This window comes from Phodopus roborovskii, unplaced genomic scaffold (assembly GCF_943737965.1).
Source record: "Phodopus roborovskii unplaced genomic scaffold, PHOROB, whole genome shotgun sequence".
Taxonomy (NCBI): Eukaryota; Metazoa; Chordata; class Mammalia; order Rodentia; family Cricetidae; genus Phodopus; species Phodopus roborovskii.
Window position 1 is genome coordinate 15,841,380 of NW_026126410.1, and position 72,089 is coordinate 15,913,468.

General features: G+C 39.4%; 2 protein-coding genes and 1 pseudogene across 2 annotated transcripts in view; 1 reads left to right on the forward strand and 2 right to left on the reverse strand.

Annotated features, from left to right (window-relative positions):
- Positions 1–13,119: 13,119 nt before the first annotated feature.
- On the reverse strand, positions 13,120–33,077 carry LOC127220755 (SHC SH2 domain-binding protein 1-like). The gene is made up of 13 exons (XM_051182677.1): positions 32,972–33,077; positions 29,607–29,771; positions 29,001–29,116; positions 26,908–27,116; positions 24,687–24,779; positions 23,498–23,728; positions 23,214–23,385; positions 22,810–22,930; positions 19,776–19,907; positions 17,693–17,811; positions 15,123–15,209; positions 14,588–14,723; positions 13,120–13,454 (listed from the first exon to the last, which is right to left on the reverse strand). The coding sequence occupies exons 1-13, from the start codon at positions 33,075–33,077 to the stop codon at positions 13,120–13,122; spliced, it is 2,022 nt and encodes a 673-aa protein (XP_051038634.1).
- A 7,675-nt stretch (positions 33,078–40,752) lies between these two features.
- Positions 40,753–41,325, forward strand: LOC127220756 (zinc finger protein 58-like; annotated as a pseudogene).
- Positions 41,326–63,319: 21,994 nt separating this feature from the next.
- Positions 63,320–72,089, reverse strand: part of LOC127220757 (SHC SH2 domain-binding protein 1-like) — a 19,951-nt gene continuing 11,181 nt past the window's right edge. The window contains 5 exon segments of the mRNA XM_051182678.1: positions 63,320–63,654; positions 64,788–64,923; positions 65,324–65,410; positions 67,893–68,011; positions 69,976–70,107. Of these exon segments, the coding sequence (XP_051038635.1) occupies positions 63,320–63,654; positions 64,788–64,923; positions 65,324–65,410; positions 67,893–68,011; positions 69,976–70,107 (809 nt within the window).

Sequence of the window (72,089 nt, forward strand, 5' to 3'; positions counted from 1 at the left end):
CCTTTCTGTTACTGGATTCCAGGAGTTCGGCTAGTGTTTAGCTGTGGGTGTCTGCTTCTTCTTCCATCAGCTACTAGATAAAGGCTTTAGGATGGCATAAGAAGTAGTTAGTTGTCCATCTCATTATCGTGGGAGGGCATTGAAGGTAGCCTCTCCACTATTGCTTAGATTGTTAGTTGGGTTTGTCCTTGTAGATCTCTCGACGTTTCCCTAGGGACAGATTTCTCCTTAATCTATAATGGCTTCCTCTATTATGGTATCTCTTTTCTTGTTCTCTTCTATTCTTCCCCTTTCTCAATCTTCCTGTTCTCTCATGCCCACCTCTCCCCTCCTCTTCTCTAGTCTTAATGTTGTAATCAAAAGTACTTCATGCAAAAACTCAAAATCTATCAATGACAATCTTCATATGTCAAGTAAACAGAAAAATCCTAACTATTATGGGTAAGGATATTCAAAACCGAACTACTGACATTGGAAATAAACTTACACATTTCTGAGATACGATTAAAAAATAATTGGTAATTTTACTAGGCAGGGTTCTGTAGAAGAACCCTACATAAATAATTTGTAGAGTGCATCTTTATAGGTAAGAAATGGGATGTATTCGATCGGCTTGTAGGTTATGGTCCAGCTAGTACAACAACGGCTGTCTATAAATGGAAGGTCCCACAATCCAGTGGGTATGCTCAGTACAAGGGTATGCGTATTTTATCTGCTCTATAATATATAACAGCCTGCCAAAGAAGTAACCTCTAATAGCAGTGAAAGAATAGACCTGCTAACATGACAAGCAGGCAAAAGGAATGAAGTTTCTTTTTCCACGTCCTTCGTGTAGACTGCCAAGAGAAGGTGTGACCAAGTTAAGAAGGTTCCTCCCTCAAAAGGTCTGGGTCAAAGGTGAATCTACCCATTTGAATGATCCAGATTAAAAGTTTGTCTTCCAACTTCAGCTGACTAAATTAAGCACAAATCTGTCACAGGTGTGCCGAGTCATTTTTGTTTTTTTTTAGTTAACTCCAGATATAGTCAAGTTGATGGCTATAAGAATAGCCATCACAGTGATGTTAACTGCAAGCATAGCCCAGAAAAGATTTCTTACATTATAACCAAAGTACTTGATGAACTAATTTGGAGGATGGATGAGATTCATGAAATCTTCAGGGTTCAACTGGGTGAGAACATAGATTTTTGTAAATATAACCCTGGGTTTGTTTTATATGGTTTATTCAGGAAGGAGTACGGGGGTGGGGGAACATTTATTACAGTTTTATATTGCCTGTCACATAAATGTAGAGGATAATGGAGGAATCTAAACTTTTATCTCTTCCCATCACATCTTCCAACGGTTCTCTGTCAAATCTCTAATTAGAACCATAACATCATTCCAGGCACTCCATAAGCTTATCACCATTTCTCACTATTAGACATTCAATCCAGTTGACGTATAGATGAGGATAGGTCTGTGCTTTTCAAACCTCTTCCACCTTTCACTGAATCGAAGCTGGCATTAGACGAGGAGGAAGGAAAAAGTCCTTGAGAGGTTGATTTTAGGAATTTTCCTTAATTGATGTTCACCCTGTTTTTTTTTTTTTGTTTGTTTGTTTGTTTTGTTTTGTTTTGTTTTGTTTTGAGAGAGGGTCTCTCAGATAACCCAAGGATCACTGATTTAGCTGGATCTGAGGGCTTAGCTGTTCTAAGGGTATTCTTGTGCCTGTCTCCTTAGCTTTGAGATTACAACCATCTTCCCAGAATAATATTTCAAAATCTTTATGTAGATGACCATACTCACCACACAAAGCTGTTTTAAGTAGATAAGTGTATGAAGTATTCAAGATGACTACAGCAGAATGCTCAACCAAGTATGAGATCCCTTTAAAGTGTGGTCCTGTGTGTCTAAAAGATGTTCCACCATGGAAACAATTATAGTAATCAACAGCTTCATATGAGATCTCAGAGAGCAGTAGTAATGGTTAATCACCAGAAATATTGTTAAAGGTATGTATCCAGGAGGTCTCCCTGAAGCTATGAACCAACTCTTTCCCATAAATATTCTTGGGTGACACCAGGCTCTTGGACTGGTTTTCATTTTTGAAGAGCAAATTAGACATGACAACTTTTAGTTATGCAAAAGAAGAACAGTCAATAGACCAAAGACGACCAAATGTAGTTAATTGAACTTCAGACTTCAGTGTAAACTATATTTGGGTATGTCCATGCTTTGCCACTTAACCATATATCTTTATTTTGTACAGAAATTGGACTTACATGCTGTGTGACCCAACATTTTGGGTTGAGAAAATTGATGTGCAAAAGCAATAATGTGCAGACACCTTGCAAAAAAGGGATAGAATGTGGGCTCTTAACCAGTCAAAGGTTCGTTGACCTTGGGCCTCGAAGGCATTTTTATTCCTTTTTGAAAAGGGGGAAGTGGTAGAAAGATCAATCTCACTAATTTCTTCTAATATAAAACAGGCAATTAAGTGAAAGAAATGAGTTCCCCATACAAGACAAGGAAAATGCCAATGCTGGAGAAATATTCACATACAATAACTACAATTGTTAACAGTTTACCAGTGAATTATTTTCATTAGTAGTTATTTTCCAGAAGAATAAAAGCAAACCTGGACATGGAATCTGAAAATAATGTTGTTCAGGAAAAATGAAATATGCTTTTGCATATTGAAGAAAAATATAAACATTTATAAGGGCAATTTGTAAATGCCTTGCAAATTATAGTAAGTACATCTTTGACATTGAATTAAATGGAACCTATCTATAATCTGTACAAATGAGTTGAAATAGAATTCATTTAAAAACCTAATTAAGGTGTGGTAACATATTGTTTATGATTTATTAAAGGCACTGGAGATCAAAATAGCAAGATAGTCATACTAGTTAGCCATAGCAGCCAGTGACCTAGCTTTAATACCCGGATTCAGGAGACAAAGGCAGATGGATGCCTCTGAGTTCAATGACACCCAGGGGTAGACAAAATTAGATCAGTCTTTGATCCCGGCTCTGGAGAGGTATAAGAGACAGGAGCAGGGTCTTCAGTAGTCATGTTCTGGTTTCTGTAGCCACACCGAGGAGCGGTAGCAGTCTGAGGCTTGGTGAGAGCTTGCAGAGGAGACAGGATCAGCCCTTTCAGCCTGATGTAGAGGTCAGAGTTAGTGGCTTGGCTACTTTGCTTTTCTGATAGCTTGAAGCTTGAACCCTAACGCAATCTCTGGGTCTTTTACTTATCATGCTACATGAAGGTGTGAGAAGATGGAACAAAGGCTATGAACTTATTGCTGTCCCTGCAGAGGATAGTAGGTTCATTGTATTCACGTCTGTCGGCTCAAAATGACATAGAACTTCAGATCTAGGGCATGCAACTGTTTATTTGGCTCTCTCAGGAAACCTGCATTCACGTTAGCATTAACACACACACACACACACACACACACACACACACACACACAGGCAGTGAGATAGTCCTTCTGTGGCACTGACCACGCCCATTGAGGGGTGTTGCCATGGGCGGAAGTGACCTGGGGAAGGAGGTCCTAGAGGGCCGGGAAAAGCTCTCTCTTGCTGGAGTGACTTGGACAGGAGAGCATCAGATTGAATTTCCTGGTGTTCATCTGTCTAGGTTGTAAGTTATTTCTCCCTGAATAAATATCTTTTCAGCCTATTTGTTTATCCTGATCCTTATTTAACCGCGATACACACACACACACACACACACACACACACACACACGAAAGTAATACAATAGTCCTTAAAACTGAATCCAATTTAAATATCTCTAGACCTTCAGATTATAACTAAATCTAGAGAAATAAGTAGTTCATGAGAGGATGGCAAGCTCAGAAAATCATTGAGTGAGTTTTCAATGACACGTTTTAGTCTCTGCTGAGCCAAAGGGATGAACGTGCCCTTGCTGTACTGTTTCAACTACTTTTCCTTGAGTGACCTTCACAGCTCTGTCAGAATGGTCCTTCTCTTCCCTTTTCTCTCCTAATTGTCTTTGACTTTTACCTTCTGTGTGTGCTGACATGTGGTTTTATGACAACAAATAATTGTAGGATGGTGGGCTTTCTAAACTATTCAGTTCCTATGCATTTATTAGTGTAAGTTATTCAGTGAACTAGCTAGCACATGTGACAATTAGTTACACTGTGCTCATGGAATTCTCAGGATCACCTGGATAGTAAAGTGTTATGCACTCTATTCAGGGCTTTGGATGAATGCTATAACATTCATCTTTAATTTAACAATATTGATTCTTGTTAAGATACCACTTGAGTCTGCAAACATGTTAAAAAAAAAAAACAAAACCAAAAAATAAAATAAAATAAAATAAAATACTAAGCCGCAACTGAATTCTATGGATGAGTCAACATACAATATGGGAAGTTATCATACATGCTATATATAAATATAGACTGATTATTTTCTTTTCTGTCATATGTATACAAAACAGAATGCATGGATTTGAGAATCTATGGAAACATATACGAAAAAAAAATCTTTTGTTTAAGGAAACAAGAGACTATATTGACAGGTATTTAATTTAACTTTCTCTTCACAGTTTTCAGCATTGTTTTAGATTTATTTCTTTTCAGTGTGTCTTTTATGGTTGTTGGTGGAAAGGTACTGGTGGTGGGGGGGGGGGTTTGCTCCTTCACTGAAAGAGATGAGATAGGAAAGTGTATCCTTCGGTGAGAAATCAACAGTTCCCTCCTTGCCCACATGCAAGAATGAATCCCCAGAAGGTATTACTGTACTGCAGCAATTATTTTGAGCACTGAGTAGCCTTAGGGAATTAAATTCACTGCTCCTTCCTTACTACTGGCACTTAGCTGCAGGTCAGCTGTGCCAGGAGAAAGCCTTATTTCAAGCAGCTGGACCAACTGTGTTCTCATCTCATAGAGAGAGAGCACACTAAAGTTTCCTCTTTTTATCCCTGTCTGTTTGCCTGGTGTCACTTTGTGACTTATCCTGTGTCATTACTTGAACAGCATAATAATGACCATTTGTAAAATTCTAGTAAAGATAAACTAAGGAAACATTAATCTCTAAATGTTCTTGTTTGTGATTTCTCCTCGGGTAACAGGTTTGAGACAACCCAGTGTGCTCCAATCACCATGAAATAAGAAACCTTGGAGCAGAGGGAACCCATTTCTAAGGACAGTTGGAAACTGTTTATCTGAGATGCTTTCATTTGGAGTAAAAGATATCACGTGGAGACACATTTCTGAGAACAAGATCCTTCTTTCTGTGGAACGTCCCACTGTTTGACAAACTTTTCATTTCAAAAAAAGTACAAAATGGAAGATGGTTTGGTTATAGACTGAGAGCATGACTGCTCCACGGTATGGCAAAACTTTATTGTGGATATGAGAGAGAAATAGAGAGAAATAACCAGAGGCATTTGGATGACTGCATAGCAGAGAGAGAAAGATGTAGAATGAACATGACCAGGAGATTAGACAAGGCCAAGAGCATCTTTAACAAAAGGTTGTGGGGATAGCAAGGGCATAGTGAGATTAGCAAGGGCAGAAACAGGAGCCAGAAATTAAAAAAAAAAAAAAAAAAAAAAAAAAAAAGCTGGCTTATAAGAAGCGCGAGTAGCTGGAGGTAGAAAAGGACCAGGTTGTTGGTGTGTGGGTTTTGAAATGTATGACATGTACTTGTTAATAGTGACTAGAGGCTGGAATGAACTTAGATATGATAATAAGAACCAAAGGTATATACTAGTTGAAAAGCCATGTGTTCCTTTTTGCTGTAGGTAAGGAAGATGACTACTTTTGGTGGGAACCGGCTTCACAAGTTCCCAAGGGATGCTGGCTTTTTTATCTAACCACCAGAAATCCTTCCCTAGCCCTGGTAAAGCTCATTTCTGGATGTTTGGACTACCTTGGAGTTCAGAGGATTCGAGTACCTTTTGGCCTTGCCAGTTTGATCCCATAATGTACTCTAGTTCTTCAAAAGACCTGCACCTTTGTTGTTATACAACAACGAACTACAACGACTGAAAAACAGCCAGGCATACCTTCCATTTTTATGTATGATAGTAGCAACACTGGCCGTAAGATTTAGAAAATTTGCCCATATACTATAAGTAGGATAGAAAAAATAAATAGAATGTGGAAGATTAGACAAAAGAGGACCATTAAAAAAAAAAAAAAAATGAAGTGATCCTATAAGAAAGCAGACCCTGAGGAAGTCATAATAGATCTGTGAAGATTGAATTTGTGGACCTTGGAAACTATACACTGAAATATGAAATAAAATGAAAAATAATGCCAATTGTTTTGCTTTACAATTTTAAAGTTTTGCCTGAATTTTTATTTTTTTTTTTAATTTAAGTATTTAGATGATACAGAAGAAGGAGAAATTGTAGGGAGACATGCTGGACAAAATGTTAATTAACCTTGTCCTCCTGTAAAATGTCTTCACACATGAATTTCTAGTGATACATAAGCAAGAACTTATGAAAAGTCACAATATATTTATTTATTTATTTTTATATAACCAAGTCCATTTAAATGAAAACAAACATTTATAGACAAGATTTGGGAGTTTGGGCGTCCTTCTTTCCAAACTACTTCCTGCTGGTAAGGGGCGCTGTCATGGGGGATTCGAAGAAGATGCGGAAATCCCGGCTGTAGTTTGTAAGGCTGCTTTGTCCAGCTGTTTTGCATGTAGGATCACCTGGTACTCTGTTTCAGGCGGTCTGGCTTGATCGAACCACATTAGTGTGGAAGGAATCCACATCTTTTCATTTTCTGTGGAAACAAAAAATAGAAATCCTTTCCCCCAGTAACTTGTCCTCGAACTCTTAATCGCACTAGGAAACCACTCGCTTACCACTGAGTCAATAAAAGAAAAAATGATAACACCTGAATTTTAGTTAAAGAGAAATAATTGAGGGTTTATAAAGTAACTTTTTTTTTTTTTTTTTTTTTTTTTTTTTTGGGGCAGGCAAATTCCCAGAGTGCAAAGAAATGAATCCATAGCCTTTTATCAAATGTGTGATAAGGGAGACATAGAAATAGAGTTGACCACAAGTGAGTTTGTAAATCAGAAAATGATAATGTCTAATCACAGGGTTTGCTTCCCGTTCTGAGTTGGAAATTAAGTCAACTGGCAAAAGGATTCTAATATAAGGTCCAATGAGGTGGATGGAGTTAGGGTAATTCCCCCAAATGGGCATCAGTACACAGTAGTCCAGCAGGCAGGCAGGGTGCTGGAGAAATATTCAAGCGTCCTACATCCTGTAGGCAACAATAACTGTTAACTATCACTCACACCGAGGGAAGCTTGAAAAAAAAAGACCTCCAAGCCTGCCCCCACAGTGACACACACTTCAATAGAGGAGGCCCAGACTCAAGGTGTGCCCCCCCCCCCCCAGCCTCTCAGTCTGGACTACAGGCACGTGCCATCCAGCCTCCTGCGAGACTACACTTCTTCCAGCAAGGCCACGCTGCCTAATCGTGTCACTTCCTGTGAGTTTATTGAATGGGCCAAATAAATTCAAACTGCCACGCAGCTGTTGGACTCACTTGGTTGTCTCAGTTTGCTCAGGAAGCAAGTCGACACTCCCTAGAGTTGCAAGGAGTGGAAACAGAGGGAAGGCCTCTGTTTTCTTTCCTGTTGCTTTTCATAGCCAGACAGGAGGTGTCTTTTTTGTAATACCCACTGCTCTGCCTACTCGGAAGAGCTCCAAACTATACTGGACCTTGCACGGGAACTCAGTTCACATTAGCTGTACATGGGATGTGTCTTTCCCATGGGAACGGGCCAAGCAACATTTAGGAGAAAACTAACTTGTGTCTGTGGAACAAAAAAAAAATTGTACTAGGATAGGAGCCACACCCTTGCACTATGCATGCTAAGCAGCACTCCACCTCTTTAATCCTTTTTTATTTTGAGGCAGGGAGTGAATAAGTTGTTTTCAACTAATGACCCTCTCTTCCCAGCCTACCAAGGGGTGGGGATTTACAAGCTTTCGTTACTATATAGCTCTTGAGCCAGAGTTTTACTACATTGCCAAGGTTGACCCTGAATTTCTGGCCTCAAACAATCCTCCCGACTCGCTTAGTCTCCAACTGGACTACAGGCTCCCAACTTCAAATCATAGATCTCAGAATGTCAGTGCCAGGAGGGGAGTCAGAAGCAATGCTTACTCAAACCCCTTCTATGACGAAGAACAACACTGAAATCACAGACTGTCCCATCCTTCCCTTTAGGTCTAGCACCTGGGATTGATAGCTCAAAATGGCTCTACTCTGGGGCTGTGGAGATAGATGGCTCAGGGGTTAAGAACACTGATCCTCTTAAAGAGGAACCACTTTTGGTTCCCAGCATCTAGATAGAGGTTCACCACCGCATCTGCTACGCTCTTCTGGCCTCTCTACATGTGTGGATGCATGTAAGTATAGAGAAGCAAACACGCACAAAATAAGGACAAATCTTTAAAAAATGAATGAATGAATGAATGAATGAATGAATGAATAGAGGAGGCTCTCATCCGAGCGGGAATGTCAAGTCTGTCTGTATCTGTGATCTGAATGTATGTGTTTAACGGTCCCTGTACGCGGGCAGAGCATGAGGACAACTCCCCTTTCCTCCCTTCAAGGGTGACCATGTGGCAAGAAAAACTAGCAACTGCTAATAACACACGCTGTGTCTTTCTTATTGAGCATAGCTATTGCTGCGCCTATCAATTTTGCTTATGGAGACGCAAAACCCAGTCAATGCCCAATATGGGATGGTTAATATGACAAGGGGCAAACTGCTCAAGAGTATTGTAAACATATCGCCCCCCTTTAAAGCTCAGGGGACAACACTGAAGGAGGGCAAGGAGAAATGCTGAGTCCAAAGGAGAGGGCTGACGTCATGACCAGCAATCATATCACAGAACGCAGCGATGACTTTAGCTCCATAGAGTTATGGCAATCTGAAGTCTAGGGTAACGGGAATCGTGCCATTGACACTTTGATACAAGAGGTGGAGTCAACTGACCCTTACCTAGGATATTACATACCTTTTCTTTTCCTCCTGCCCCACAGCTCTAAGAGATCTGTGCAAAGGGGGTGGTATTGTTTGAATATACACAAGGCAGAAGTGGAACTCGATAAAATAGCTTTCACTCATGATGGGGTGGGTCTGGGCAGTGATGTAGCTCTTTTGGGTCATCTACACAACTGTTAATTCCTTACTTGTTTGGAACCATGACTTTGGTCAATTGTCACTAAAGATTTGTTCACATCTCCCCATGGGAAAAAAAAAAATATGCAAAAATTAATGACACATACGGCCTTTCGACTTATATGAAATACAAAAGAAAACAAAAAAAAGAAAAAAGAAAAAGCCAACACCATCTACTGAAAACCAATCAGAAGGCTGAGGGTTTTGATTGGTAGAGTGCTTGCCCAGCACACCCAAAGTCCTGAATCACCTAAAATAAACAATAGTGTTTGTAAGTCAGCGGTGTTAGCATCTGGGAGGTAGGGGTGGGAGGATCGGAAGCTCACGGACATTAAGGACTCCACGGTTTTTAAACCAGCAGAGGTACACATTATTACTGTGGTCTTAATAAATAGAAAAGGTTGGGGGGAGGGAGGGGGCAGGATGTTTGAAGAGAGGAAGAGAATGATTAGCACACTAACAGTGAAAGACATGCTTTTTCTTATTAATCATTTATGTCCAATCCTGGCTCTGAATAATTTCTGCTTCAAGACCTATAAGGCGTTATTTAGATGTTATTTGATGACATTTCAATATAAAAATGTATCCCATCCAAGCTAGGTATGGTGGGCAATGTTTAAATCCCAGCACTCAGGAGGCAGAAGCAGGTGGGTCAATATGAGCCCGAGGCCAGCTTGGTCTATACAATGAGTCCCTGGTTAGAAATGGCTGGGTAGGGTCCTATCTCGAACAAGCAGAGGAACACTGTACCCATGACATCTACTGCACGCATGCTTGTTTTGTCCTCACCGCTTGCATCTCCGTTCTCCTCCATTTTCAATGCTAACGCGTATTTACAAGAAAAAGTACTAGCAGACAATATGGGAGAGCTGTGCGTGTCAGAAAGCACCACTTTTCTAGATGAGACATCTCCAATTATGTTTCTTTTTTTGTGAGGGAGGCCAGGAGGAACGCTGGGTATTGAACCTGGGGTATGGGCACTACTGGGCATGTTGGTTGGGCTAACGCTCTACCACTGAGTTACAGCTATGGCCATCTTGTATGCTTTTCTGGCTTTCTTACAAAGAAACGCTTTCTATCCAAGGTATGTAGTTAGTTAGAAGTAAATACACAGTTTACACAAGCGCAAGAAAGTACATATTGTTGTCCAATAGGAAAGGAAGATAGGAGGGACTAGGAGACAAGGAGGAAATAGGAAGTAGTAAGGAGCAGTCAAGATGGAGAGTCTGAAGAAAGCAGTATGTCGCTGGCTCCCCGGTAAGAGAAATACATAGATCAGCAGAAATGGGTTAATAATTAAGATAGAGCTAGCCGATAAGAAACTAGTAACTGGCCAACAGGATAATATCAAATACAGAGTCTCTGTGTGTTATTTGGGGCTGGCGCGGCGGGACAAGACCAGGCGGCGGCAGGCGGAAGAACCGAACGCCTTACAAATGGCGCCCACGTGGTTAATAAGAACTTCCACTTAAAATTTAAAAAAAAGCTTAAAAACAGGTTTTAGAAACAAAAGAACAGAGACAAGCAAGGTTTCTTGGTAGCAGCATTTTTCTCAGTTGAACTCTGCTTTGCTAGAGACAAGCAGATATTCGCGCTGCTCCTTTAAGGGAAAATTCCTTACTTTGAATAAGTGGCAAAAAAAAAAAAAAAAAAAAAAAAAAAAAAGCACAGCTTTTAAATAACTCTGCTAACAATTTATTGGTGTGTATGAGAGATGGCAATGGCAGTGACCACATCTCCAAGCCGGCAGCATGCTTTCTGGGTGGCAGCGCTGTCCAAGGCGGTGAGCACAGCTTTCCGTGCTGGCGGTAAAAGTACCCGCCACCATCTTTGGTAAACCGAGGCTGACACAGCTATGACTTTGATTTTAACAATGTTGTTGTTTAACAGATAAAGACTCATGGCCAGAAAAAGATAAAGATTTACAGTAAAGACAGATTCACATTAAGAAAATGTGCTAAAAGTTTACAGTGTGTTTTAAAAAAAATACATAGGCATATAAAAAAAAAAAAAAAAAAAAAAAGATGAAAAGCTCAGAGAGAATCTGGTTACTGTATGCTATTGTGTTGTCTCTACATTGTTTGACTGCTGAGAAAATAACAACAACTGATAAAGGAAATGCTGCTGGATTAATTCAATTTATATATTTTAAAAATGCTTTGACTCCAACATTTAAGTTTAAGGACAAGTTACTGGGGAAAAGGATTTCTATTTTTTGTTTCCACAGAAAAGGAAAAGCTGTGGATTCCTTCCACACTAATGTGGTTTGAGCAAGCCAGACCCCCTGAAACAGAGTACCAGGTGATCCAACATTCAAAGCAGCTTGAACAAAGCAGCCTCGCAGACTACAACCAGGATTTCTGTGTCTTCTCACGATCCCCCATGACAGTGCCCCCTGTCAGCAGGAAGTAGTTTGGAAAGAACGACGCCCCAATTCCCAAATATTGTTTATAAATGTTTGTTTTCATTTAAATGGACTTGGTTATAAATGGTTAATGATCACAACCAATGTCTTTTTAAAGGTAAAAAGGGAATTATGGTATAGATAGTTTTGGAATGGATTTTCATTTATTGATACAATTTAAGGTCAATTTTGTGATATATATTTCTCCTCTTGTTTAAGTATTGTTTAGAAATGTAATGTATAATTCAATACAGATTATAGATAGTATCTATGATAGTCAGATATAGTTAAGTTAGTTAAGTTTTCTAGATATACAGAGATGTATTTGAGATGAATAGGCATTCTTCAAACATTTCAAAAACCTACAGAATATGGCATTTAAAATGGTTTAGGGTTTTCGTGACAGTGAGACATAATTGCTCTTGGCAATACCACCTGAAACAGAAAGGAAGATGGACATTGAAGAAACTCGTTATGGAGTTTGCTTTCAAAATGGCAAGACTAGCCATGTGGACAAGATACTGCTCTTGTCTGGACTGTTTGACTTTATGCTGTATAAACTGGACATGCAGGACCCACAGAAAAGTGACTGCTGATTCAAGATGGACATTGCAACAGAGTTCCTGCTTCATGGAAGAGTCTGCGAGACAGTATGCAGGGCACAGAGTAAAGTGACTGATAAACTGCCAATACAAGAAGACAGTTTAAAGTTTCCCGTGTTGCTGAAGAGTCTGCTAGACACACTATGGCCTATGGGCTAAAGATGGAAGATTACAAAAGAACCTTGGGTGACCAGGCAGTGAGTTGTCTCTGTCGTTTCTAGAGCTTATATACTATCCTTCTGTGGTCTTTGAGGGAGTTGAAGACAGATAGTTATGGTTATAGTTTTCCTTAGTCAGGATTAAAGATAAGTTACATATAGGACTTTAGACTCACAAAGATGGAATAGATGATGAAATAGTTTCTTAAATCTTGATAAATGTTAATGGACTAAATATTGTTAACTGTGATTCTTAACTGTTGTGTTATATATTTTACTATGCTAAGGTTAAAACCCTTCTTTTTATTTAGACAGAAAAGAGGAGATGATGGGAGATGTCATTCTGTATATGTTTCTCATACTGGTTAATAATAAAGCACTGTTGGCCAATAGGAAAGGAAGATAGGAGGGACTAGGAGACAAGGAGGAAATAGGAAGTAGTAAGGAGGAGTCAAGATGGAGAGTCAGGAGAGAGCTGGACGCCAGCCGCCTCCCCGGTAAGAGAAGGCCATGTGAAGATACATAGATCAGCAGAAATGGGTTAATAATTAAAGGCAGAGCTAGCCGATAAGAAACAAGTAACCGGGCCAACAGTATTGTATCAAATACAGCGTCTCTGTGTATTATTTGGGGCGGGCGTGGCGGCGGAACAAGAGCAGGCGGCGGGCAGAAAAACCGTACTCCTTACAACATATTACAAGAATATACAGCCATGAAGCAAATGAAGTCAACTACATAAGCAGCATGATTCTTCTTAGGACGTGTTCAAAATACAACGAAATATGCCAAAACCCCCTTTGCCATTCCGCTTAAACTGGTTTCCCGTAATTTCAACAAATATCTCCTCTGACGTTATGTTGCCCTCAGCTTCTATGATCACAGGTTTGCTCAATCTTTTCTTCACCTGGCCTTTTTTCGTGGAAGTAGGAAGTGGTTCGGTTATAGTTTCACAGCTTCCCTTAGCTTGTTCAGAAAAGTCATCTGTGGCAGAATGCTCCATTTTGTTAGCAACACCCTGAAGCCTTTCTTCCAAATCTAATCCTTCTTCAGTGGCATCCACCTCTCTATTTTCCTGGATTGTATTATTGTCTGTGGAAACAAATTATAATAAAGTTAAATATACAGTCTAAACCAACAGAGGGGCATTTCTGACACAATCTATTTAGACTCAAGTATTTTCTACCAAGAGTTTATAAACAGGATTTTACTAATTCTTTACTATAAGACTCTCAGTGAATCTTCTTACAAAGTTTCCTGACACTAACAGGGTCACCAACTTTAAACTACATTTACCTTCTTCAACCTAGAACTTCAGTCACTGGACAGACATTTTCCTGGACATTTACTATCTGCTACGCTCTGCACTGGGAGCTAGTATGCAAAGTATAACGTTTTTTTTTTTTTTTTTTTTTTTAATTTTCTTTCCTAGCTGGGTTGACGAAAAAGGAACTCAGAAATAGGAATTAGTTTCTTCCACCAGAGCTTCCCGGTCAGATTCTCTTCAACAGACATCTCAATTTTACCTTGCTGCATCCTGAGTGGAATGGACCCTGAATGATGATAAGGAGGCCTAGTCTTTAAACTAGCCTCACGATTTCCATCACCACACCAATGCTTTTACACTTCTTTATGTCTCATATTTTATTTAAAAAAAAAAAAAAATCACAAATTTCCATTGTGTGCCAGAAAAGGTGGTGGTTACTTTTACCCATGCATGAAATTTTCTCATCCATAAAATTTTCCATCTTTCATCCTTCACAAATACCTACAGAAGCCACTCTGTTTTTTGTTTTGTTTTTGTTTTTTTTTTTAAACACACTTACAAGAAGACAAGTCAAATCTGAAAGCTTCTTCTTTCAAGTTTAGACTCTACAATGGCATCACCGAACTTCTGTATCTTAATGACCAAGCATATTCAATATGTTTTTGTTGTTGTCTTGTTTTGAAAAGTAATCTCTGACTCTCCGTAGCTAGGTATGACCTTGTGGTCTGATCTTCCTTCCCAAGTGTTGGGACTAGGCCTGCACTTTTGTGCACGTTAGGCAAGCACTCTCAAGTCGAGCTAAAGTGCCAGACTTCCGGCAACAATTTTTAAGGAAGCAGAAAAACTGAAGTTGTCACCAGAATTTATTGCTGAAATACTGTGAATTAGATGTAATTTTGTATTCAATAAATAAGTACATTTAAATATTTTAATTAAATTATTAAATATATCATACCACTAAGTTCATCTTGGGCATTTTCCTTTAGGTAGCGGGCACCTGTAGGCGTCACCACAGCAACTCCATAACCTTCATTGTTATGTAGGATGTTATTTATCAGAGAAATTTTGGGATCATAACAATCCGTAAGTAAGCCCTGTGACATTGAAAACAGTTGTGTTAAGGAATTGTCATATTACGCAAGTTTCATCAATTCTCTACCGTTTTCCCACACTGCTCAAAAAAATGGAAGTCAAAAGCTATGTTAGCAAGTCGTAGCAGTGAGCTCAAAGTGTTGCTGTCATTCATGCAGATTTAAAGATGACAAAAGATTACTGGAAGATCCTGGAACTCACTCTGTAGAGCAGGCTGGCTCCCTAGTGCTCGGATTAAAGGTGTCATCCAACAACTACCCAGCTACCAGAAGATTTTTTAATCACTATTAGTGTTCATAAAATATATGTATTATTTATACACGGCATGAGAAATAAACATAACTTTTTTAGGCAAAATCATTGTAAATTTTAGAGAGAGGGGGGAAAAAAATGTTACCCACCTTAACGAGAATCCCTTCCTTGCAGTGATGGATCTCGTTGTCAGTCAGTGTACACTCAGTCTCAGGATATATTTCTATACCGGCCCCCTATAAAATATGAGGTACCAGCTTTAGAAAATCTAGAGTAGGGGCTATTGAGATGGCTGCTCTTCCAGAGTATACAGAGGGTTAGTTAGTTCCTTGCACCGGTATGGTGGCTCACGTAACACAAGCAATAAAAACCCAGAAACAGATATTGGGGTTCAAGCTGAAAAGATCAGAGAAGCAAAGCCATTTCTCACCTCTACCAATACTCAGATTGAAGTTGAAGGGGTGATGATGACATGCTCTGATTGCATCTCTAAACTGTACTGCTCTCTCCACTAGAATCCTAGACTGCTGCCTCTTCCATGTTGCTGGAGATAAATTTGTCTAAAACTGACTGCTTCTCTTCCTTATCTACCCTCTCTCCACCCAGCCATATCACTCATGTTTCCATTGCCCTAGTGCTAGAATTAAAGGCATGGGATTCCCAAGTGCCATGATCACCTTTGTGTGAGCAGATCCGTCTGCCTCTGTCTCCGGAGTCCTGGGATTAAAGGTATCTACCACCACTGCCTGACCTCAATGGCTTTGTGGCTAGCTTTGCATTCTAAAACCCCCAGGCAAACTTTATTAAATCATAAATCATAATCTTTTAGTCCAGTTTGACGGATCAGACACCCTCTTCTGGCCTCCAGAAGGTATGTCTGAGCACCAGGATTACATGTGATGCACAGACATACAAGCAGGCAAAACAGTCAAATACATGCAAATAAAATAAATATTTAAAAAGACACGATTATATAAAGGCTTAACTACTATAACTTCTTAGCTTTTCAGACAAGAAAAACACAAATTATACTTTTTTTTTCCCCCCTGAGACAGGCTTCTCTAACAGTTCTGGCTGTCCTAGAAAACTTGCTTTATAGACCAGGATGGCCTCGAACTCACAGAGATCCACCTCCCTCTGCCTACCAAGGGCTGGGATCAAAGGCGTGCGCCACCACCACCCTACAAAAAAAAAATACACTGTTTCAAAGGTAACTTTTATTAGGTCTTCCTTTTACATGTCTTTATTGTGTGGGCCTACATAACTTCACTCACCCTCTGTCTGTGTGTACACACAAGCCATCGTGTTATTTGTGGAAATCAGAAGACAACTTGTAGGTGTTGGTTCTCCCCTTATATCATTTTGGTTCTCAGACCAAAACTCAGGCTTTCGTGTTTTAACAGCAAGCATCTAAACCACGGAGTCATTTTACTGGCCTCGAATAGGCAATCCTAATCCATATGGTTCCTTTACTAAAGTGCCTACAACGCAAGCATGAAATGTGTGGATCCCAAACACACGCATAAAAAGCCAGGCAGAACAGTGTGAACCTGAAACTCCAGTGCTGGGAGGACAGAAAGGAGGGCCACTGGATTTCATTGTCTCGACAAACTAACTGAGCTCCAGATAACGTGAGAGACTCTACTTTAAAAAAAAAAAAAAAAAAAAAAAAAAAAAAATTACTTAAAAAGTCATTGAGGAAGATACTCAATGTCAACTTCTGTCTTATATATATGCACAAGTACACACACACACACACACACACACCAGCATGCACATAAAATATATACACTTATAAAGATACACATTGCAAAAAGTACAAAGTGAAACACTTAATGCTTATTACCCATTTTCATTGTAAACATACCTATGCTGATGATATCAGTATATTTATTTAACAATTTTGTTGAAAGATGTAGTTATTTAAAACGATCACTATTTCAATAATTAGATGGAGATAAGCATTTAAATAGACAAGCCCAGGGAAGGGGTCTCATCCTCAGGGAAGCCATCACATGGCCCTAACGCATGCTCATATAGGCAGCAATAAATGATGAACAGAGGGGTTTTAAAACAGAGAGCCAATGAGGTTGGGAGGAAAAGTGCTAGAGAGGTAGGGGAGGAACTGGAGAGAGAAAAGGAGGTGCATATGTGTATGCATGCATGCATGCATGAAATTCTCAAGCACTTAAAGCAACAGCTCCAATTGTTAGAAAGAAATATTTAAGAAGTTATGATCTCTTAAAAATATTCTAAAAATTATTTACGTGTACTGTGTGTACGTCTGTGTAGGAATGTGCACAGGTGATTACAGAGGCCAGAGTCCACAAAAAGGGCGTCAGATCCTCTGGAGTAGGAGTTACAAACGGTCCATAGTCTGCTGGCAAGGTCCTCTCCAAGAGCAGTATGTATAATGCTATGCTCTTAAGCACTGAGCCACCTCTCCAGTCCCACCAGGGAATAATCTTAAGGGTCTATACTTCTTAAGGTTAATCTATCATAGGGAAAGACTATCATTTTCCCTCACAGTGCCTCGTTTATAAAATGCTACAGAGGTCTTATGTTTAACGACTACCTAAATTTTAGATGACTCGGAGATTATTAATGTCTAAATTCTGCTTGAAAGAACAGATTTACATCTTGGTATCTTACTTGCTTGACTTATTATTTTGAACTAAACACCATAATTACTTCTTCCCAAAGAAAGACAAAGCAGTACCTTGGCGCCATATACAACTGAGTTCTTCATGAAAAGTTCTGCTGTTGTGTGTACTATGACTCCCGTAGTTTCACACTGCAGTACACAGTTCTCCAGTGTGGTCTTGCCACGCCAAATCCCTGTTCACAAAAATATTCATTCAACTACTTTAAGCGATATACCAGTTATCAGAACACAGTTTACAGCTAACATTAGATGTTGTGATAACTATTTATAAAAATATCTCTCGAGACACAAAAGGCAACCTTTTTTTTACTGCCCTTTGCAGCCAAGTTAATGTGCGGAGATCATTTAAGACTATGTATGTACTTAACCTATACTGTCGGGTATTCAGCCTCTTTGAAACATAAGAATGTTTCTTACAACACCGTGGTCTCTTAGGAGTTCCAAATGCAAACAATTAGCCCACACCTTTTTCCTAGAGCCGAAAGGCTTCCTGCTGAGAAGAGTAAACTCACAATCACCCATGCTGTTGGCGATTTAGATCACTTTTCCCTACTCCTTTATTTACATATGGAGAATTAATACGATTTGCTTGTCCAGGGACCACTCTTAATAAAATAATCAAGCACATGTCTCATGAGATCAAGAAAGAAAACCAGTAAGTAGAGGTCATTCAGGTGTAAGAATGACACGATTTTTATTCAATAAGTATTTCTATAGGAAGGATGTTCTCAGAGGGGGAAAGCTACAACTTTTATCAGGGTTATGATGAAGGTTAAGATGGCTGATATTTCCAAAACGGAACGGAAAAGTAGAACGTCCCTACATACTGTGGGGATTTAGATCATACTCAGACAATGGGACATTTTCAGAGTAATATTTAAATTTTGTAACAAATTCAAATTACCAAGCAGTAGCTACTTTTGAGTTATTTTCTAAAGACTAAAAGCAATAAACAACTGGCTCAATGGGTAAAGCACTTGCTAACTATGACGACCTAAGTTTAAATGCCCAGAACTCAGACACAATAATGCACACAGGTAATCCTAGTGACCCTATAATGTGACGAGAGGGAGAGGTAGTAGACACAAGAGAATCCCCCAGAAGATCCCAGGCAAGCTAACCTGGCATAAACAGCAGTTAACAACAAAGAGACCCTGCCTCTAACAAGGTGGAAAATGATGACTGACACACAAGGTTGTTTTCTGACTGTCGCCCCAGCCCCCAAAATGGTAGGTAGGCAGGCAGGTGCACGCGCATGCGCACGAATAACTTCAAGAAACAAACAATAAAAACTGTGTGTGTGTGTGTGTGTGTGTGTGTGTGTGTATGTATGTATGTATATATATATATATGTATATATATATATATATAATATTTTTATTATTGCACCAATGAACACCTTTGCTGGGTACCCTGGAAATACAAGAAGAACCTTGAAAGCAGGTGGATACATAGCCTATAAAACAAATACTATAGCAATGTGTTGGACTTTTGGGTGTGTCTATAACAAAGTTTCTCACACAGGCCTCTGGTATCTGTACAGCATGTATCAGAACAGCATGGTATCTGATAAAATCTCCTCAGAAATGTTACAATGCAGAGAGGCATAAAGGAAAAAGAATCGAAGAATCACATGTACAAGGGGCACATGTTCTAGCAAGGAAGAAGAGTACAGAGGTATCATGTTCATTCTTATTATAAGCACATACTCTCAGGGGAACTGATCCGCTGCTCCATTCCTGAGGATAGAGTCCCAGGAATCTAATTACTTACTACTAGGAAAAATGCCCAAAGGGTTCCATCACTTTAACACTGTTATACTAGTAGTATTAGGTGTAGTGAAATATGCCTATCAAGTCAGGGATCAGGAGGCTGAGGCAAGATTGCCATTTGTCATGATGGCTAGGTTCAGAGTGATAGATAGCCCGTCTCAAAAACCAAACCAAACCACCACAACAAAAGACTAATTGAAAAGAAACAAGCTTTCAAGAATTAGCTGAGTAATTTTTCACTATGAGGGCTCATAAATGTGTTGCACCAGTGTTTACCAGCCATCCATATATTCAAGTGGTATTAAACTGCATCTCCCAAGAAAAGTCAACTTTTCTCTCAAACAAATAATACACCAGATACTTACTTAACATTCCTTCCACAGAATCATGCTGAATAAATTTTATGCTTGAAATTTTAATTTCCATACCCTTGCAATCCACAAAAGGACCTCCTTTGCCCTTCTTTTCTATGACAATGTCATCTGGTAAACCATATCCTAAGAAAGAGAGTAAAACACTTAAGTGAAGAGGATTGCCTACATACGGAATGATTAAGATGATCTAAATGTCTAACAACAAATGAATGGACAATGAAAGTCAAGCAGATATGCACAATGGAATTTCATACAGCCATAAGGGAATGAATGTACAAAACCTGCAGGATAATTAATGGAAGTATTAAACCAAGCAACCTAGGCCCAGAAAGAGAAACTCATGTTTTCTTTCTTGTCTACGTAGTTTCAAAATTCAGATTTTTTTTTGTTTTGTTTTTTTACTTACAATGTAATTCTCTAGAGAGGCAAGGAGGAGGCCATGGACATGGACACCAGAAGCACTAAGGGAGGAGGTAGAAAGCCAGGAACATGAAACTGGAAGGATTAGGTTTGGGCAGGGATATGGGGGATAAGGTGAAGATGGGGAAAAGGAGAAAAAAAAAAAAAACTAAAGAAGCATGAAAAAAACTATACAGAAACAGTACTTTATAAAGGGAAAAAAAAACTTAAAAAGAATTTAAATTAGCCAGGCAGTGGTGGTACACACCTTTGATTCCAGCACTTGGGAGGCAGAGGCAGGGGGATCTCAGCGAGCTGGAGGTCATATTGGTCTATAAAGCAAGTTCCAGGATAGCCAGAGCTGCTACTCAGAGAAATCCTGTCTTGAAAACCTCAAAAGTCCCAAAACCAAAAATAATTTAAATTAAAAAAAAAAGTTTGAAATGGAAGGACCCTCATGTATGGATAATGATGCCCAAGGCTCAGGAAACATTACAGAAGCCAGGGCATCAAATAATTTACAAATCAGAAGATTGGATAAGAGTATCATGAACTGCTGCCATCCATCCATGACATGGTCACTGCAACCATGAACAAGCAGCATTTTTGGATACCTATGCAAGACTGAGCTCTTCAGCTTCCCATCATGGATACATGAGATGTTCATGAAACCTCATTCCATCCTGAGGAGTTAGTGATCGCTAATGGTTGCTGGAGAGGAGGGGTTATCTTTTTCCATAATGGTGTAGTCATTAAGGTACTAGGTAGGAAGGAGTGGTTCATATGGTAAAGAGAGGTGATACAAGGTAACGAGAGGACAAATAAAAGCGTAACAGAGTATACGTATATAAAATTGTAAAATGAGAAGGAAAATAAGCAATGTTTTGGCTTGTTTTAAAAATAGTCCTAATAAAGTTAAAGCAATAATGAGTTTTAAAAAAAAAAAGTATCACTATTTATCAAAAAATAGCATGTTACTGACGAATGAAATCCAGATATAAATCCATGCAGCTACAACCAGTTGATTTTTAATAAAGGTGCCCAAAATATCCATTGTAGAAAAGGCAGTTCCTTTAACAGTGTGCTTTTTTAGAAAAAGATATATATGCGTGTAGAAAAATGAAACTACATGCCTGCCCCTTATCCTGGATGGGGGGGGGGGAGAAATCCTAAATAAATTAAATGTCTAAACATAAGGCCTAAAACTCTGAAAGTGTTAGAGGAATAACAGAAAATAATTCAAGAAGTATGCATAGGTAAGGATTCCATGTATTCAAGGAAATAAGACCAACAAACAATAACTTTGCCATCATGAAATTAAAAAGTTTCAGGAAAAGGGTCTGATTAATTGAGGTAAAATGTACCCTTTAAAAAGGGACAAAATATTCTCCAGCTATACATTCAAAAGAGGAGGGCTGATTTCTTTGAGCTCAAGGCCAGCCTGGTCTATAGAGCTAGTTCTAGGACAGGCTCCAAAGCAAAACCGATAAACCCTGATTCAAACCCCTGCCCACACTTCCCCACCCCCCCCCAAAAAAAAAGTCCCTCAAAAAATTAAAACAAAACAAGGAAGCCAGTGAAAAAGGAGGCCATGAAACTGAATAAATAGAGAATGCTCAAAGAAGAAGTGCAAATGGCCAATAAATTGCTTTAACCTATTTCACATTCGTAGCTATTAGGGAAATGCAAATTAAATATCACCATAGTCAGAATGACCATCATTAAGAAAATGATTGACAAATGCTGGTGAAGATGTACAGAAAGGGAAAAAGAAAAAAAAAATTTTTTTTTTTTTTTTGTCCTCTGTGTAGCTTTGTACCTTTGTAGTACCAGGCTGTCCTTGAACTCACAGAGATCTGTCTGCTTCTGCCTCCTGAGTGCTGGCATTAAGTGTGCCACTACCACCTGGCTGCAAGAAAAATTCTTATTCATTATTAGTGGAAATGTAATATGGACTATGGAAATCATATCCATCAAATGATAGTGGATAATGAAGTTGTGGTACGTAGACACAATATACATATTGCGGTACATATATACAAAGCAGTTCTAAAAAAGAAAATATGAAATTATAAAACAAACAGGTGAATGGAAGTAGAAATATTAAGCGAGGGAATCCAGATTCAGAAAGATAAACACCTCATTTTCTCACTTATATGTGTACCCTAGTTTCTAATTTTTTATGTATTTGTATTTAGATGAGAAGGGATGCATGTATGTATGTACATGTCACAAAGGGAGGGATGTGAGAAATAATCAAACACAGGTGATATGTAAGTAAAAGGGGAACACTGGGGATCAAAAGGTTAAAACGGGGGTAGGGAAGCAAGGAGATGAGAGGCAGGGGTTGTAGCATGGGTACACTGAAACTGAACATGTATGAAGGAAGCCTGCTACATTGTAAGATAAATAACAAATAAATTCTCACACACACACACACACACAAGAAATAGATCTATCTGCCGGAACCTATACTTGTTCCTAATAGTGTACAATGTAAATATCCTTAAGGTGTCAATGCACCTCACTTGCAATCAGATGGGTTGAATCATGGAGTTAATCAAGATCGCTAACTTACTGTTTACTTATTATGAATGAAAGTTTGGTTACGATACTCCATACTCACCTTCCAATTCAATAGAGTCAGCTATGGTGCAGGTACCGTGAACCACATAATGGCCAGGACAGATAATAACAGTGTCACCCTCATGGCAGGCATTTATAGCAGACAACATATCACTATGGAACTAGAAAACAACATATTATATAAATATACATCCCCCCCACAGCCACTTAGGTATTACTTTAATCGCCTTCATGTGTCATGTAAAAAAAAATCATCTTTTTTTAATAGTGCACTTAGCCCAGTGTGTGCTTGTGCATTGCGTTCACTGAAAGAGAACAACAGTGCTCTTACTAATTGGATCTCACAGAAAACCAACTCCAGAAACTTCCTGCAAACGCCTTGTAGAATTGATGAAAATTTGGAGTTAATCAAGAGCAGTCACATAGAGTAATAATTACTTTTACCTGAATTTCTGTTTCTTCTTCTTTGCAAGACTCCTCACAAAATCTGTCCCTAAACAGAGACCGCAGTAGACCTGTCTTCATGGTGGAGGAAACCACATGGGTAACCTTCTGGCCATTTTGACGAGTGCCCTTGGGTTTCATGACAAAGTTGTCAGGATAACCGAAAAGATATCTTAAAAAAAAAATAACAACAAAAACAAAACAAAACAAAACAAAAATCATCAGTTCTCACTAACATAGCTAGAAAGATATGCTAAATAATTAAGAATAATAAGAACACATACCTCAACAAAGGATTATCAAAGAGTTTTAGGTGCCGTTTCCAGAATTCAATGTCTGAAAACAAATTTAGCCCTTCCATCAGCATCTTTGACTGCTCAGCATAATTAGAAGTTGTCAAACTACTACTCATCAGATTTAAATATTTGATGTAACTGAATTCACATTCACCCAAAACATATTGGTAGTAATGAACATGTCCTGAGGGAACTCGATCTTCAAGTATATCATAATACCTGAAAGTTTAAAACCAAATTGAAAATCCATTCTCTTTTCCAGAACATTTTCCAATCATTAACATGTGATTTAGTCCCCCCCCCCCCCCCCCCCCGAGACTTTAGCTTATTTTACCATTAGTGTTAGCACTCTTTTGTGCTATCTGAGCAATACTGAGGATCGATTCTTAAGGTACTATCTCAGTTGAATATTATTCAGGGAACGGAATATACAAGAATAAGGGTCCCAAACGTATAGGTGTCAAGGGGGGAATGGAGAGGAATGAGAAACAGATTGTTGTGGCTAGGAGGACTTTCATAAACTGATGACTTATTCCAAGCAACTTTATTAACAAGTAGAGCATCTTCTATACTGCTTGCAAGGGGCCAAATGGCCAAGGTCAGCAGAAAGCTAAATCAGATGTTGGCAAAGAAAACAGAGGGACTCCTCATACCTTAGGACTGATAACCACAGTGCTTAAGAGCGGAAAGCCAGGTTTCCAGCAGCCAAAAGTAACTCTTTCAAGCCTCTGGAATCAGCCCCACACTGGGATCTTGCCAAGTTTGCCTCAAGTAAGGACACACAACTAGAGTTCTCTATTCCCCTTTCCTTTTCATTGGGATCTCTGAGGATGCCCTGGGTTGGTCCAGATTCCAACAATTCAGATTTACAAGGTTTTAACCTAGATGTTTTTAAAATTCTACTTTTAAGTTAAATTTAGTTCTTAAGTAGAGCCAGGCATAGTGGCACACAGGCCCTATTACCACAATACTAGTGAGAATGAGGTAGGACAATCACAAGTTCAAAGCCAAGTTGGCCTATAGAGTCTATCTCAAAGCAAAACAGAAGTGTTCTCTCTCTCTCTCTCTGCAGGTTGTATGTTTTCCCCTACAAGGTTTATTTAATAAATTGTCATGATCGCACTACTTGTACATGAGAAGCTCCTGTATACCTACCACATCAGTAATAAATACTTACAATCTCAGTCGAGGTTCAACACATCGGACAAAATAGCCATACTCATCCTCCTCTTCTTCATCCCAACCTCTCCAAATGTTTTCGTAGAAAAACCTGCAAAGAAGCTTAAGCTATAAGCTACTGGCTCAAAAGGTGGGTATTGTGGTTTGAACATGATATGTCCCCCATAGGCTCATGTGAGTGAACACTTGGTCTCCAGCAGGTAGCAATGTTTCGGAAGGTTCAGACATGTTTAGGGGATGGAGTCTTGCTGAAAGAAATACTGGGCACAAGGCTTTATAAGGTTTTATCATAGCTGTACTTGCAGTCATTTCTCTGCTTCCATTCTACCTATTCAAGTTTTGGGGATGGCATCATACTGCTGCTACCTTGCTTATTATGATGGTCTAGGTTCCTCTCTGGAGCAGTAAGATAAAAGAAACCCTTTCTTTGGTTGTTTTTGTTGAGGTATTGTGTCGTATAACAATAGTATATAAAACTTTAGTTTTATAGATCAGAAAGGTATTTTATGTTTTAAGCGCTGGAATTCTGGAGAGGTAAAAGATAAAAAGGAAATCAAAGAAGTCCTACCAACCAACAAATCAAGTACACATTATTTTCTAAGATAAGTCAATATGGGGTATTTGCTACAGCTGGAAAGTCATAAAGGCCCTCAAGTCAGTAAGTTTATCTACAATATTGTAATGCTGTTGTTAAAGTGATTCGTTCTTGTTTTTTCAAGGGGGTGGGATGGGGTGAGGTTTTTTTTTTTTTTTTTTTTTTTTTTTTTTTTTTTGGTCTGTCTAGTTTTTTTTTTTTTTTTTTAAGATAAAATTATAATCTGTAGACCAAGCTGGCTTTGAGCCCCTAATTTTGCCTCTACAGGTGTGTATCACCAGCAGCCCTGGCAAGATTTCCATTGTATAACAACTATTTACTGATGGCAGTGTCATTTGTTTAGGCAGTAAAGAAACTGGGGTTTAAATGTTGTTTTAAATGTATTATTCCAGGTGAGATGCTGACTTTGCCAAAGGATTGATGTCTAGTGGGCAGATCAATGTAGCCTTTCCCTCTTCCGGGGACAAGGGATAAAGATATAACAGACAGATATTAATCTAAGACTTACTGTTTTTAATTAAAGCAGTGAATGAGATGATGCAGGGACTTCATATATAGAGAGAGCATTAGATCCCAACCATGGCTACACATTACAGTCCCCTGGTATACTGCCAAGACTTTTATTTCCTACTTGGGTGGTGGTATATACTTTTAGTCTCAGTCCTTGGCAGGCAGAAACAAGTAGGTCTCTGTGAATCTGAGGTCAGTATGGTCTACATATTAAGTTCCAGGTCAGCAAGGGTTATATAGTGAGTCCATCTCAACAAAAACAACAACAACAACAACAACAACAACAAAAAAAAAACTTAATCAAAACCAATAAATCAGATTCTCAGAGGGAAGAGAAACATCTGTATTTTCTTTAAAGCTTCCAAGACATTAACATACTATGGAAAAATTTCCAAACATATAATAAAAGAAATCACAGACAATATGAATAGCAGCTTCAAAATTTATCAATTCACAGGTAATTTTTTCCCATTTCTACCAACTCACTTACACCCCTTCTCTTCTATATCATGTTCATACTTGATTAGTTTTTACACCAATCTCAGATAAACTATGTACTCATTTTTAGCACGTATTTTTAAAGCGCTTCTGCAAACTTTAAATCCCTTCCATGTAAACTCCCAATTTTATATGCTCTTTCAAATTCACTTGTAGTATGTTGGTCAAATGCCTTCCGCTTTTCCACCTGGTAAATAAATTTCATATCTAGCTCAATTATCTATACCAACACAGTATCAGGTACTTATGTATGACTCACTATGCATCTCTTCCAGAGATTATCTTTTTTTTTTCTTTTTTCCATCTTTTATTGAGCTATACATTTTTTTCCCCACTACCTGCCGCCTATGCTCCCAATTTACAGAGTTTACTCTTTCAAAGCAGAAACCTAGGAGCCTCAGCCTCCCAAAGGACTCATACATCACCTTCCTAGATGCTTGAGTCCAGCTGCTCTGGACTTGGAAGTGATGACAAGATTTTCCTAGGGTGTGGATGTGCAAAGGTAAAGACCTTTCCTAGGGTTTACAAGGACTTACACGACAGAAAAGGACTGGAATTACTTCACTTAATTTACAGTTTTGACCACAAGGTTACATTCATCAACATCCCTTTCTACCTGACATGCTCAATTGCAAGTGCTTTCTGGTGAGTTTCCTGTGAATCATCCGACACCACCCATAACTCCTGTAGAGGCCGCTGAGACTCGTCCCGGTCCAAAAACCCCTTCATATCGTCCAAGGTATAATCACAACACTGGGATTCATAGACAAATGGTTCTGAAAGTCTCACTACTGCCTTCAAGGCTGAAAAGTTCACGTTTGTAACCTGAAATTCAAAATGATGTTACCCAGAATCAAAACTATAACATATAAAAAATACGATTTATAACCTAGTCCAGTCACTTTCTACCTCTCCCATCCTGTGCATATGACAGTTTCTAATTTTCAAGGACCCAGAAAGAAGTTGTTCAAACATTTCAACATTACTACTACTACTACTACTAGTACTATTATTATTATTATTATTATTATTATTATTATTATTATTATTATTGCCCCTTATATTTATTTTGCTGTACCTCTGCTTTCTGTCTTTAGTACAAAATTTCATTGTATTTTTAATTTTTTTTTCTTATTTTACATATCAATCCCAGTTCCCTCTCCCTCCCATCCCCCACTGCCCCCTCCTCCTCCCATCCCATTCCCTACACACTACACAGGGAGGGAGAGGCCTTTCAGGAGGGATCATCAAAATCATTTAGAGTATGGCCTATGCCTTCCCACCTGTGGTTTTAAAGATGGTTTTATTTCTCCCCTTTGGACTTTCAGCTAATTCTGTTTGTGAACTCTTCATTAGTGGGTAATCTCTTCATGTATTCACATAATCTTGCATTTTCTTATTCCTTGCTTCCCTTGTATTTTCTTCTTTTTCCAGCCTCTCTCCTTATCTCATTAACTTAACAATATACAGATTAACTAACTCTAAATAATTTTTAACTTCAAAGCACATTCTCCATGATGCATTAGTGAACTTTAATCAACTTTAAGTATATTTCTATATCTTCTAAGGTCAGCGTTGAGCTAGCATAACTGTTCTCACTGAGTGGCAGTGGAAACTAAAACCTCAAGAGGAAGCTGTCCATGTAAGATCTCTAAGTAAAACCAGAGCACTTATCTAACCAACAGGTGTGCAAATTTCATCACAAAATACACAAGCAGGTGGGGAAAAAAAAAAACTGTCAGGATGCCTCCAAAATAACACAATTTTCAGTTACTAAAGTCAGACACTAAAATATATAAAATGTCAGATGACAATGTCAAAAGTTTACTGGCATAGGTTTGTATTTATACATTTGTGGTAAAGAACACAGAGAGTTTGGCAAGGCTCAGCAGATAAAGGTGCTTGCTGCCACGCTGACTGCCTGAGTTCAATGCCCCGGATCTGCAAGGTGGAAGGATAAAACTGATTTCCACAAACTGCTCTGACTTCCCCATGTATGCATTCACACATGCGAGCCAGCACACACACACACACACACACACACACACACACACACACACACACACACACAATGAATAGATAATATGACTTTGTAACAAAGAAACAAGAAAAGAGATCATGAAAAGGGAGGAAAAGATGTTAATGGGGTATAAAATGGAGAGGATAACTTCACATGACCTGTCATATCTACATAACCCCAACTGGATGGCATTCCCCTACACATGGAATTGGGGTGGGGGGATGGGAGGGGAGGGTGGTTAGAGTCCAGGTGAGAGGGAAGAGAGGGTAAATGGGAGAGAGGGAGGGGTGGAGGGAGGAAGAGGGAATTGGGATCGACATGTAAGATAATAAATAAAAGAAATGCTTTGACTCCAACAAAAAAATAAATAAATAAATAAAAATAAAATGGAGAGGATAAAGGAACACAATGAACAGAAAGCGGGAGCTGAAAACTAACTTGGGGGAGGGAGGGAACCATGTAAAAGGGCTTTGTGGGGAGGACAAGAAATGAGAACAAAGTATGTCATAACATGTATGAGGATGTATTATGAAAACCATCACATATAACCTCAAAAATGTCCAGCGATTGATTCCCCAGGAGGATTAAAAACAACAATCCGATTAATTCAATTCAGGACCTGGAGAACAAAAAGTCAGAAACACAGAGAAAAGCTTGGTAAATGCTTCCATTAAGATAATTCAACTTACCTCAACAAGCACCTCAAACAGCTCAGTGCGCCAGACTGCACACCATCCAGATGGCTCAAGGACCTTTTCCAAGAAGCTGGCTATGAATTCCTTTACCTCAGAGGCCTTACAGTTAACTACAAATTAAGAATTGGAAAAGTATAAATGAGAAGAAGTTAATACATTGACCTGAATCCATTTTCTCAAAACAAATGGCAACCCGAGGACAATCTACTTACAAAATAAAACTGTGAAAAGACCCCCCTGAACATGGGTCTCAGAGAGAAGGCCTGGGCAGTCTAAGGCACCTCAGACAGTGGAAGCAGGATGTATTCCTGGTGCACAAAAGGACCTTGCGAGCACATTCCCCATGGAGGGATACTCCCTTAACCTCAAGACAGGAAGGAGAGAAGGCCTAGTCCCTACTCCAAATGACTTGACAGAGTTTAGATGACCCCTCCTGGAGAGTATCAGGGTGGGGTGGGAAGGGAGGGTGGTGGTGGTGGGGGGGGACATGAGAGGGTAGGAGAAAGGGAGAGAGGGAAGGAGAGGGAACTGGGTTTGATATGTAAAATAAAAATAAAAAAATAAAGTATAGTTAACAAAATATTTAAAGAACTTTCTCACCTAAAATGTAATCTTGATAGGCTCTGCATCTCTCATCAAACGAAAGTTCATTTGTTTGGATAATCTGTGGAATTTTTTTTCCTTCTGGCACAAGAGTGTTTACAGTAGCACCTGGCGTGGTATGACAACTTGGATCATTGCACGGATCTGCATCCTTGTATGAACCTAAAACAATAATAAATAATATGACAAACTCAACTATCTAGTTATTATATAGTCCTCCTATTTAGATAATCCAAACAAAATAAAAATAAGGATCCTGAGGACGAATGCCCTACTTAACTTCCCATGATCCGTAATGTCACTAGTTATTAAAGCTTAAACATCTTGAAATCTAAATTTTACTTCACACAACAACCAGTTAGGAAAATTCAGATATTTTTGTTACTACCTGTGATGATTCTGGAAGCCACACAAGTTCTCTTTCAAAGGTAACAGTTATGATTTCCAAAGACTTTCATTTGCAAGAGTCTAAGCCTGTGTGGGGATATGTATACATGAGTACATATGGCCAGAGGCATTAGAACTCCCTGCACCTGGAGTTACAGGCAATTCTAAGTCACCCACTGAAAAAACAGTACTCTCTCTAGGCCCAGCGGTTAAAAACATGGACTATTCTTGCAGAGAACCAGAGTTCAATCCCTAGCACCTGTGTGGCTGCTCACAGGAAATCAAATGCCCTCTTCTGGCCTGTGAAAGCTGTTGCACGTACATGGCATGCATGAACCCACACAAGCACACATGTATCCCTGGGAAAATTTTACATTAATTTCTACAAAATAGCAATGGAAAGGAACAGCATTCCTACACTCCTTCTCCATACGAGTGTGGAGACTTTTATTTTTCTACACTATGAGACTATTAGTGACCCCTCAACATATAGAATGAGATCCTTGATTAAGACAACGAGGTAGATTTCTAATTCCAGTAACTCTGTGTAAGGCAACTAGTAGAAAATGTAAATCACTTTAGACATAAGCTATGTGTCATTAGTTTTCTAAGCTATGATAAGACACTAGCATACCTAATCCTATGTAATAAGATTTTTATTATTATTATTTTTTGTAGGCAACGTGGACAAAGTGATTACTAAATAAATAATGCTAGTTAGTGGTAGCTCTTAAGACTTGGCAAAGTGCTTTCCTGAGGTCTCAGGGAAGGTGGGTGAAATTTCTACTAGTCTTTCTCCCCTTTCCTTCCTTTATTGCCTCTTTCTGTTTTCTCCTTTCCAGTTTCTTGTCTGTGAGGCCACCAGGATTATTGACTAATGTATACCCAAGGGTCACAGGAGGGTTTGAATGACAATGGTTCCCATAGTCATATATCTGAATGTTTGGTTACCAGTTGAAGGTCCATTTAGGAAAGATTAGAAGGTGTGTCACTGCTGCATGAGGTGTCACCTATGCTTTGAGGTCTGCCCTCTCTCTCTCTCTCTCTCTCTCTGCGCCTCCCCCTCCCTCCATTGTGAAAATGTACCACATTTTCTTCATCCAAACTTTGGTTGAGGAATATCTAGGTTGTTTCCAATATCTGATTGTTTGTTTATTAAACAAACAAAAACTCCCAAAAGCACTACAAACACAGTTGAGCAAGTGTCTTTAGAAGAGGATGGATTGTCCTTTGGGGGATATGCTCAAGATTGGTGTACTTAGATCTTGAAGTGGATCTATTCTGTTCCTGAGAAAAAGCCATATTGACTTCCATAGTGGTTGTATGAATGCACTCCCACCAATAATGGAGGATTGTTCCCTGAGGGCCCCTGCATGGACCCCTGAGGCACCTTGAGCAAGCCTGAAGCTGGTGGCTGGAACTCCTTGCCCCAAGGCTGTTGTTGGTACTCTTCCTGTTTTGATAACACACCTGGTGAAAACACACACCTTGTAGGGAGGAGCTAAGCCTAAAATTCCTGTAATTTTTCCACTTTGCTTTAAGTCAGTATTTAAGTCCGCTCTTTCCCCCTCAATAAACGGTATTCGGCATTTCTACATTACCATTGAACGAAGGACCCGCTGTCTTGCCTTTATTTCAATCTCTAGTCCTTCGCCAGATTCTTGGAATAGATGGTAGCCAGGGCGCTACAGCTCCCCTTGCTCCAAAGCTCATGAGGATTTAGGTATGGAGCAAGGGGAACAACATGAACATGCTTTCAACATTTGTTTTCCACAAACTATAAACAGTGAATTTCTACATACATTACAGAAACAAACAAACAAACAAAAAACAAAAACAAACAAACAAACAACTTGGTAATCTACAGTGTTTCTGCTGTAAGACGATAAAAATCACATGAGAGCTGGGTGGTGGTGGCACAGGCTGTTTATCCCAGTACTTGGGAAGCAGAGTCAGGCGGATCTCTGAGTTCAAGACCAGCCTGGTCTGAGTTCCAGAACAGACTCCAAAGCTACAGAGAAACCCTGTCTTGGAAAAAACAAACAAAAACCAAAATAAAACAAAAATAAGAAAAAAAAAAAAAAAAAAAAACCAACAAAACCACCGGAGATAAAAACACAGCATCACTAAATCAATCAAAACAAAAAAGAGAGAGAGAGAGAATGACTAATTCAGTGCCCTTATGTTTTCTCACCTTAACAGAAGGGATTCCACTACACGTTGTACCTGAACATGTTGATATAAACTAGCTTTAAGAAATTAACGAGGAAGGGGAGAAATTAACAGGGTCCGGCATGGTGTTTCAGACCTTTAACCCCAGCCAGTACTTGGAAAGCAAGAGGCAGGTGGAAGTCTGAGTTCCAGGCTGGCCTGGTCTACACAGTGAGTTTCAGGTCAGCCTAGGCTGTGTAGAAACCCCCTCCTTAAAACAAAACAATACAGTAACTGGGAAGTAGCTCAGTGGTAGAGTACTTCCCTAGCATATGAAACAACCTAAGCTGGCAAATAAAAATTAAATTGGGAATAGGATTTCCATGGCCAAATACAAAGAACTTGAGGGTTAGAAGGACTGGCTCACTTCTATTACTGGATTCTACTCCAAACCAACTGTGCAGACTGTGGGCATCATCTGTCCTCAGTGCATGGGACAGATATTTACAGCAGAGTTAAGCTTGTTTTCTAAAAGTGAGAATGTAGCTCATGATCACTTAGTTGCAGGTTAAAAAAAAAAAAAAAAAAAAAAAAAAAAAAAAAAAAAAAAAAAAATCTTGGCCCAACACACAAATGAGTACAAAGCTCCCTGTGTTCTTTCGATTTGCGGGATTCCTGGCCAGATCCCACTCCCTCTACTCTCCCGAAGCTGACTCAAGAGGACAGGACGGAGAGCCTAAGGTGGCAACAGTACCTCCTGAGTCAGAGTCGTGAGTGGGTGCAGGTTCCCACAGCCCTCCCAGGACAGCTGACGACGTGCTCACCTTCCTGCCGGGACTCGGGATCCTCCTGGGCCGCCGAGGTGGGGCTCGCAGGAACCATAACTCCAGGCTCCAGAAGTACTGTACCTTGCAGCAGTTCTCCAGACATTACAAATGAATGCAGGCGCGGGTGGCGGCTGCGCACCAGAAGCTATTCTTAGGCTTCCTGCAACTACCCTGACAGTGCTTCACCACCACCTAGCTCATGGGCTGACTGAGCTGGACCAAGCTCCTGGACTGGTCTCTGGTTTAACCAACCAACAAAAGGAAGTTCAATGTTGATATAAATTTGAATGATTTCTCGAAGCAAACAAACAAACAAACAAACAACAAACAAACAAACAAACAGAAAGGGAGCCTGGATGTTGAAAATACTAGAAAAGACAATTAAAATGAGATGAGTATGATAACGCTATCTTGTTTTGACTACATGTTTTGTTTGATTAGAGAGTTCTCAGCCCAGTCAGCCTTGGAAATACATATAAAATTTCACTGGCCTTGACAATTGTCCAGATGTATTAACTGAGCTTGGGCACCAAGAGATTTTTCAGAGGCCCCAGGCTGCTCTTGGCCTGGCCTTCACCAAAAAAAAAAAAAAAAAAAAAAAAAAAAAAAAAGGGGGGGGGGCCTTAAATTAAATTTTTTTATCAACTTATTTTGTAATTTTCCAATATCAGTTCTTCCTCCCTGGAGAATCTCACCCAATAATCCAGTGTTAGAAGTACTGTCACGGCTACAACCAATGAGGAAGAAAGTCCAGTGCTGCTTATGGAGCTAAGGAAACTGAGAAAAGTAACATTTCAGGGTTGTAAGTCTCCCTCCCTCTCTCTCTCTCTCTCTCTCTCTCTCTCTCTCTCTCTCTCTGGATAATAGGCAACCACAAAACCCAACTGAAGTTAAGAAAAAAAGAACTTTGTATAAAATATAAAAATTTAGTACATAACCAATTAAAGTTTCTTCTATAACAAAATATATGAGGAGACATAACTTTTTATTGAAAATGTAAACTTAAGTTCTTCCTTCTTAAATGTTTATCCTTTTTATTATTTTTTCTTGTTTTACATATCGATCCCAATTCCCTCTCCCTTCTGTACACCCTTCCATCTTCCCATGGACCCGCAGACCCCGTTCCATCCCATTCGCCACCGCTCCACAGCTAGGATGAGGTCTTTCAGGAGGGATCATCAAAATCTGTCAACTCATGCTGGATAGGGCCTAGGGCCTCCCTCCTGTCTCTAGGCTAAGGGAGTATCCCTCCATAGGGAATGTGTTCCCAAAGTCCTTTCATGCACCAGGGATGCATCCTGGTTCCACTGTCAGAGGTCCCTTAGACTGCCCAGGCCTTCTAACTGAGACCACGTCCAGGGGGTCTGAGTCGGTATAATGCTGGTTTCCCAGCTGTCAGTCTGGGGTACATTAGCTCCCCCTTCTTCAGGTCAGCTGTCTCTGTGGCTTTCTGTAGCTTAGGCTTAACCCCTTTAATCATCACTTCTTCCTCTCTGCAACTGGATTCCAGGAGTTCTGCTCAGTGTCTTGCTGTGGATGTCTGCTTGTGTTTCCATCAGCTACTAGATGAGGGCTCTGGGATGGCATATGAGGCAGTTATCGATCTCATTATGAGGGAAGGGCATTTAAGGTAGCTTCTCCACTATTGCTCAGATTGTTAGTTGGGGGTCATTCTTGTAGGTCTATGGACATTTCTCTAATGTCAGCTTTCTCTTAAAACCTATAATGTCTCCCTCTATCATGGTATCTCTTTTTTGCTCTTGTCTATTCGTCGTCCCCAGACTCAATGATTCTGGTCCCTGATGTTCTCCTCTCCCCTCCTCTTCTCCCCTCCTGACTCCCTCTCCACTCACTGCTCACCCTCTCCCAATACGCTCAGGAGATTTTGTTCCTTTCCCCTTCTGTGGGGGACCTTGTATGACACTCTTAGGGTCCTCCTTGTATCCTAGCTACTCTGGCAGTATGAATTGTAGGCTGGTGATCCTTTGCTCTAAGTCTAAAACCCATATATGAGTGAGTACATACATTGTTCATCATCTTTTTTGTGACAGGGTTACCTCACTCAGGATGGTTTCTCCTAGTTCCATCCATTTGCCTGCAAATTTCAAGATTCCATTGCTTCTCCCTCCCCCCCCCCACACTAAGTAGTACCCCATTACGTAAATGTATGAATCTTCTTTATCCATTCTTCAGTTTTGGGGCATCTAGGTTGTTTCCAGGTTCTAGTTATTACAAAACGTGCTGCTCTAAACCTAGTTGAACAGATGTCTTTGTTGCATGGATGTGCATCTTTTGGGTATATGCCTAAGAGTGAAATTGCCAGATCCTGTGATAGACTGATTCCCATTTTCCTGAGGAACTGCTGCCATACTGATCTCCAAAATGGCTGAACAAGTTTGTACTCCCACCAGCAAGGGAGGAGTGTTCCCCTTTCCCCACATCGAGATTCTTCTAAAATGAGTAACAAGACAGACAAGGCTGCTGCCCACTCTCTCCATATCTCTTCAATATTGTACTTGAAGACAACAAAAGGAGATCAAGGGGATACACATTGAAGAGGAAGAAGTTAAACTTTTATTATTTGCAGATGATAATGACAGTTTACATATCAGGGAACTCCTACAGCTGATAAACACTTTCAGGAAAGGGCAGGATACAAGATTAATTAAAAAACAAAAAAACTCAGTGGCCCTATCATATACATATGATAAATGGTCTTGGTCTGAGAAAGAAATCAGAGAAACAAACCCTTTATGATAGCCACAAACAACATAAAGTATCTTGTGGTAACACTAACCAAACAAGTGAAAGAACTATATAGCAAAAACTTTGTTTCTTTAAAGAAAGAAATTAAAGAAGATACCAGAAAACGGAAAGATCTCCCATGCTCTTGGATAGGTAGGATAAACATAGTAAAAAAAAAAAAAAAAAAATAGCCATCTTACCATAAGCAATCAACAGATTCAATGCAATCCCCATCAAAATCCCAGCACAATTTGGCAATGAACTTGAAAGGATAATAATCAACTTTATATGGAAAAACAAAAGACTCAGGATAGCCAAGACATCCCTGTAAAACAAAGGATCTTTAGGAGCTATCATCAACTTTGGCTTCAAGCTCTATTATAGAGCTATAGTCCTGAAAACAGCTTGGTACTAGTGTGAAAAATAGACAGGAAGACCAGTGGAATCGAATTGGAAAACCCTGATATTCACCCACACACCTAAGAACACCTGGCATTTGACACACGAAAGCTAAAATTATACAATTGCAGAGAGAGAGAGAGAGAGAGAGAGAGAGAGAGAGAGAGAGAGAGAGAGAGGAGGAGAAAGCATCTTCAGGAAATAACTAGATGCTGACCCGTAGAAGACTGTAGATAGATCCATATCTATCGCCATGCACAAAACTTAAGTCCAAATGGATCAAAGACCTCAACATAAATCCAGACACACTAAACCTCTTAGAAGAGAAAGTGGTAGCTACCCTTGAACGAATTGGTACAGGAGACCACTTCCTGAACATAACACCAGTAGTACCAACATGGAGATCGACAATTAATAAATGGGACCTCCTCCAACGGAGAAGCTTCTGTAAGGCAAAGGACACAATCAACACTACAAAACGGCAGCCCACAGAGTGTGAAAAGATCTTCACCATCCCCACATCTGACAGAGGGCTGATCTCCAAAATATACACAGAACTCAAGAAGCTAGTCACTAAAACACCCAATAATACAATTAAAAAGTTGGGGTACAGAACTGAATAGAGAATTCTCAATAGAGGAATCCAAAATTGCTGAAAGAAAGACACTTTTAAAAAGTGCTCAACATCCTTAGCCAGCAGGGAAAGGCAAATCAAGGCAACTCTGAGATACCAACCATCTTGCTCCTGTCAGAATGGCTAAAATCAGAAACTCACACGACAGTTTTTGCTGGAGAGGATGTGGAGAGAGGAAAATGTAAACTTTAAACAACCTTTCAGAGCAAGTCAGGGGATACTAAAAATGACAAACCAAGAAGTAGTAAATTATTGCAGAAAACCTTATGATGGAAGTAGTTATGAAGAAAATACCAGTAACTGTAGAGGACACACCAAATAAAGTATCTAGGCAAACCCCAGGAAGTTTAAAATAATGAAAATGACAGTAAGGATTTAACAAAAATGGGAAATACTTTTAAAAAAAATAATAGAATTTCCAAGATAATGATAAATTTATCTCTGAAGGGAAAGGGGCAAGATAATCACAGTAATAAATATTACAGATGGTCATCAGGTTAAAAAGGACTTGTCCAGAAAACAGAAATTAAATTTGCAATCATACAGGATGGAATGGCATGCTAATGTCAAAACTGACTCCATAAAATGACTAGAATGGAAAGAAAAATTCAGTAAGCCTCTGTAGGCCCCTGCATGGACCACCCCCCACCCCGAGGCACCATGAGCAAGCCTGAAGCTGTTGGCTGGAACTCCTTGCCCCAAGGCTGTTGTCGGTACCCTTCCCGTTTTGATAACACACACCTTGTGACAACACACACCTCGTAGGGAGGAGCTAAGCCTAAAATTCCTGTAATTTTTCGACTTTGCTGTCAGTCAGTAGTTAAGTCCCCTCAATAAACGGCATTCCGCACGGAATGAAAAGTTTATGTCTAGATATGTAAATTAATAGTAATAATGATTTAGAGGTTCTAGATCCTATTGCATACATAATTGACACTTGGGTTCCCAGAATGGAGTTGTATCAGTTATGCTCTTTTTCAGTAAATATTTCTGTTCATATCTTTGTTAATATCTTATACCAGTTCAACCCTGTTTTGTTTTGTTTAGTTTTTTTTTTCTTAAGTGTGGATATTTTCAATTGATAATAATACACAGAAAGCTCCTTGTCATTTCCTAGGAATTAAAACATTTAATGTTAGCTCCCAACTGCCTCTCAAAGTACTTACAGAGTCTCAAAAGACAAAAGGCAAATACGGTGTTTCTCAACCGGAGGGCCTTGACCCCCTTTAAAGGTTAAAAGATGCTTTTCCAGGGTTTTCCCAAGACCATTGGAAGACACAGATATTTATATTACAAGTCATATCCGTTAGCAAAATTACAGTTATGAAGTAGCAAGTCAAATAATTTTAGGGTTGGCAATCACCACAACACAAGAACTGTATTAATGGGTCACAGCATTAGGAAAGTTGTAAAACACTGTTCAGGAGGCTGAAAGTCCCAAGGCGAAATATATGAGGACAATATTCCTGAATCCTACAGAAGGACTCTGTCGTGGGATATCCACTTTGTTGCTGGCCGGCCTATGTTCCCTCCTACCGTTGTCCCTCTAGTCTGCTCACTGCCACAGAAGGAGACAAAGTGAATATCCCACTACAGGGCTCCATACTTGTTTCTTGCTAACTCCTGGTTGGCCGCCTACGATCTGTTGTCATGTCCCTTGGATTTTGTTCGTGTCTCTGCGTCTGATATTGTATGTATTTGTTTGTGGGGGTTCCCCTTTGCCGTCAAACCCAGTTGGCCAAACTCAGTAGGACAATGGGGTAGAAGTGACAACAGAGATCCCCGTGTTGCCATGAACATGAGAGGGAGGCAGCCCTCCAGAAGGCAAGACTTGAGTGAATCAGCTCAACTTTATTCCAGAGTGTAGGAAATACAGGATTGGGGAGTGTGGGGCCAAACCCTAATTTGTATTGAGTGGCATGTTCCTACCAAAAAAGCTCCTAGTACAACTCCTAGTTATCATATGTGCGTCTAGGGAGGCTTCTAACAGTGACCTGTGCCTAGGTTCAGACTAAAGACAAATCAGGCATCTGGTTTAGAGACAACTTTCAGATAGGGTAATTTCTCTGGGCCCAGGGGCATTCTCCAGATAAGGGCAGGTAGATAGCAGGAAGCTTCATTGGGGAGGGAGGGAGTCTCACTTAATAGAGCCTTGGGGGAAACAAAACAAAACAAAAACTGCCAGCCCTTGATAGGCTACAACCTCTGACCAGCCAGCAAGACCTTACCACATTTGTTCTCTGTTTGGTTCCTTGTAGATTTGCTATACTTAGAAGGACAATGTTAAGAGTCTAGGACAACCAGTATGACTTCACTTCAGCTATTAATTCCTGCAACTTCCCTGTCTCAGATACTTGCCTTCAGAGCTACACAAGACAATGGCAATTTTCCTGTGTGACCACGGCCCCAAATTGATGTGCGCATAGATATTATGGTCCCTAGAGCAAATGTCTGTAGATCATTCAGACTTTATGGGCAACGATTAAGGATGCCAGAAACCCTCATTTGTATCCCAGGCTTCTCAAACCTGCTATGTGCCATGTTACGCTTTAAAACTTATTTCCCTAGAAGTTATCAAAAAACAGATAAATGCTGCACTTGCAATTGAAAATAAAGCATAGAGCTCTTATAATAGCCAGATACGTAAAATACAATAGGCAATTTTTATTATGATTCAAATGTGAATTTCACATGTAAAGTTTTTAATTTAAACTTTAAAATTTATCACTAAATTTATTATTTTAGAGATAAGACTGCACACTTTCTCTTCAAACACTTTTAGGTTGTTACTTTTCTTTGAAAAGGTGCTGGCCATTGTTTTGCACAAATAAAGAGATTCAGCTTGAGTCCCCATCAATTTCTAATTTAATTCCCACAAACCTCGTTTAATCAGAGAATGCTTATTTCAAAATAGGAACTTAGAACCTATGATTCTATTTTTGTTTTGTGGTTAGCTTCATTTTAAGATGGGAGTGCAAATGTTTCTGTTGATTTTATGAAGAAAACATCCACTCAGTACTAAGAAGGCCTGATGGAATGTCCCTCTTCCTTCTTCCCGGGGTCTGTTCTTTAGAAAACCATCATCCAGTTCATAAAGTTACACATCAATGTAAAGTGAATTCAGACATTTACCACTTTATTGCTCCTGCATCCTGAGAAAACAGTTCACACAGAATTGATAACATTCTGTTTTTTAATCTCAGTAGCTTCTCCCCTTCATTGAAATGTTTTCATACTTGTATTAGGAGTAGTGTATGTGTGTGTGTGTGTGTGTGTGTGTACATATGCATACAGGAGTGGCTATAGCTGTGCGCATATCAGTGTGGAACCCAGATGCTTATGCTGACAATTTCCTATATTACCATTCACCTTATTTTTTGAAACTGGACTTCTACCTGAAACTGTAGATCACCAATGTGAATATGCTGGCAATGAGCCTCAGAGACCCTCACATTCCCAGCTCTGGATTACAGGTGTGTACCTTCATATCCAGCTTTCTGTGTGGATGTGCATCGGGACTCAGGTCATCATGTTCACTGAGCCAGCATTTCACTGGCTGAGGAATTCTGTCAGAGTCAAGTTGTCACTGTGTGTGTGTGTGTGTGTGTGTGTGTGTGTGTGTGTGTGTGTGTGCGTGCGTATGTGCGTGCGTGCACACATCTGGGCACGCACACTGGTGCATGTATATGTGCATATGAGTTTATGTGTTTGAATTTCTTCTTGTCTTGGTAACATTCCTAAAATATTTCTCCTAATATATACTCATCAGGGTGGCTGGGCAGCTTTCAGCGGCCTAAGTCTTCTCTACCCTGTAGATGATTTTCCCAGGTATTCATACACTGCCTCTTGTGTTTTACTATATTCAATAAAAGAGTATATTAAGTTCTCCAGGGAACCATGTATGTCTTCTCTCTTAGGGTCCTCCTTGTTTCCTAGTTTCTCTTGGGGTGTGAACTGCGGGCTGGTGATCCTTTGCTCTATGTCTAATACCCATTTAGGAGAAATGCTGTCCTTCCAGGATGTGGCCACTGAGTTCTCGCCAGAGGAGAGGCAATGCCTGGAGCCTGCTCAGTGAAAGCTGTACAGGGATCTGATGTTGGAGAATTACAGCCACCTTGATTTCCTGGGTCTTGCTGTCCATAAGCCACACCTGGTTACATTTCTGGAGCAAAGACAAGAGCCTTCAGATGTGAAGAGACAAGCAGCAGCCACTGTGCACCCAGGACCAAGACCTCATGATTATAACGTTTATAACAAGGCCGTTGATTGCAACTCACTATGTATTCAACGCCAGAGAATTTATACATTGGAGAAGACTTATAATTGTGAAGAATATCATATGAGCCATAGTTCTTATAAGACACTTTCCATACACCAGAGACCTCACACGGGAGAGAAACCCTACACATGTAAAGGATGTCATAAGGCTTTCAGTACGTGCTCATCACTTTTTATACATCAGAAAGATCATCCTGATGAAAAAACACACAAGCATGAAGAATGTGACAAAGCCTTTCATTGTCTCTCATCTCTGAGGAGACAAGAGAGTTCATACTGGAAAGAAACCCCATGAGTATGAATAGTGTGAAATTGGTTTTTCTTTTTCCCTTTTTTTCTTTTTTCTTTTTTTTTTTTTCTTCTTCGAACCTTGAATGGCATAAACAGCAAAGAAAATTCATTCTAAAGACAATGTGCAGAAATGTGCTGAACCTGTCAAGGCTGTTTATCTTTATATCTTTATGGATAACATGATATAGTTCATATGGGAGGGAAATCCAACAGAGGTCTTAAAAGTTTTATCTCTACAACCCTCGAAGCACATCAGATGATTCATTCTCACTACAAACTCCATGAGTGGGTGAACTGTGGTAAAAATCTTTGTTAACAATTCAGATCTTATTCAACTCGATTGAATCCATCGTGGAGAATATGAAGTTAATTGTTTTGCAGTGTCAACACGAATATCTAACTTTCAACAGCACTTTTGCCACATTTGTTTCATACAAGTATTTCACTTGTCATTTGTCTGCTAGCTGCTTCAGTGGTAGCCATGGGTTTTTCCTGTTTCTTCAGGTAGTCCTGCTCCAGAAGGAAAACGTCATCCTGATGTTTTAGATTCTGACCACCAGGAGGCAGCATTGCTCCTTATTCCTCCCGCGAAGTCAGGGCTTTACAGAATGATGTCATAGCTTGCCACTCAGGACACCCTGCAGACATAAAATTCTGGTTACAGAATCTTCTACTGAACTAGTTCTTGGCATACATCCGTTAGCCCTCTTTGCTTGCCTGTTGGCTTAGTTACTACCCTTAACACATTTTCTCATGCCAACAACAATATTTCTGTGAAGAAATTGAAATACCAAATAGAAATGAGCAGTGTCCATCAAAACCTTGCTAGTGATGGTTTGTAGTTCAGCTCACACCAGTCACTTTGAAATATAAGGAAAGCCATCAATGTCTTTGAATAAATAGTATGAGAAATCAGGTGGCATTCTATGATTATCAAGATTCCAGAAATCATTCTGGGCTCATGACTACCAGTCTAGTACCTGTCCACCTGGTGGTCACTATTGCCTAAAGACTGAGACTATTTGGGCCCCATCAAAACCTTGCCCTGAAAACCAAATAAACAACCACAATAGCACCACCATCACCACCAACAGCAAAGCCATTCTGTAACACATATTTCAAAATTATTTGTATAGATTTGTCTTTATTATCTTGTTAGATTGACGTAACTTTAAGGCAGTTATGCATCAGAAGGAAATGCCGAAGCAGTGTTGCCTGTGACAGGAGGCCAGATGAACACCGGGATATCTGGGGGAAGAAAAAAAAAAAAAAAAAAAATCGACTCAGTGTTTATGTATGGGTGTTTGCTCCTATTTTCAACAGGCATTAGTTGAGTGCTCCATGGAGAAGTTAGTTGTTGATCTCACTCTCCGGGAAGGGCATTTATGATAGCCTTTCCACGGAAGCTGAGATTGTTAGTTGGGAGCAGTCTTGTAGTTCTCTCGACCTTTCTTTGTGTTCAACTTTATCTTCAAACCAATATTGGCTCCCTCTTTTATGTTCTCTCTCTCTGATGGAGAGGACAAGACCATGTGGTAGAAGCACATAGAGACAGCTTACCTGAACAAGGAGGAGCTAAGGGCCACTAGACTGATAGCTGGGAAGCCAGCAGGGGACTGACTCAGGCCCCCCTGAATATGGGTCTCAGCCAGCAGGTCTGAGCAGGCTAAGAGACCTCAGACAGTGGAGCCAGGATGTATCCCTTGTGCACAAAAGGACTTTGCAAACATATCCCCCATGGAGGGATAACTGCCTTATTCTAGAGACAGGAGAGAAGCCCTAGTCCCTACTTCACAGGACCTGTCACATCTACATGACCCCAACTGGATGGCATTCCCCTACATATGGAATTGTGGTGGGGGGATGGGAGGGGAGGGTGTTTAGAGTGCATGTGAGAGGGCAGAGAGGGTAAAAGGGAGGGAAGGAGGGAGGGAGGGCTGGAGGGGAAGGAGGGCTGGAGGGGAGGGAGGGAGAGGGAACTGGGATCGACATGTAAAATAATAAATTAAAAAAAAATGATTTGACTCCAAAATTTAACTTGAAGAACAAGTTACTGGGGAAAAGGATTTCTATTTTTGTTTCCACAGAAAATGAAAAGATGTAGATTCCTTCCAGACTAATGTGGTTTGATCACGCCAGACCGCCTGAAACAGAGTACAAGCTGATCCTACATTCAAAACAGCTGGACAAAACAGCCCTACAGACTACAGCTAGGATATCGGAATCTTCTTCGAATCCCCCAAGACAGCGCCCCTTACCAGCAGGAAGTAGTTTGGAAAGAACGACGCCCAAATTCCCAAATATTTTGTATAAATGTTTGTTTTCATTTAATTGGACTTTGTTATATAAAATTCAATAAAAAAAATTATAAATAAAAAAAATCTACAGTACCATTAATGACAATCACACATTCACTGACAACTTGAATGTGACCTTTCATTGCCATTGGCCTCCTTGATGATACAGAGTTGTTTAAGGTTTTTACCGTCCAGTTAATGCAATTAAGTGATTGTCATTGGACACTCATTTATTATTAAATTACAATAGTTCTTTTTAACTCTACCCTATGTAGTTTTCTAGGTGTGTGAGCACCTGTATTGAACAAAACAATCAATGTCACTATTTTCTTTGTAGCTACAATTCTACAGACCATTTGGTGATAATCATTTCTTCACTATCTTTGTAGAATGACACCTGACAATGACCTCTGGGATCCATGTGCTCACACACACACACACACACACACACACACACACACACACACACACACACACACACACACACACACAAACACACACAAACACACACATAAAAACAATCACAAAATTAGTAGAAGAATCAGGAATCACAGCTATCATCTTTGTCCATCTGTTTTATCTCAAACCTTTACCCTGTTTATTGAAAACTATGTCCCTTACATAAAGGTGAAGTTGAAAAGCATTAGGGTACAATTGGTCATTTTTCTACCATTTCTCTCTTGCTCTGTGGGTCACCTTTATTTTCCCCAATTTCTTACATAACTCGTTCTAGTTTTAACTCTGCTGCTGTGTTAAAAAAAAAAAAAATAATAAATCCCAACAAAAGGCAATTTGGGGGAGAAAGGATTTGTCTGGCTCAGAATTCCTAGCAGTCCATTATTGCAGGCATATCAACAGTGCAGGGACTTGAAGTAGCTAGTCACATCATAGGCAGAGAAAAGCAAGAGATGTGGACATGTTCCCTCGCTTCCTTGATATGCTCATCTGAATTTCTCCACTCTTACATAGTTAAGGTTCCCGTGCCCAGGGAACAGTGCCACCCTCAGTTGTGTGGGCCTTCTCAGAAGAATGAACTTAATTAAGACATTCCACTCACCCCAGACATGACCGCAGGCCCTATACATTGTAAAATTTCCCTGTATGTGATTGTTCTCCCAAGCGATATAATGCTGTCTTGGTTTGACAAATAAAGTTAGCCAGAATGACAAATCTAAAATATGGATTCAAAACTAGACACGATTAAATAGCTGACTATAAACTGTTTAGTTTTTCACATACAAATACACACTGAGTACTTCGGCATTTTCAAAGTAGATTCTATGACCTGCAGCTTCATGAGGTGGCTGGAATCCACCGGAAGTTATTATTTTCCTTTTTTAAGGATGGAACTGTGGAGCTATTTCTGTGTTGAAATCAACCTCACTTTTATGTCCCTCTAGTTTGAATCATAGTAGTTCACTGTGTAAACAATTGCCTTGTGTAGAGCACTGGAAACTATAAAGCGCCATTGCTATAGATAAAAACCGACATGGCCTTTCTGGTTTGTGAATTTGGTTTTTTGTTTGTTTGTTTGTTTGTTTTTGGCGTGTGGGTATTTTAACATCAATCTCCCTTTAGGTGTCATGATTCTTTTTTCTTTCACGGTTTATGTAAGACACAAAATGAAAGACAAGAAAATATGCAAGGGATAAAGCATCTCATGGAAAATAACCTAATGGAAAGGAAGTATCAGAATATATATATGTATAAATGTAATGTAAAGTATATCACTATAAATCATTTGATTCAATGTTGCTATTTATTTTATCATCTTTAGTATTATTTTATTGAGGTTATTGGATTAACTACTGGAAGGACATTGTAACCTTTTGAAGAATATTTTATAACAATATCTCATAGTAGCTGTCTCAGGTTAAGAGTATAATCTCTGAACCTTGCTGGAGTAGAAGTCCCCGTCTTAAGTAAGCGCTTCCCCAACAGTGCAGTTCAGGAAACATTCTATGAAAGGTCTCAGTCCCTCTTTAGCTCAGCTAGACCTTTACTTTCACAAATCATCCAGAAATAGTTGAACAAATGGTAATTGCTACATTTTGTTAAGCTAACACTAGTTCACATCTCCTGTGTACTTGCCACACACTTCTTAGAAAGGATTGCTCCACTTTAAAATTTCTCTGCAAAAAAAAAAAAAAAAAAAAAAAAAAGGTTTCAACGCTTTGGTGGCAAGTTGAGGAATGCTGTGCCCACAGGTAGGAAATCAATTCTATCATGATTAATGTATTGCTTTTATAGAAATAGTGTGGGAAATTGAAAACAGGAAACAAGCATCAAGTAAAGAATTTCACAAACCCTTTAAAATCCTCATCTCTGGAGGACTGGTGGCATAAAATATCCTGATGTTGGAGATGTCAGAGCTTTGGGATACCCACCAAGGATGGCTGCTGACTGGGAGTGGAACCAGTCCAAGAGGGGCAAAGTGTGTTGTAGTCAGCAAAACTGATGGAGTTTTAGATCTGGAGTGCTTTGACATCACACATGGGGATGCTGTGTTTGGAGTTTTCTCAGCTGCATTTGGACTTGCTTTGATCTTGTATTTCCTTGTGAAGCTCCCTTACCTGAGTTTTGGAATGGTAATGCATATCTTGTGCCATTATATGTTGGGAGTGTGTGTTCTTCTTTTTGATTTTAATTTTGAAAGGGGAATGACTGCTAAGAGATTGCCATGCAACTTTGAACATTATGGAGACTTTGCAGTTAGAATAAATGCGTTTTTTCATTGCGATAGTTTTACAAGCTTATGGAAGACATGGAATGTGGTAGTTTGAACATAGTTGTCCCCACTAACTCATAGAGTGACACTGTTAGGAGGTGTCGCTTTGTTAGGGTAGGCATGGCCTTGTTGGAGGAAATGTGTCACTGTGGGGGAACAAACACATCCTAAGGATATTTTTTTGTTGTTGTTGTTGTTTGATTTTAGATAGTATTCCATGTATTTGAATCCAGCATTAGACTTATTTTTTTTTTTTTTTTTTAGCCTAAGATGACTTCTGATTTTCCTGTCTCTCCTTTCTATATGTTGGGGCTGCAGGCAAGCACTATCACATCTGTATTTTGAGGTGCTGGGAATGAAACCCAGGGCTTTTTGAGTAACAATCAATGACTTCACCCAATGAATCATACCTTCATGTACCAAATATATATGGTTTGTGGGACTAGCTTGCCTGCCAAGTGGAACTATAACTATGGCTTTTCTTGTTGTTGTTGTTTTTGTTTTTGTTTTGTTTTGTTTGTTTGTTTGTTTGTTTAAAGCTGCTTACAATTATCACTCCACTGAAGAGTTTGACTTAGCCTGCCATAGGAGACCCACCTCTTTGCATGTAAGTTAGGGCATTTCAAGAGCAGTAAATACCTACCTTCAGGATTGGTAGTACCATTACATGGGCTTATATCTTGAAATGAATAAAAAAAAAAGGAGTGAGGAGAAGTCCAACCAAGCACCAGCGTCCATCTTTCTGCCTCCCCAAAGATGACAGAGAGACCATTTCTCTCATGTGCCTATCCCAGTTCCTCCGTACTGCACTGGATTATATGTTTTCTTAAGCCAATCCTCAACATATATTCCTTCTTCCTTAAATTTTTGCTTTGGCCCTTAGATCACGTCAACGAGAAACACAATAAATTAGTCAAATCTCTATTTTTCTTTGATCTCTTTATATTGACTTAAGCTCTCTTCTGCTTTCCTCCACTAACCAGTAGTCAGAATCCTTTCTCTTTTTCCTGCCCAAGTCTTTCAGAGGAGGAGAGAACCTTGTAAAAGCAGGCTTTTTTTTTTTTCTTTTTGATCCAGAACATTCAAGGTCTTCTTCATAGAGCCCACTGGCCCACAAGAATTAAATGCATACTGTATTTAAAATCATGTGACTCCTTTGAAATTAGATACAATCTAAATTTAGTAATTTTACATTAAAGTCTCTCTTCATTGAGTTTCACAATATTTTTGATATAATGACCACCATCCTTTTCCTCATGGCTGTGAAAGTCACCATACAGGTGAATTTTCTTTGTGGGCTTCCGTTTGATTCATGAGCATAAACCAAAATGTGAACTTATTCCAGATACATATTTACATATCCAAAAAAAACAGTGCATTAGATGGGTTAATTGTTTTGTTGTTGTTTTTAAGAAATGCATGGAGAGTGTTTTGTATGTTGACAGTCTCTCATTTTCAACTTGTAATTACTGATTTAATCAATCAATGAGACCACCTGCTTATACATCGATTATTAGGCTTACCTTCTAGGATGACAAATAATATTACAGTTTCTCAATAACTTTTATGGAGTAAGTAAAACTTCACAAATGGCCTTTTTCATTATATATATAATATTATCTATATTATATATATGTATATATATACATATACATATAAGCATATATGTTTTCAGGTTTGACTATTTGTGATCATTTGCTATTGAATAATACTCTGGGGGATTGTATTTTTTTATACAATTTGTCAGTTGCCTGCAGTTCTATGCAGGATTGATGTTGTGATTTTCTACAGAAGGGAGAGGGAATTGGGATCGATATGTAAAACAAGAAAAAATAATTAAAACGATAAACATTTAAGAAGGAATATCTTAAGTTTACATTTTCAATAAAAAGTTATGCCTCCTCATATATTTTGTTGTAGAAGATCTTACTCAACTCAATTGAATCCATCGTGGAGAATATGAAGTTAATTATTTTGCAGTGTCAACACGAATATCTAACTTTCAACAGCACTTTTGCCACATTTGTTTCATACAAGTATTTCACTTGTCATTTGTCTGCTAGCTGCTTCAGTGGTAGCCATGGGTTTTTCCTGTTTCTTCAGGTAGTCCTGCTCCAGAAGGAAAACGTCATCCTGATGTTTTAGATTCTGACCACCAGGAGGCAGCATTGCTCCTTATTCCTCCCGCGAAGTCAGGGCTTTACAGAATGATGTCATAGCTTGCCACTCAGGACACCCTGCAGACATAAAATTCTGGTTACAGAATCTTCTACTGAACTAGTTCTTGGCATACATCCGTTAGCCCTCTTTGCTTGCCTGTTGGCTTAGTTACTACCCTTAACACATTTTCTCATGCCAACAACAATATTTCTGTGAAGAAATTGAAATACCAAATAGAAATGAGCAGTGTCCATCAAAACCTTGCTAGTGATGGTTTGTAGTTCAGCTCACACCAGTCACTTTGAAATATAAGGAAAGCCATCAATGTCTTTGAATAAATAGTATGAGAAATCAGGTGGCATTCTATGATTATCAAGATTCCAGAAATCATTCTGGGCTCATGACTACCAGTCTAGTACCTGTCAACCCGGTGGTCACTATTGCCTAAAGGATGGGACTATTCTGGGGCCCCCCCCCCAAAAACCCCCCCCACCCCCCCCAACCCCAAACCCCCCCCCACCCATATTTCAAAATTATTTGTATAGATTTGTCTTTATTATCTTGTTAGATTGATGTAACTTTAAGGCAGTTATGCATCAGAAGGAAATGCCGAAGAGGTGTTGCCTGTGGCAGGAGGCCAGATGAACACCGGGATATCTGGGAAAAAAAAAATCTAGAGTACCATTAATGACAATCACACATTCACTGACAACTTGAATGTGACCTTTCATTGCCATTGGCCTCCTTCATGATACAGAATTGTTTAAGGTTTTTACCGTCCAGTTAATGCAATTAAGTGATTGTCATTGGACACTCATTTATTATTATATTACAATAGTACTTTTTAACTCTACCCTATGTAGATTTCTAGGTGTGTGAGCACCAGTATTGAACAAAACAATCAATGTCACTATTTTCTTTGTAGCTACAATTCTACAGACCATTTGGTGATAATCATATCTTCACTATCTTTGTAGAATGACACCTGACATTGACCTCTGGGATCCGTGAGAAGGTATGGACAGGCTTATGTGGGAATTTGGAAGAAGGAAAGGGAGAAAAAATGACATAATTATATCATAATTTCACCAATTAAAAGAAGATCATAAAAAATCCTTTAAAATGACTCCCATGGTTGTTGAGATTTACTTTGGCATTGAAGTAAACCAGCTCGAAGGAAGCCATATTGACGTAAAGTCCATCATATTCAAGTAAATCAGATATTCACAGATACAATTTCAGTTTCTTCCACTACAACATAAATTCACTTTTCTAAATTAAATTTGAAACAAGGTTGTTTTACATGCCAGTCCCAGTTCTCTCAACCTCCCACCCTCCCCTATCACACCCATCAAACCCCAGACCATAGCATTTCATTTGAGGCCTTCCAAAGTCTGTCATATCATTTGGGTCAGGTCCTAAGCCCTCCCCTGTATGTCTAGGCTGAGGGAGTATCCCTCTATGTGGAATGGTCTTCCAAAGTTCTTTCATGTACTAGGGATAAAAACTTATCCACTACCAGAGGCCCCATAGACTGACCAGTCCTCCTAACTAACATTCACATTCAGAGGGTTTGGGTCAGTTCTATGCTAGTTTCCCAGCTATCAGACTGGGGGTGGGGGGGAGTGGGTGCATGAGCTCCCCCTTGTTCATGTCAGCCCATTCTGAGGATTTCTCCAGCTTGGTCTTGACCCCTTTGCTCATCACTCCTTCCTTTCTGTTACTGGATTCCAGGAGTTCGGCTAGTGTTTAGCTGTGGGTGTCTGCTTCTTCTTCCATCAGCTACTAGATAAAGGCTTTAGGATGGCATAAGAAGTAGTTAGTTGTCCATCTCATTATCGTGGGAGGGCATTGAAGGTAGCCTCTCCACTATTGCTTAGATTGTTAGTTGGGTTTGTCCTTGTAGATCTCTCGACGTTTCCCTAGGGACAGATTTCTCCTTAATCTATAATGGCTTCCTCTATTATGGTATCTCTTTTCTTGTTCTCTTCTATTCTTCCCCTTTCTCAATCTTCCTGTTCTCTCATGCCCACCTCTCCCCTCCTCTTCTCTAGTCTTAATGTTGTAATCAAAAGTACTTCATGCAAAAACTCAAAATCTATCAATGACAATCTTCATATGTCAAGTAAACAGAAAAATCCTAACTATTATGGGTAAGGATATTCAAAACCGAACTACTGACATTGGAAATAAACTTACACATTTCTGAGATACGATTAAAAAATAATTGGTAATTTTACTAGGCAGGGTTCTGTAGAAGAACCCTACATAAATAATTTGTAGAGTGCATCTTTATAGGTAAGAAATGGGATGTATTCGATCGGCTTGTAGGTTATGGTCCAGCTAGTACAACAACGGCTGTCTATAAATGGAAGGTCCCACAATCCAGTGGGTATGCTCAGTACAAGGGTATGCGTATTTTATCTGCTCTATAATATATAACAGCCTGCCAAAGAAGTAACCTCTAATAGCAGTGAAAGAATAGACCTGCTAACATGACAAGCAGGCAAAAGGAATGAAGTTTCTTTTTCCACGTCCTTCGTGTAGACTGCCAAGAGAAGGTGTGACCAAGTTAAGAAGGTTCCTCCCTCAAAAGGTCTGGGTCAAAGGTGAATCTACCCATTTGAATGATCCAGATTAAAAGTTTGTCTTCCAACTTCAGCTGACTAAATTAAGCACAAATCTGTCACAGGTGTGCCGAGTCATTTTTGTTTTTTTTTAGTTAACTCCAGATATAGTCAAGTTGATGGCTATAAGAATAGCCATCACAGTGATGTTAACTGCAAGCATAGCCCAGAAAAGATTTCTTACATTATAACCAAAGTACTTGATGAACTAATTTGGAGGATGGATGAGATTCATGAAATCTTCAGGGTTCAACTGGGTGAGAACATAGATTTTTGTAAATATAACCCTGGGTTTGTTTTATATGGTTTATTCAGGAAGGAGTACGGGGGGTGGGGGAACATTTATTACAGTTTTATATTGCCTGTCACATAAATGTAGAGGATAATGGAGGAATCTAAACTTTTATCTCTTCCCATCACATCTTCCAACGGTTCTCTGTCAAATCTCTAATTAGAACCATAACATCATTCCAGGCACTCCATAAGCTTATCACCATTTCTCACTATTAGACATTCAATCCAGTTGACGTATAGATGAGGATAGGTCTGTGCTTTTCAAACCTCTTCCACCTTTCACTGAATCGAAGCTGGCATTAGACGAGGAGGAAGGAAAAAGTCCTTGAGAGGTTGATTTTAGGAATTTTCCTTAATTGATGTTCACCCTGTTTTTTTTTTTTTTTTTTTGTTTGTTTGTTTTGTTTTGTTTTGTTTTGTTTTGAGAGAGGGTCTCTCAGATAACCCAAGGATCACTGATTTAGCTGGATCTGAGGGCTTAGCTGTTCTAAGGGTATTCTTGTGCCTGTCTCCTTAGCTTTGAGATTACAACCATCTTCCCAGAATAATATTTCAAAATCTTTATGTAGATGACCATACTCACCACACAAAGCTGTTTTAAGTAGATAAGTGTATGAAGTATTCAAGATGACTACAGCAGAATGCTCAACCAAGTATGAGATCCCTTTAAAGTGTGGTCCTGTGTGTCTAAAAGATGTTCCACCATGGAAACAATTATAGTAATCAACAGCTTCATATGAGATCTCAGAGAGCAGTAGTAATGGTTAATCACCAGAAATATTGTTAAAGGTATGTATCCAGGAGGTCTCCCTGAAGCTATGAACCAACTCTTTCCCATAAATATTCTTGGGTGACACCAGGCTCTTGGACTGGTTTTCATTTTTGAAGAGCAAATTAGACATGACAACTTTTAGTTATGCAAAAGAAGAACAGTCAATAGACCAAAGACGACCAAATGTAGTTAATTGAACTTCAGACTTCAGTGTAAACTATATTTGGGTATGTCCATGCTTTGCCACTTAACCATATATCTTTATTTTGTACAGAAATTGGACTTACATGCTGTGTGACCCAACATTTTGGGTTGAGAAAATTGATGTGCAAAAGCAATAATGTGCAGACACCTTGCAAAAAAGGGATAGAATGTGGGCTCTTAACCAGTCAAAGGTTCGTTGACCTTGGGCCTCGAAGGCATTTTTATTCCTTTTTGAAAAGGGGGAAGTGGTAGAAAGATCAATCTCACTAATTTCTTCTAATATAAAACAGGCAATTAAGTGAAAGAAATGAGTTCCCCATACAAGACAAGGAAAATGCCAATGCTGGAGAAATATTCACATACAATAACTACAATTGTTAACAGTTTACCAGTGAATTATTTTCATTAGTAGTTATTTTCCAGAAGAATAAAAGCAAACCTGGACATGGAATCTGAAAATAATGTTGTTCAGGAAAAATGAAATATGCTTTTGCATATTGAAGAAAAATATAAACATTTATAAGGGCAATTTGTAAATGCCTTGCAAATTATAGTAAGTACATCTTTGACATTGAATTAAATGGAACCTATCTATAATCTGTACAAATGAGTTGAAATAGAATTCATTTAAAAACCTAATTAAGGTGTGGTAACATATTGTTTATGATTTATTAAAGGCACTGGAGATCAAAATAGCAAGATAGTCATACTAGTTAGCCATAGCAGCCAGTGACCTAGCTTTAATACCCGGATTCAGGAGACAAAGGCAGATGGATGCCTCTGAGTTCAATGACACCCAGGGGTAGACAAAATTAGATCAGTCTTTGATCCCGGCTCTGGAGAGGTATAAGAGACAGGAGCAGGGTCTTCAGTAGTCATGTTCTGGTTTCTGTAGCCACACCGAGGAGCGGTAGCAGTCTGAGGCTTGGTGAGAGCTTGCAGAGGAGACAGGATCAGCCCTTTCAGCCTGATGTAGAGGTCAGAGTTAGTGGCTTGGCTACTTTGCTTTTCTGATAGCTTGAAGCTTGAACCCTAACGCAATCTCTGGGTCTTTTACTTATCATGCTACATGAAGGTGTGAGAAGATGGAACAAAGGCTATGAACTTATTGCTGTCCCTGCAGAGGATAGTAGGTTCATTGTATTCACGTCTGTCGGCTCAAAATGACATAGAACTTCAGATCTAGGGCATGCAACTGTTTATTTGGCTCTCTCAGGAAACCTGCATTCACGTTAGCATTAACACACACACACACACACACACACACAGGCAGTGAGATAGTCCTTCTGTGGCACTGACCACGCCCATTGAGGGGTGTTGCCATGGGCGGAAGTGACCTGGGGAAGGAGGTCCTAGAGGGCCGGGAAAAGCTCTCTCTTGCTGGAGTGACTTGGACAGGAGAGCATCAGATTGAATTTCCTGGTGTTCATCTGTCTAGGTTGTAAGTTATTTCTCCCTGAATAAATATCTTTTCAGCCTATTTGTTTATCCTGATCCTTATTTAACCGCGATACACACACACACACACACACACACACACACACACACACACGAAAGTAATACAATAGTCCTTAAAACTGAATCCAATTTAAATATCTCTAGACCTTCAGATTATAACTAAATCTAGAGAAATAAGTAGTTCATGAGAGGATGGCAAGCTCAGAAAATCATTGAGTGAGTTTTCAATGACACGTTTTAGTCTCTGCTGAGCCAAAGGGATGAACGTGCCCTTGCTGTACTGTTTCAACTACTTTTCCTTGAGTGACCTTCACAGCTCTGTCAGAATGGTCCTTCTCTTCCCTTTTCTCTCCTAATTGTCTTTGACTTTTACCTTCTGTGTGTGCTGACATGTGGTTTTATGACAACAAATAATTGTAGGATGGTGGGCTTTCTAAACTATTCAGTTCCTATGCATTTATTAGTGTAAGTTATTCAGTGAACTAGCTAGCACATGTGACAATTAGTTACACTGTGCTCATGGAATTCTCAGGATCACCTGGATAGTAAAGTGTTATGCACTCTATTCAGGGCTTTGGATGAATGCTATAACATTCATCTTTAATTTAACAATATTGATTCTTGTTAAGATACCACTTGAGTCTGCAAACATGTTAAAAAAAAAAAAACAAAACCAAAAAATAAAATAAAATAAAATAAAATACTAAGCCGCAACTGAATTCTATGGATGAGTCAACATACAATATGGGAAGTTATCATACATGCTATATATAAATATAGACTGATTATTTTCTTTTCTGTCATATGTATACAAAACAGAATGCATGGATTTGAGAATCTATGGAAACATATACGAAAAAAAAAATCTTTTGTTTAAGGAAACAAGAGACTATATTGACAGGTATTTAATTTAACTTTCTCTTCACAGTTTTCAGCATTGTTTTAGATTTATTTCTTTTCAGTGTGTCTTTTATGGTTGTTGGTGGAAAGGTACTGGTGGTGGGGGGGGGTTTGCTCCTTCACTGAAAGAGATGAGATAGGAAAGTGTATCCTTCGGTGAGAAATCAACAGTTCCCTCCTTGCCCACATGCAAGAATGAATCCCCAGAAGGTATTACTGTACTGCAGCAATTATTTTGAGCACTGAGTAGCCTTAGGGAATTAAATTCACTGCTCCTTCCTTACTACTGGCACTTAGCTGCAGGTCAGCTGTGCCAGGAGAAAGCCTTATTTCAAGCAGCTGGACCAACTGTGTTCTCATCTCATAGAGAGAGAGCACACTAAAGTTTCCTCTTTTTATCCCTGTCTGTTTGCCTGGTGTCACTTTGTGACTTATCCTGTGTCATTACTTGAACAGCATAATAATGACCATTTGTAAAATTCTAGTAAAGATAAACTAAGGAAACATTAATCTCTAAATGTTCTTGTTTGTGATTTCTCCTCGGGTAACAGGTTTGAGACAACCCAGTGTGCTCCAATCACCATGAAATAAGAAACCTTGGAGCAGAGGGAACCCATTTCTAAGGACAGTTGGAAACTGTTTATCTGAGATGCTTTCATTTGGAGTAAAAGATATCACGTGGAGACACATTTCTGAGAACAAGATCCTTCTTTCTGTGGAACGTCCCACTGTTTGACAAACTTTTCATTTCAAAAAAAGTACAAAATGGAAGATGGTTTGGTTATAGACTGAGAGCATGACTGCTCCACGGTATGGCAAAACTTTATTGTGGATATGAGAGAGAAATAGAGAGAAATAACCAGAGGCATTTGGATGACTGCATAGCAGAGAGAGAAAGATGTAGAATGAACATGACCAGGAGATTAGACAAGGCCAAGAGCATCTTTAACAAAAGGTTGTGGGGATAGCAAGGGCATAGTGAGATTAGCAAGGGCAGAAACAGGAGCCAGAAATTAAAAAAAAAAAAAAAAAAAAAAAAAAGCTGGCTTATAAGAAGCGCGAGTAGCTGGAGGTAGAAAAGGACCAGGTTGTTGGTGTGTGGGTTTTGAAATGTATGACATGTACTTGTTAATAGTGACTAGAGGCTGGAATGAACTTAGATATGATAATAAGAACCAAAGGTATATACTAGTTGAAAAGCCATGTGTTCCTTTTTGCTGTAGGTAAGGAAGATGACTACTTTTGGTGGGAACCGGCTTCACAAGTTCCCAAGGGATGCTGGCTTTTTTATCTAACCACCAGAAATCCTTCCCTAGCCCTGGTAAAGCTCATTTCTGGATGTTTGGACTACCTTGGAGTTCAGAGGATTCGAGTACCTTTTGGCCTTGCCAGTTTGATCCCATAATGTACTCTAGTTCTTCAAAAGACCTGCACCTTTGTTGTTATACAACAACGAACTACAACGACTGAAAAACAGCCAGGCATACCTTCCATTTTTATGTATGATAGTAGCAACACTGGCCGTAAGATTTAGAAAATTTGCCCATATACTATAAGTAGGATAGAAAAAATAAATAGAATGTGGAAGATTAGACAAAAGAGGACCATTAAAAAAAAAAAAAAAATGAAGTGATCCTATAAGAAAGCAGACCCTGAGGAAGTCATAATAGATCTGTGAAGATTGAATTTGTGGACCTTGGAAACTATACACTGAAATATGAAATAAAATGAAAAATAATGCCAATTGTTTTGCTTTACAATTTTAAAGTTTTGCCTGAATTTATTTTTTTTTTTTTAATTTAAGTATTTAGATGATACAGAAGAAGGAGAAATTGTAGGGAGACATGCTGGACAAAATGTTAATTAACCTTGTCCTCCTGTAAAATGTCTTCACACATGAATTTCTAGTGATACATAAGCAAGAACTTATGAAAAGTCACAATATATTTATTTATTTATTTTTATATAACCAAGTCCATTTAAATGAAAACAAACATTTATAGACAAGATTTGGGAGTTTGGGCGTCCTTCTTTCCAAACTACTTCCTGCTGGTAAGGGGCGCTGTCATGGGGGATTCGAAGAAGATGCGGAAATCCCGGCTGTAGTTTGTAAGGCTGCTTTGTCCAGCTGTTTTGCATGTAGGATCACCTGGTACTCTGTTTCAGGCGGTCTGGCTTGATCGAACCACATTAGTGTGGAAGGAATCCACATCTTTTCATTTTCTGTGGAAACAAAAAATAGAAATCCTTTCCCCCAGTAACTTGTCCTCGAACTCTTAATCGCAGTAGGAAACCACTCGCTTACCACTGAGTCAATAAAAGAAAAAATGATAACACCTGAATTTTAGTTAAAGAGAAATAATTGAGGGTTTATAAAGTAACTTTTTTTTTTTTTTTTTTTGGGGCAGGCAAATTCCCAGAGTGCAAAGAAATGAATCCATAGCCTTTTATCAAATGTGTGATAAGGGAGACATAGAAATAGAGTTGACCACAAGTGAGTTTGTAAATCAGAAAATGATAATGTCTAATCACAGGGTTTGCTTCCCGTTCTGAGTTGGAAATTAAGTCAACTGGCAAAAGGATTCTAATATAAGGTCCAATGAGGTGGATGGAGTTAGGGTAATTCCCCCAAATGGGCATCAGTACACAGTAGTCCAGCAGGCAGGCAGGGTGCTGGAGAAATATTCAAGCGTCCTACATCCTGTAGGCAACAATAACTGTTAACTATCACTCACACCGAGGGAAGCTTGAAAAAAAAAAGACCTCCAAGCCTGCCCCCACAGTGACACACACTTCAATAGAGGAGGCCCAGACTCAAGGTGTGCCCCCCCCCCCCCAGCCTCTCAGTCTGGACTACAGGCACGTGCCATCCAGCCTCCTGCGAGACTACACTTCTTCCAGCAAGGCCACGCTGCCTAATCGTGTCACTTCCTGTGAGTTTATTGAATGGGCCAAATAAATTCAAACTGCCACGCAGCTGTTGGACTCACTTGGTTGTCTCAGTTTGCTCAGGAAGCAAGTCGACACTCCCTAGAGTTGCAAGGAGTGGAAACAGAGGGAAGGCCTCTGTTTTCTTTCCTGTTGCTTTTCATAGCCAGACAGGAGGTGTCTTTTTTGTAATACCCACTGCTCTGCCTACTCGGAAGAGCTCCAAACTATACTGGACCTTGCACGGGAACTCAGTTCACATTAGCTGTACATGGGATGTGTCTTTCCCATGGGAACGGGCCAAGCAACATTTAGGAGAAAACTAACTTGTGTCTGTGGAACAAAAAAAAAATTGTACTAGGATAGGAGCCACACCCTTGCACTATGCATGCTAAGCAGCACTCCACCTCTTTAATCCTTTTTTATTTTGAGGCAGGAAGTGAATAAGTTGTTTTCAACTAATGACCCTCTCTTCCCAGCCTACCAAGGGGTGGGGATTTACAAGCTTTCGTTACTATATAGCTCTTGAGCCAGAGTTTTACTACATTGCCAAGGTTGACCCTGAATTTCTGGCCTCAAACAATCCTCCCGACTCGCTTAGTCTCCAACTGGACTACAGGCTCCCAACTTCAAATCATAGATCTCAGAATGTCAGTGCCAGGAGGGGAGTCAGAAGCAATGCTTACTCAAACCCCTTCTATGACGAAGAACAACACTGAAATCACAGACTGTCCCATCCTTCCCTTTAGGTCTAGCACCTGGGATTGATAGCTCAAAATGGCTCTACTCTGGGGCTGTGGAGATAGATGGCTCAGGGGTTAAGAACACTGATCCTCTTAAAGAGGAACCACTTTTGGTTCCCAGCATCTAGATAGAGGTTCACCACCGCATCTGCTACGCTCTTCTGGCCTCTCTACATGTGTGGATGCATGTAAGTATAGAGAAGCAAACACGCACAAAATAAGGACAAATCTTTAAAAAATGAATGAATGAATGAATGAATGAATGAATGAATGAATAGAGGAGGCTCTCATCCGAGCGGGAATGTCAAGTCTGTCTGTATCTGTGATCTGAATGTATGTGTTTAACGGTCCCTGTACGCGGGCAGAGCATGAGGACAACTCCCCTTTCCTCCCTTCAAGGGTGACCATGTGGCAAGAAAAACTAGCAACTGCTAATAACACACGCTGTGTCTTTCTTATTGAGCATAGCTATTGCTGCGCCTATCAATTTTGCTTATGGAGACGCAAAACCCAGTCAATGCCCAATATGGGATGGTTAATATGACAAGGGGCAAACTGCTCAAGAGTATTGTAAACATATCGCCCCCCTTTAAAGCTCAGGGGACAACACTGAAGGAGGGCAAGGAGAAATGCTGAGTCCAAAGGAGAGGGCTGACGTCATGACCAGCAATCATATCACAGAACGCAGCGATGACTTTAGCTCCATAGAGTTATGGCAATCTGAAGTCTAGGGTAACGGGAATCGTGCCATTGACACTTTGATACAAGAGGTGGAGTCAACTGACCCTTACCTAGGATATTACATACCTTTTCTTTTCCTCCTGCCCCACAGCTCTAAGAGATCTGTGCAAAGGGGGTGGTATTGTTTGAATATACACAAGGCAGAAGTGGAACTCGATAAAATAGCTTTCACTCATGATGGGGTGGGTCTGGGCAGTGATGTAGCTCTTTTGGGTCATCTACACAACTGTTAATTCCTTACTTGTTTGGAACCATGACTTTGGTCAATTGTCACTAAAGATTTGTTCACATCTCCCCATGGGAAAAAAAAAAATATGCAAAAATTAATGACACATACGGCCTTTCGACTTATATGAAATACAAAAGAAAACAAAAAAAGAAAAAAGAAAAAGCCAACACCATCTACTGAAAACCAATCAGAAGGCTGAGGGTTTTGATTGGTAGAGTGCTTGCCCAGCACACCCAAAGTCCTGAATCACCTAAAATAAACAATAGTGTTTGTAAGTCAGCGGTGTTAGCATCTGGGAGGTAGGGGTGGGAGGATCGGAAGCTCACGGACATTAAGGACTCCACGGTTTTTAAACCAGCAGAGGTACACATTATTACTGTGGTCTTAATAAATAGAAAAGGTTGGGGGAGGGAGGGGGCAGGATGTTTGAAGAGAGGAAGAGAATGATTAGCACACTAACAGTGAAAGACATGCTTTTTCTTATTAATCATTTATGTCCAATCCTGGCTCTGAATAATTTCTGCTTCAAGACCTATAAGGCGTTATTTAGATGTTATTTGATGACATTTCAATATAAAAATGTATCCCATCCAAGCTAGGTATGGTGGGCAATGTTTAAATCCCAGCACTCAGGAGGCAGAAGCAGGTGGGTCAATATGAGCCCGAGGCCAGCTTGGTCTATACAATGAGTCCCTGGTTAGAAATGGCTGGGTAGGGTCCTATCTCGAACAAGCAGAGGAACACTGTACCCATGACATCTACTGCACGCATGCTTGTTTTGTCCTCACCGCTTGCATCTCCGTTCTCCTCCATTTTCAATGCTAACGCGTATTTACAAGAAAAAGTACTAGCAGACAATATGGGAGAGCTGTGCGTGTCAGAAAGCACCACTTTTCTAGATGAGACATCTCCAATTATGTTTCTTTTTTTGTGAGGGAGGCCAGGAGGAACGCTGGGTATTGAACCTGGGGTATGGGCACTACTGGGCATGTTGGTTGGGCTAACGCTCTACCACTGAGTTACAGCTATGGCCATCTTGTATGCTTTTCTGGCTTTCTTACAAAGAAACGCTTTCTATCCAAGGTATGTAGTTAGTTAGAAGTAAATACACAGTTTACACAAGCGCAAGAAAGTACATATTGTTGTCCAATAGGAAAGGAAGATAGGAGGGACTAGGAGACAAGGAGGAAATAGGAAGTAGTAAGGAGCAGTCAAGATGGAGAGTCTGAAGAAAGCAGTATGTCGCTGGCTCCCCGGTAAGAGAAATACATAGATCAGCAGAAATGGGTTAATAATTAAGATAGAGCTAGCCGATAAGAAACTAGTAACTGGCCAACAGGATAATATCAAATACAGAGTCTCTGTGTGTTATTTGGGGCTGGCGCGGCGGCGGGACAAGACCAGGCGGCGGCAGGCGGAAGAACCGAACGCCTTACAAATGGCGCCCACGTGGTTAATAAGAACTTCCACTTAAAATTTAAAAAAAAGCTTAAAAACAGGTTTTAGAAACAAAAGAACAGAGACAAGCAAGGTTTCTTGGTAGCAGCATTTTTCTCAGTTGAACTCTGCTTTGCTAGAGACAAGCAGATATTCGCGCTGCTCCTTTAAGGGAAAATTCCTTACTTTGAATAAGTGGCAAAAAAAAAAAAAAAAAAAAAAAAAAAGCACAGCTTTTAAATAACTCTGCTAACAATTTATTGGTGTGTATGAGAGATGGCAATGGCAGTGACCACATCTCCAAGCCGGCAGCATGCTTTCTGGGTGGCAGCGCTGTCCAAGGCGGTGAGCACAGCTTTCCGTGCTGGCGGTAAAAGTACCCGCCACCATCTTTGGTAAACCGAGGCTGACACAGCTATGACTTTGATTTTAACAATGTTGTTGTTTAACAGATAAAGACTCATGGCCAGAAAAAGATAAAGATTTACAGTAAAGACAGATTCACATTAAGAAAATGTGCTAAAAGTTTACAGTGTGTTTTAAAAAAAATACATAGGCATATAAAAAAAAAAAAAAAAAAAAAAAGATGAAAAGCTCAGAGAGAATCTGGTTACTGTATGCTATTGTGTTGTCTCTACATTGTTTGACTGCTGAGAAAATAACAACAACTGATAAAGGAAATGCTGCTGGATTAATTCAATTTATATATTTTAAAAATGCTTTGACTCCAACATTTAAGTTTAAGGACAAGTTACTGGGGAAAAGGATTTCTATTTTTTGTTTCCACAGAAAAGGAAAAGCTGTGGATTCCTTCCACACTAATGTGGTTTGAGCAAGCCAGACCCCCTGAAACAGAGTACCAGGTGATCCAACATTCAAAGCAGCTTGAACAAAGCAGCCTCGCAGACTACAACCAGGATTTCTGTGTCTTCTCACGATCCCCCATGACAGTGCCCCCTGTCAGCAGGAAGTAGTTTGGAAAGAACGACGCCCCAATTCCCAAATATTGTTTATAAATGTTTGTTTTCATTTAAATGGACTTGGTTATAAATGGTTAATGATCACAACCAATGTCTTTTTAAAGGTAAAAAGGGAATTATGGTATAGATAGTTTTGGAATGGATTTTCATTTATTGATACAATTTAAGGTCAATTTTGTGATATATATTTCTCCTCTTGTTTAAGTATTGTTTAGAAATGTAATGTATAATTCAATACAGATTATAGATAGTATCTATGATAGTCAGATATAGTTAAGTTAGTTAAGTTTTCTAGATATACAGAGATGTATTTGAGATGAATAGGCATTCTTCAAACATTTCAAAAACCTACAGAATATGGCATTTAAAATGGTTTAGGGTTTTCGTGACAGTGAGACATAATTGCTCTTGGCAATACCACCTGAAACAGAAAGGAAGATGGACATTGAAGAAACTCGTTATGGAGTTTGCTTTCAAAATGGCAAGACTAGCCATGTGGACAAGATACTGCTCTTGTCTGGACTGTTTGACTTTATGCTGTATAAACTGGACATGCAGGACCCACAGAAAAGTGACTGCTGATTCAAGATGGACATTGCAACAGAGTTCCTGCTTCATGGAAGAGTCTGCGAGACAGTATGCAGGGCACAGAGTAAAGTGACTGATAAACTGCCAATACAAGAAGACAGTTTAAAGTTTCCCGTGTTGCTGAAGAGTCTGCTAGACACACTATGGCCTATGGGCTAAAGATGGAAGATTACAAAAGAACCTTGGGTGACCAGGCAGTGAGTTGTCTCTGTCGTTTCTAGAGCTTATATACTATCCTTCTGTGGTCTTTGAGGGAGTTGAAGACAGATAGTTATGGTTATAGTTTTCCTTAGTCAGGATTAAAGATAAGTTACATATAGGACTTTAGACTCACAAAGATGGAATAGATGATGAAATAGTTTCTTAAATCTTGATAAATGTTAATGGACTAAATATTGTTAACTGTGATTCTTAACTGTTGTGTTATATATTTTACTATGCTAAGGTTAAAACCCTTCTTTTTATTTAGACAGAAAAGAGGAGATGATGGGAGATGTCATTCTGTATATGTTTCTCATACTGGTTAATAATAAAGCACTGTTGGCCAATAGGAAAGGAAGATAGGAGGGACTAGGAGACAAGGAGGAAATAGGAAGTAGTAAGGAGGAGTCAAGATGGAGAGTCAGGAGAGAGCTGGACGCCAGCCGCCTCCCCGGTAAGAGAAGGCCATGTGAAGATACATAGATCAGCAGAAATGGGTTAATAATTAAAGGCAGAGCTAGCCGATAAGAAACAAGTAACCGGGCCAACAGTATTGTATCAAATACAGCGTCTCTGTGTATTATTTGGGGCGGGCGTGGCGGCGGAACAAGAGCAGGCGGCGGGCAGAAAAACCGTACTCCTTACAACATATTACAAGAATATACAGCCATGAAGCAAATGAAGTCAACTACATAAGCAGCATGATTCTTCTTAGGACGTGTTCAAAATACAACGAAATATGCCAAAACCCCCTTTGCCATTCCGCTTAAACTGGTTTCCCGTAATTTCAACAAATATCTCCTCTGACGTTATGTTGCCCTCAGCTTCTATGATCACAGGTTTGCTCAATCTTTTCTTCACCTGGCCTTTTTTCGTGGAAGTAGGAAGTGGTTCGGTTATAGTTTCACAGCTTCCCTTAGCTTGTTCAGAAAAGTCATCTGTGGCAGAATGCTCCATTTTGTTAGCAACACCCTGAAGCCTTTCTTCCAAATCTAATCCTTCTTCAGTGGCATCCACCTCTCTATTTTCCTGGATTGTATTATTGTCTGTGGAAACAAATTATAATAAAGTTAAATATACAGTCTAAACCAACAGAGGGGCATTTCTGACACAATCTATTTAGACTCAAGTATTTTCTACCAAGAGTTTATAAACAGGATTTTACTAATTCTTTACTATAAGACTCTCAGTGAATCTTCTTACAAAGTTTCCTGACACTAACAGGGTCACCAACTTTAAACTACATTTACCTTCTTCAACCTAGAACTTCAGTCACTGGACAGACATTTTCCTGGACATTTACTATCTGCTACGCTCTGCACTGGGAGCTAGTATGCAAAGTATAACGTTTTTTTTTTTTTTTTTTTTTTTTAATTTTCTTTCCTAGCTGGGTTGACGAAAAAGGAACTCAGAAATAGGAATTAGTTTCTTCCACCAGAGCTTCCCGGTCAGATTCTCTTCAACAGACATCTCAATTTTACCTTGCTGCATCCTGAGTGGAATGGACCCTGAATGATGATAAGGAGGCCTAGTCTTTAAACTAGCCTCACGATTTCCATCACCACACCAATGCTTTTACACTTCTTTATGTCTCATATTTTATTTAAAAAAAAAAAAAATCACAAATTTCCATTGTGTGCCAGAAAAGGTGGTGGTTACTTTTACCCATGCATGAAATTTTCTCATCCATAAAATTTTCCATCTTTCATCCTTCACAAATACCTACAGAAGCCACTCTGTTTTTTGTTTTGTTTTTGTTTTTTTTTTTAAACACACTTACAAGAAGACAAGTCAAATCTGAAAGCTTCTTCTTTCAAGTTTAGACTCTACAATGGCATCACCGAACTTCTGTATCTTAATGACCAAGCATATTCAATATGTTTTTGTTGTTGTCTTGTTTTGAAAAGTAATCTCTGACTCTCCGTAGCTAGGTATGACCTTGTGGTCTGATCTTCCTTCCCAAGTGTTGGGACTAGGCCTGCACTTTTGTGCACGTTAGGCAAGCACTCTCAAGTCGAGCTAAAGTGCCAGACTTCCGGCAACAATTTTTAAGGAAGCAGAAAAACTGAAGTTGTCACCAGAATTTATTGCTGAAATACTGTGAATTAGATGTAATTTTGTATTCAATAAATAAGTACATTTAAATATTTTAATTAAATTATTAAATATATCATACCACTAAGTTCATCTTGGGCATTTTCCTTTAGGTAGCGGGCACCTGTAGGCGTCACCACAGCAACTCCATAACCTTCATTGTTATGTAGGATGTTATTTATCAGAGAAATTTTGGGATCATAACAATCCGTAAGTAAGCCCTGTGACATTGAAAACAGTTGTGTTAAGGAATTGTCATATTACGCAAGTTTCATCAATTCTCTACCGTTTTCCCACACTGCTCAAAAAAATGGAAGTCAAAAGCTATGTTAGCAAGTCGTAGCAGTGAGCTCAAAGTGTTGCTGTCATTCATGCAGATTTAAAGATGACAAAAGATTACTGGAAGATCCTGGAACTCACTCTGTAGAGCAGGCTGGCTCCCTAGTGCTCGGATTAAAGGTGTCATCCAACAACTACCCAGCTACCAGAAGATTTTTTAATCACTATTAGTGTTCATAAAATATATGTATTATTTATACACGGCATGAGAAATAAACATAACTTTTTTAGGCAAAATCATTGTAAATTTTAGAGAGAGGGGGGGAAAAAAATGTTACCCACCTTAACGAGAATCCCTTCCTTGCAGTGATGGATCTCGTTGTCAGTCAGTGTACACTCAGTCTCAGGATATATTTCTATACCGGCCCCCTATAAAATATGAGGTACCAGCTTTAGAAAATCTAGAGTAGGGGCTATTGAGATGGCTGCTCTTCCAGAGTATACAGAGGGTTAGTTAGTTCCTTGCACCGGTATGGTGGCTCACGTAACACAAGCAATAAAAACCCAGAAACAGATATTGGGGTTCAAGCTGAAAAGATCAGAGAAGCAAAGCCATTTCTCACCTCTACCAATACTCAGATTGAAGTTGAAGGGGTGATGATGACATGCTCTGATTGCATCTCTAAACTGTACTGCTCTCTCCACTAGAATCCTAGACTGCTGCCTCTTCCATGTTGCTGGAGATAAATTTGTCTAAAACTGACTGCTTCTCTTCCTTATCTACCCTCTCTCCACCCAGCCATATCACTCATGTTTCCATTGCCCTAGTGCTAGAATTAAAGGCATGGGATTCCCAAGTGCCATGATCACCTTTGTGTGAGCAGATCCGTCTGCCTCTGTCTCCGGAGTCCTGGGATTAAAGGTATCTACCACCACTGCCTGACCTCAATGGCTTTGTGGCTAGCTTTGCATTCTAAAACCCCCAGGCAAACTTTATTAAATCATAAATCATAATCTTTTAGTCCAGTTTGACGGATCAGACACCCTCTTCTGGCCTCCAGAAGGTATGTCTGAGCACCAGGATTACATGTGATGCACAGACATACAAGCAGGCAAAACAGTCAAATACATGCAAATAAAATAAATATTTAAAAAGACACGATTATATAAAGGCTTAACTACTATAACTTCTTAGCTTTTCAGACAAGAAAAACACAAATTATACTTTTTTTTCCCCCCCTGAGACAGGCTTCTCTAACAGTTCTGGCTGTCCTAGAAAACTTGCTTTATAGACCAGGATGGCCTCGAACTCACAGAGATCCACCTCCCTCTGCCTACCAAGGGCTGGGATCAAAGGCGTGCGCCACCACCACCCTACAAAAAAAAAATACACTGTTTCAAAGGTAACTTTTATTAGGTCTTCCTTTTACATGTCTTTATTGTGTGGGCCTACATAACTTCACTCACCCTCTGTCTGTGTGTACACACAAGCCATCGTGTTATTTGTGGAAATCAGAAGACAACTTGTAGGTGTTGGTTCTCCCCTTATATCATTTTGGTTCTCAGACCAAAACTCAGGCTTTCGTGTTTTAACAGCAAGCATCTAAACCACGGAGTCATTTTACTGGCCTCGAATAGGCAATCCTAATCCATATGGTTCCTTTACTAAAGTGCCTACAACGCAAGCATGAAATGTGTGGATCCCAAACACACGCATAAAAAGCCAGGCAGAACAGTGTGAACCTGAAACTCCAGTGCTGGGAGGACAGAAAGGAGGGCCACTGGATTTCATTGTCTCGACAAACTAACTGAGCTCCAGATAACGTGAGAGACTCTACTTTAAAAAAAAAAAAAAAAAAAAAAAAAATTACTTAAAAAGTCATTGAGGAAGATACTCAATGTCAACTTCTGTCTTATATATATGCACAAGTACACACACACACACACACACACACACACCAGCATGCACATAAAATATATACACTTATAAAGATACACATTGCAAAAAGTACAAAGTGAAACACTTAATGCTTATTACCCATTTTCATTGTAAACATACCTATGCTGATGATATCAGTATATTTATTTAACAATTTTGTTGAAAGATGTAGTTATTTAAAACGATCACTATTTCAATAATTAGATGGAGATAAGCATTTAAATAGACAAGCCCAGGGAAGGGGTCTCATCCTCAGGGAAGCCATCACATGGCCCTAACGCATGCTCATATAGGCAGCAATAAATGATGAACAGAGGGGTTTTAAAACAGAGAGCCAATGAGGTTGGGAGGAAAAGTGCTAGAGAGGTAGGGGAGGAACTGGAGAGAGAAAAGGAGGTGCATATGTGTATGCATGCATGCATGCATGAAATTCTCAAGCACTTAAAGCAACAGCTCCAATTGTTAGAAAGAAATATTTAAGAAGTTATGATCTCTTAAAAATATTCTAAAAATTATTTACGTGTACTGTGTGTACGTCTGTGTAGGAATGTGCACAGGTGATTACAGAGGCCAGAGTCCACAAAAAGGGCGTCAGATCCTCTGGAGTAGGAGTTACAAACGGTCCATAGTCTGCTGGCAAGGTCCTCTCCAAGAGCAGTATGTATAATGCTATGCTCTTAAGCACTGAGCCACCTCTCCAGTCCCACCAGGGAATAATCTTAAGGGTCTATACTTCTTAAGGTTAATCTATCATAGGGAAAGACTATCATTTTCCCTCACAGTGCCTCGTTTATAAAATGCTACAGAGGTCTTATGTTTAACGACTACCTAAATTTTAGATGACTCGGAGATTATTAATGTCTAAATTCTGCTTGAAAGAACAGATTTACATCTTGGTATCTTACTTGCTTGACTTATTATTTTGAACTAAACACCATAATTACTTCTTCCCAAAGAAAGACAAAGCAGTACCTTGGCGCCATATACAACTGAGTTCTTCATGAAAAGTTCTGCTGTTGTGTGTACTATGACTCCCGTAGTTTCACACTGCAGTACACAGTTCTCCAGTGTGGTCTTGCCACGCCAAATCCCTGTTCACAAAAATATTCATTCAACTACTTTAAGCGATATACCAGTTATCAGAACACAGTTTACAGCTAACATTAGATGTTGTGATAACTATTTATAAAAATATCTCTCGAGACACAAAAGGCAACCTTTTTTTTACTGCCCTTTGCAGCCAAGTTAATGTGCGGAGATCATTTAAGACTATGTATGTACTTAACCTATACTGTCGGGTATTCAGCCTCTTTGAAACATAAGAATGTTTCTTACAACACCGTGGTCTCTTAGGAGTTCCAAATGCAAACAATTAGCCCACACCTTTTTCCTAGAGCCGAAAGGCTTCCTGCTGAGAAGAGTAAACTCACAATCACCCATGCTGTTGGCGATTTAGATCACTTTTCCCTACTCCTTTATTTACATATGGAGAATTAATACGATTTGCTTGTCCAGGGACCACTCTTAATAAAATAATCAAGCACATGTCTCATGAGATCAAGAAAGAAAACCAGTAAGTAGAGGTCATTCAGGTGTAAGAATGACACGATTTTTATTCAATAAGTATTTCTATAGGAAGGATGTTCTCAGAGGGGGAAAGCTACAACTTTTATCAGGGTTATGATGAAGGTTAAGATGGCTGATATTTCCAAAACGGAACGGAAAAGTAGAACGTCCCTACATACTGTGGGGATTTAGATCATACTCAGACAATGGGACATTTTCAGAGTAATATTTAAATTTTGTAACAAATTCAAATTACCAAGCAGTAGCTACTTTTGAGTTATTTTCTAAAGACTAAAAGCAATAAACAACTGGCTCAATGGGTAAAGCACTTGCTAACTATGACGACCTAAGTTTAAATGCCCAGAACTCAGACACAATAATGCACACAGGTAATCCTAGTGACCCTATAATGTGACGAGAGGGAGAGGTAGTAGACACAAGAGAATCCCCCAGAAGATCCCAGGCAAGCTAACCTGGCATAAACAGCAGTTAACAACAAAGAGACCCTGCCTCTAACAAGGTGGAAAATGATGACTGACACACAAGGTTGTTTTCTGACTGTCGCCCCAGCCCCCAAAATGGTAGGTAGGCAGGCAGGTGCACGCGCATGCGCACGAATAACTTCAAGAAACAAACAATAAAAACTGTGTGTGTGTGTGTGTGTGTGTGTGTGTGTGTGTATGTATGTATGTATATATATATATATGTATATATATATATATAATATTTTTATTATTGCACCAATGAACACCTTTGCTGGGTACCCTGGAAATACAAGAAGAACCTTGAAAGCAGGTGGATACATAGCCTATAAAACAAATACTATAGCAATGTGTTGGACTTTTGGGTGTGTCTATAACAAAGTTTCTCACACAGGCCTCTGGTATCTGTACAGCATGTATCAGAACAGCATGGTATCTGATAAAATCTCCTCAGAAATGTTACAATGCAGAGAGGCATAAAGGAAAAAGAATCGAAGAATCACATGTACAAGGGGCACATGTTCTAGCAAGGAAGAAGAGTACAGAGGTATCATGTTCATTCTTATTATAAGCACATACTCTCAGGGGAACTGATCCGCTGCTCCATTCCTGAGGATAGAGTCCCAGGAATCTAATTACTTACTACTAGGAAAAATGCCCAAAGGGTTCCATCACTTTAACACTGTTATACTAGTAGTATTAGGTGTAGTGAAATATGCCTATCAAGTCAGGGATCAGGAGGCTGAGGCAAGATTGCCATTTGTCATGATGGCTAGGTTCAGAGTGATAGATAGCCCGTCTCAAAAACCAAACCAAACCACCACAACAAAAGACTAATTGAAAAGAAACAAGCTTTCAAGAATTAGCTGAGTAATTTTTCACTATGAGGGCTCATAAATGTGTTGCACCAGTGTTTACCAGCCATCCATATATTCAAGTGGTATTAAACTGCATCTCCCAAGAAAAGTCAACTTTTCTCTCAAACAAATAATACACCAGATACTTACTTAACATTCCTTCCACAGAATCATGCTGAATAAATTTTATGCTTGAAATTTTAATTTCCATACCCTTGCAATCCACAAAAGGACCTCCTTTGCCCTTCTTTTCTATGACAATGTCATCTGGTAAACCATATCCTAAGAAAGAGAGTAAAACACTTAAGTGAAGAGGATTGCCTACATACGGAATGATTAAGATGATCTAAATGTCTAACAACAAATGAATGGACAATGAAAGTCAAGCAGATATGCACAATGGAATTTCATACAGCCATAAGGGAATGAATGTACAAAACCTGCAGGAAAATTAATGGAAGTATTAAACCAAGCAACCTAGGCCCAGAAAGAGAAACTCATGTTTTCTTTCTTGTCTACGTAGTTTCAAAATTCAGATTTTTTTTGTTTTGTTTTTTTACTTACAATGTAATTCTCTAGAGAGGCAAGGAGGAGGCCATGGACATGGACACCAGAAGCACTAAGGGAGGAGGTAGAAAGCCAGGAACATGAAACTGGAAGGATTAGGTTTGGGCAGGGATATGGGGGATAAGGTGAAGATGGGGAAAAGGAGAAAAAAAAAAAAACTAAGGAAGCATGAAAAAAACTATACAGAAACAGTACTTTATAAAGGGAAAAAAAAACTTAAAAAGAATTTAAATTAGCCAGGCAGTGGTGGTACACACCTTTGATTCCAGCACTTGGGAGGCAGAGGCAGGGGGATCTCAGCGAGCTGGAGGTCATATTGGTCTATAAAGCAAGTTCCAGGATAGCCAGAGCTGCTACTCAGAGAAATCCTGTCTTGAAAACCTCAAAAGTCCCAAAACCAAAAATAATTTAAATTAAAAAAAAAAGTTTGAAATGGAAGGACCCTCATGTATGGATAATGATGCCCAAGGCTCAGGAAACATTACAGAAGCCAGGGCATCAAATAATTTACAAATCAGAAGATTGGATAAGAGTATCATGAACTGCTGCCATCCATCCATGACATGGTCACTGCAACCATGAACAAGCAGCATTTTTGGATACCTATGCAAGACTGAGCTCTTCAGCTTCCCATCATGGATACATGAGATGTTCATGAAACCTCATTCCATCCTGAGGAGTTAGTGATCGCTAATGGTTGCTGGAGAGGAGGGGTTATCTTTTTCCATAATGGTGTAGTCATTAAGGTACTAGGTAGGAAGGAGTGGTTCATATGGTAAAGAGAGGTGATACAAGGTAACGAGAGGACAAATAAAAGCGTAACAGAGTATACGTATATAAAATTGTAAAATGAGAAGGAAAATAAGCAATGTTTTGGCTTGTTTTAAAAATAGTCCTAATAAAGTTAAAGCAATAATGAGTTTTAAAAAAAAAAAGTATCACTATTTATCAAAAAATAGCATGTTACTGACGAATGAAATCCAGATATAAATCCATGCAGCTACAACCAGTTGATTTTTAATAAAGGTGCCCAAAATATCCATTGTAGAAAAGGCAGTTCCTTTAACAGTGTGCTTTTTTAGAAAAAGATATATATATGCGTGTAGAAAAATGAAACTACATGCCTGCCCCTTATCCTGGATGGGGGGGGGGGAGAAATCCTAAATAAATTAAATGTCTAAACATAAGGCCTAAAACTCTGAAAGTGTTAGAGGAATAACAGAAAATAATTCAAGAAGTATGCATAGGTAAGGATTCCATGTATTCAAGGAAATAAGACCAACAAACAATAACTTTGCCATCATGAAATTAAAAAGTTTCAGGAAAAGGGTCTGATTAATTGAGGTAAAATGTACCCTTTAAAAAGGGACAAAATATTCTCCAGCTATACATTCAAAAGAGGAGGGCTGATTTCTTTGAGCTCAAGGCCAGCCTGGTCTATAGAGCTAGTTCTAGGACAGGCTCCAAAGCAAAACCGATAAACCCTGATTCAAACCCCTGCCCACACTTCCCCACCCCCCCCAAAAAAAAAGTCCCTCAAAAAATTAAAACAAAACAAGGAAGCCAGTGAAAAAGGAGGCCATGAAACTGAATAAATAGAGAATGCTCAAAGAAGAAGTGCAAATGGCCAATAAATTGCTTTAACCTATTTCACATTCGTAGCTATTAGGGAAATGCAAATTAAATATCACCATAGT

Bases quoted from the DNA above. Each gene is read 5' to 3' on its own strand.
- LOC127220755 (XM_051182677.1), bottom strand. From the start codon at position 33,077: ATGTCTGGAGAACTGCTGCAAGGTACAGTACTTCTGGAGCCTGGAGTT. The intron at 29,117-29,606 runs GTGAGAAAGTTC...CTTAATTTGTAG, and splicing joins CTATCAAGATTACATTTTAG to TTAACTGTAAGGCCTCTGAG. The intron at 23,729-24,686 runs GTAAGTATTTAT...TTAAACTTTCAG, and splicing joins GTTGAACCTCGACTGAGATT to GTATTATGATATACTTGAAG.